This window comes from Prorops nasuta, unplaced genomic scaffold (genome assembly GCF_024137725.1).
Source record: "Prorops nasuta isolate Cenicafe-Biocafe unplaced genomic scaffold, Cenicafe_Pnas_1.2 PNAS00026, whole genome shotgun sequence".
Classification (NCBI taxonomy): domain Eukaryota; kingdom Metazoa; phylum Arthropoda; class Insecta; order Hymenoptera; family Bethylidae; genus Prorops; species Prorops nasuta.
The window spans coordinates 655,863-727,951 of record NW_027116823.1 but is presented as its reverse complement, the minus strand read 5'-3'; the positions used below and the strand labels follow the sequence as shown (position 1 = coordinate 727,951).

Here is a 72,089-nt window from a genome sequence, read left to right as displayed (position 1 = left end):
AGGAGTAGTTATAAGGGACTAGGGTAACTCACTTGGGGTCAGGGAGTACTTCTATGACACTAGGGTTACTCACTTGGGCGTCAGGGAGTACTTCTATGTGACTAGGGTAACTCACTTGGGGTCAGGATGTACTTCTATGGGACTAGGGTTACTCACTTGGGGTCAGGGAGTACTTCTATGGAACTAGGGTTACTCACTTGGGCGTCAGGGAGTACTTCTATGTGACTAGGGTAACTCACTTGGGGTCAGGGTGTACTTCTATGGGACTAGGGTAACTACTTGGGGTCTGGGAGTACTTACATGGGACCAGGGTAACTCACTTGGGGCCAGGGTGTACTTATAAAGGGGCTAGGGTAACTCACTTGCGGCCACAGAGTACATATAAAGGGGCTAGGATAACTCACTTGGGTCAGGGAGTACATTTTTGGGACTAAGGTAACACATTTGGGGTCAGGGAGTACTTATAAAGGGGCTAGGCTAACTCACTGGCAGTCAGAGAGTACATATAAAGGGGCTAGGATAACTCACTTGTGGTCAGGGAGTACATGTAAAGGGGCTAGGATAACTCACTTGGGGTCAGGGAGTACTTATTTGGGACTAGGGTACTCACTTAGGGGCAGGGAGTTCTTTTATGGGACTAGGGTAACACACTTGGGGTCAGGGAGTACTTCTATGGAACTAGGGTTACTCACTTGTGCGTCAGGGATTACTTCTAGGTGACTAGGGTAACTCACTTGGGATCAGGGTGTACTTCTATGGGACTAGGGTAACTATTTGGGGTCTAGGAGTACTAATGTGGGACAAGGGTAACTCACTTGGGGTCAGGGAGTACTTATAAAGAGGCTAGGGTAACTCTATTTGGGTCAAGGAGTACTTATATTGGATTAGGCTAACTCACTTGGTGTCTGCGAGTACTTATATGGAACCAGGGTAACTCACTTGGGGCCAGGGTGTACTTATAAAGGGACTAGGGTAACTCACTTGGGGCCAGGGAGTACTTAAATAGGGGCTAGGGTAACTCACTTGGGGTCAGGGAGTACTTCTATGGTACTAGGGTTACTCACTTGGGGTCTGGGAGTACTTATATGGGACTAGGGTAACTCACTTGGGGTCAGGGAGTACTTATAAAGGGGCTAGGGTAACTCACTTTGGGTCAAGGAGTAGTTATAAGGGACTAGGGTAACTCACTAAGGGGTCTGGGAGTATATATAAAGGGGCTAGGATAACTCACTTGCGGTCAGAGAGTACATATAAAGGGGCTAGGATAACTCTCTTGGGGTCAGGGAGTACTTATATGGGACTAGGTAACTCACTTGCGGTCAGAGAGTACATATAAAGGGGCAAGGATAACTCAATTGGGGTCAGGGAGTACTTATAAAGGGGCTAGGGTAACTCACTTGGGGTCAGGGAGTACATATATAGGGGCTAGGATAACTCACTTGCCGTCAGAGAGTTCATATAAAGCGGCTAGGATAATTCACTTGCGGTCAGAGAGTACATATAAAGGGGCTATGGTACCTTACTTGGGGTCAGAGAGTACATATAAAGGGGCTAGGATAACTCACTAGGGGTCAGGGAGTACATCTATGACACTAGGGTTACTCACTTGGGCGTCAGGGAGTACTTCTAGGTGACTAGGGTAACTCACTTGGGGTCAGGGTGTACTTCTATGGGACTAGGGTAACTACTTGGGGTCCGGGAGTACTTCTATGGAACTAGGGTTACTCACTTGGGCGTCAGAGAGTACTTCTATGTGACTAGGGTAACTCACTTGGGGTCAGGGTGTACTTCTATGGGACTAGGGTAACTACTTGGGGTCTGGGAGTACTTATATGGGACCAGGGTAACTCACTTGGGGCCAGGGTGTACTTATAAAGGGGCTAGGGTAACTCACTTGCGGCCAGAGAGTACATATAATGGGGCTAGGATAACTCACTTGGGTCAGGGAGTACATTTTTGGGACTAAGGTAACACATTTGGGGTCATGGAGTACTTATAAAGGGGCTAGGCTAACTCACTTGCAGTCAGAGGGTACATATAAAGGGGCTAGGATAACTCACTTGTGGTCAGGGAGTACATATAAAGGGGCTAGGATAACACACTTGGGGTCAGGGAGTACTTCTATGGTACTAGGGTAACTCACTTGGTGACTGGGAGTACTTATATGGGACTAGGGTAACTCACTTGGGGTCAGGGAGTACTTATAAAGGGGCTAGGGTAACTCACTTTGGGTCAAGGAGTAGTTATAAGGGACTAGGGTAACTCACTTGGGGTCTGGGAGTACATATAAAGGGGCTAGGATAACTCACTTGGGGTCAGGGAGTACTTATATAGGACTAGGGTAACTCACTTGCTGTCAGAGAGTACATATAAAGCGGCTAGGATAACTCACTTGCGATCAGAGAGTACATATAAAGGGGCTAGGATAACTCACTTGGGGTCAGGGAGTGCATATAAAGGGGCTATGGTACCTCACTTGGGGTCAGAGAGTACATATAAAGTGGCTAGGATAACTCACTTGGGGTCAGGGAGTACTTCTATGACACTAGGGTTACTCACTTGGGCGTCAGGGAGTACTTCTAGGTGACTAGGGTAACTCACTTGGGGTCAGGGAGTACTTATTTGGGACTAGGGTACTCACTAAGGAACAGGGAGTTCTTATATGGGACTAGGGTAACTCACTTGCGATCAGAGAGTACATATAAAGGGAATATGATAACTCACTTGCGGTCAGAGAGTACATATAAAGGGGCTATGGTAACTCACTTGGGATCAGGGAGTACTTATATGGGACTAGGGTAACTCACTTGCCGTCAGAGAGTTCATATAAAGCGGCTAGGATAACTCACTTGCGGTCAGAGAGTGCATATAAAGGGGCTATGGTACCTCACTTGGGGTCAGAGAGTACATATAAAGGGGCTAGGATAACTCACTTGGGGTCAGAGAGTACATATAAAGGGGCTAGGATAACTCACTTGGGGTCAGGGAGTACATCTATGACACTAGGGTTACTCACTTGGGCGTCAGGGAGTACTTCTAGGTGACTAGGGTAACTCACTTGGGGTCAGGGTGTACTTCTATGGGACTAGGGTAACTACTTGGGGTCCGGGAGTACGTATAAAGGGGCTAGGGTTTCTCACTTGGGGTCAGGGAGTACTTATAAAGGGGCTATGGTAACTCACTTGGTGTCAGGGAGTACTTATAAAGGTGATATGGTAACTCACTTGGGGTCAGGGAGTACTTCTATGTGAGTAGGGTAACTCACTTACGGGCAGAGAGTACATATAAAGGGGCAAGGAGAACTCACTTGGGGTCAGGGAGTACTTATATAGGGGCTAGGGTAACTCACTTGGGGTCAGGGAGTACTTCTATGGTACTAGGGTAACTCACTTGGGGTCTGGGAGTACTTATATGGGACTAGGGTAACTCACTTGGGGTCAGGGAGTACTTATAAAGGGGCTAGGGTAACTCACTTTGGGTCAAGGAGTAGTTATAAGGGACTAGGGTAACTCACTTGGGGTCTGGGAGTACATATAAAGGGGATAGGATAACTCACTTGCGGTCAGAGAGTACATATAAAGGGACTAGGATAACACACTTGGGGTCAGGGAGTACTTATATGGGACTAGGTAACTCACTTGCGGTCAGAGAGTACATATAAAGGGGCAAGGATAACTCAATTGGGGTCAGGGAGTACTTATAAAGGGGCTAGGGTAACTCACTTGGGGTCAGGGAGTACATATATAGGGGCTAGGATAACTCACTTGGGGTCAGGGAGTACTTATATAGGGGCTAGGATAACTCACTTGGGGTCAGGGAGTACTTCTATGGTACTAGGGTAACTCACTTGGGGACTGGGAGTACTTATATGGGACTAGGGTAACTCACTTGGGGTCAGGGAGTACTTATATGGGACTAGGGTAACTCACTTGCCGTCAGAGAGTTCATATAAAGCGGCTAGGATAATTCACTTGCGGTCAGAGAGTACATATAAAGGGGCTATGGTACCTTACTTGGGGTCAGAGAGTACATATAAAGGGGCTAGGATAACTCACTAGGGGTCAGGGAGTACTTCTATGACACTAGGGTTACTCCCTTGGGCGGCAGGGATTACTTCTAGGTGACTAGGGTAACTCACTTGGGATCAGGGTGTACTTCTATGGGACTAGGGTAACTACTTGGGGTCTGGGAGTACTTATAATGGACGAGGGTAACTCACTTGGGGCCTTGGTGTACTTATAAAGGGGCTAGGGTAACTCACTTGGGGTCTGGGAGTACTTCTATGACACTAGGGTTACTCCCTTGGGCGGCAGGGATTACTTCTAGGTGACTAGGGTAACTCACTTGGGATCAGGGTGTACTTATATGGGACTAGGGTAACTCACTTGGGGTCAGGGAGTACTTATATGGGACTAGGGTAACTCACTTGCCGTCAGAGACTTCATATAAAGCGGCTAGGATAATTCACTTGCGGTCAGAGAGTACATATAAAGGGGCTATGGTACCTTACTTGGGGTCAGAGAGTACATATAAAGGGGCTAGGATAACTCACTAGGGGTCAGGGAGTACATCTATGACACTAGGGTTACTCACTTGGGCGTCAGGGAGTACTTTTAGGTGACTAGGGTAACTCACTTGGGGTCAGGGTGTACTTCTATGGGACTAGGGTAACTACTTGGGGTCCGGGAGTACTTCTATGGAACTAGGGTTACTCACTTGGGCGTCAGAGAGTACTTCTATGTGACTAGGGTAACTCACTTGGGGTCAGGGTGTACTTCTATGGGACTAGGGTAACTACTTGGGGTCTGGGAGTACTTATATGGGACCAGGGTAACTCACTTGGGGCCAGGGTGTACTTATAAAGGGGCTAGGGTAACTCACTTGCGGCCAGAGAGTACATATAATGGGGCTAGGATAACTCACTTGGGTCAGGGAGTACATTTTTGGGACTAAGGTAACACATTTGGGGTCATGGAGTACTTATAAAGGGGCTAGGCTAACTCACTTGCAGTCAGAGGGTACATATAAAGGGGCTAGGATAACTCACTTGTGGTCAGGGAGTACATATAAAGGGGCTAGGATAACACACTTGGGGTCAGGGAGTACTTCTATGGTACTAGGGTAACTCACTTGGTGACTGGGAGTACTTATATGGGACTAGGGTAACTCACTTGGGGTCAGGGAGTACTTATAAAGGGGCTAGGGTAACTCACTTTGGGTCAAGGAGTAGTTATAAGGGACTAGGGTAACTCACTTGGGGTCTGGGAGTACATATAAAGGGGCTAGGATAACTCACTTGGGGTCAGGGAGTACTTATATAGGACTAGGGTAACTCACTTGCTGTCAGAGAGTACATATAAAGCGGCTAGGATAACTCACTTGCGATCAGAGAGTACATATAAAGGGGCTAGGATAACTCACTTGGGGTCAGGGAGTGCATATAAAGGGGCTATGGTACCTCACTTGGGGTCAGAGAGTACATATAAAGTGGCTAGGATAACTCACTTGGGGTCAGGGAGTACTTCTATGACACTAGGGTTACTCACTTGGGCGTCAGGGAGTACTTCTAGGTGACTAGGGTAACTCACTTGGGGTCAGGGAGTACTTATTTGGGACTAGGGTACTCACTAAGGAACAGGGAGTTCTTATATGGGACTAGGGTAACTCACTTGCGATCAGAGAGTACATATAAAGGGAATATGATAACTCACTTGCGGTCAGAGAGTACATATAAAGGGGCTATGGTAACTCACTTGGGATCAGGGAGTACTTATATGGGACTAGGGTAACTCACTTGCCGTCAGAGAGTTCATATAAAGCGGCTAGGATAACTCACTTGCGGTCAGAGAGTGCATATAAAGGGGCTATGGTACCTCACTTGGGGTCAGAGAGTACATATAAAGGGGCTAGGATAACTCACTTGGGGTCAGAGAGTACATATAAAGGGGCTAGGATAACTCACTTGGGGTCAGGGAGTACATCTATGACACTAGGGTTACTCACTTGGGCGTCAGGGAGTACTTCTAGGTGACTAGGGTAACTCACTTGGGGTCAGGGTGTACTTCTATGGGACTAGGGTAACTACTTGGGGTCCGGGAGTACGTATAAAGGGGCTAGGGTTTCTCACTTGGGGTCAGGGAGTACTTATAAAGGGGCTATGGTAACTCACTTGGTGTCAGGGAGTACTTATAAAGGTGATATGGTAACTCACTTGGGGTCAGGGAGTACTTCTATGTGAGTAGGGTAACTCACTTACGGGCAGAGAGTACATATAAAGGGGCAAGGAGAACTCACTTGGGGTCAGGGAGTACTTATATAGGGGCTAGGGTAACTCACTTGGGGTCAGGGAGTACTTCTATGGTACTAGGGTAACTCACTTGGGGTCTGGGAGTACTTATATGGGACTAGGGTAACTCACTTGGGGTCAGGGAGTACTTATAAAGGGGCTAGGGTAACTCACTTTGGGTCAAGGAGTAGTTATAAGGGACTAGGGTAACTCACTTGGGGTCTGGGAGTACATATAAAGGGGATAGGATAACTCACTTGCGGTCAGAGAGTACATATAAAGGGACTAGGATAACACACTTGGGGTCAGGGAGTACTTATATGGGACTAGGTAACTCACTTGCGGTCAGAGAGTACAAATAAAGGGGCAAGGATAACTCACTTGGGGTCAGAGAGTACTTATATAGGGGCTAGGGTAACTCACTTGTGGTCAGGGAGTACTTCTATGGTACTAGGGTAACTCACTTGGGGTCTGGGAGTACTTATAAAGGGGCTATGGTAACTCACTTGGGGTCAGGGAGTACTTATAAAGGTGATATGGCAACTCACTTGGGGTCAGGGAGTACTTCTATGGTACTAGGGTAACTCACTTGGGGTCTGGGAGTACTTATATGGGACTAGGGTAACTCACTTGGGGTCAGGGAGTACTTATAAAGGGGCTAGGGTAACTCACTTTGGGTCAAGGAGTAGTTATAAGGGACTAGGGTAACTCACTTGGGGTCTGGGAGTACATATAAAGGGGATAGGATAACTCACTTGCGGTCAGAGAGTACATATAAAGGGACTAGGATAACACACTTGGGGTCAGGGAGTACTTATATGGGACTAGGTAACTCACTTGCGGTCAGAGAGTACAAATAAAGGGGCAAGGATAACTCACTTGGGGTCAGAGAGTACTTATATAGGGGCTAGGGTAACTCACTTGTGGTCAGGGAGTACTTCTATGGTACTAGGGTAACTCACTTGGGGTCTGGGAGTACTTATATAGGGGCTTGGGTAACTCACTTTGGGTCAAGGAGTAGTTATAAGGGAGTAGGGTAACTCACTTGGGGTCTGGGAGTACATATAAAGGGGCTAGGATAACTCACTTGCGGTCAGAGAGTACAAATAAAGCGGCTAGGATAACTCACTTGCGATCAGAGAGTACATATAAAGGGGCTAGGATAACTCACTTGGTGTCAGCGAGTACTTCTATGGAACTAGGGTTACTCACTTGGGCTTCACGAAGTACTTCTATGTGACTAGGCTAACTCACTTGGTGTCTGGGAGTACTTATAAAGGGGCTATGGTAACTCACTTGGGGTCAGGGAGTACTTATTTGGGACTAGGGTACTCACTTAGGGACAGGGAGTTATTATATGGGACTAGGGTAACTCACTTGCGTACAGAGAGTACATATAAAGGGGATAGGATAACTCACTTGGGATCAGGGAATACATATAAAGGGGCTAGGATAACTCACTTAGGGACAGGGAGTTCTTATATGGGACTAGGGTAACTTACTTGCGATCAGAGAGTACATATAAAGGGGATAGGGAAACTCACTTGCGGTCAGAGAGTACATATAAAGGGGCTATGGTAACTCACTTGGGATCAGGGAGTACTTATATGGGACTAGGGTAACTCACTTGCCCTCAGAGAGTTCATATAAAGCGGCTAGGATAACTCACTTGCGGTCAGAGAGTGCATATAAAGGGGCAAGGAGAACTCACTTGGGGTCAGGGAGTATTTATATAGGGGCTAGGGTAACTCACTTGGGGTCAGGGAGTACTTCTATGGTACTAGGGTAACTCACTTTGGGTCTGGGAGTACTTATAAAGGGGCTATGGTAACTCACTTGGGGTCAGGGAGTACTTATAAAGGTGATATGGCAACTCACTTGGGGTCAGGGAGTACATATAAAGGGGCTAGGATAACTCACTTGGGGTCAGGGAGTACTTCTATGACACTAGGGTTACTCACTTGGGCGTCAGGGAGTACTTCTAGGTGACTAGGGTAACTCACTTGGGGTCAGGGAGTACTTATAAAGGGGCTATGGTAACTCACTTGGGGTCAGGGAGTACTTATAAAGGTGATATGGCAACTCACTTGGGGTCAGGGAGTACTTCTATGTGAGTAGGGTAACTCACTTACGGGCAGAGAGTACATATAAAGGGGCAAGGAGAACTCACTTGGGGTCAGGGAGTATTTATATAGGGGCTAGGGTAACTCACTTGGGGTCAGGGAGTACTTCTATGGTACTAGGGTAACTCACTTGGGGTCTGGGAGTACTTATATGGGACAAGGGTACTCACTTAGGGACAGGGAGTTCTTATATGGGAGTAGGGTAACTCACTTGCGGTCAGAGAGTACATATAAAGGGGCTAGGATAACTCACTTGGGGTCAGGGAGTACTTATATGTGACTAGGGTAACTCACTTGCCGTCAGAGAGTTCATATAAAGGGGCTAGGATAACTCACTTGCGGTCAGAGAGTACAAATAAAGCGGCTAGGATAACTCACTTGCGATCAGAGAGTACATATAAAGGGGCTAGGATAACTCACTTGGTGTCAGCGAGTACTTCTATGGAACTAGGGTTACTCACTTGGGCTTCACGAAGTACTTCTATGTGACTAGGCTAACTCACTTGGTGTCTGGGAGTACTTATAAAGGGGCTATGGTAACTCACTTGGGGTCAGGGAGTACTTATTTGGGACTAGGGTACTCACTTAGGGACAGGGAGTTATTATATGGGACTAGGGTAACTCACTTGCGTACAGAGAGTACATATAAAGGGGATAGGATAACTCACTTGGGATCAGGGAATACATATAAAGGGGCTAGGATTACTCACTTAGGGACAGGGAGTTCTTATATGGGACTAGGGTAACTTACTTGCGATCAGAGAGTACATATAAAGGGGATAGGGAAACTCACTTGCGGTCAGAGAGTACATATAAAGGGGCTATGGTAACTCACTTGGGATCAGGGAGTACTTATATGGGACTAGGGTAACTCACTTGCCCTCAGAGAGTTCATATAAAGCGGCTAGGATAACTCACTTGCGGTCAGAGAGTGCATATAAAGGGGCAAGGAGAACTCACTTGGGGTCAGGGAGTATTTATATAGGGGCTAGGGTAACTCACTTGGGGTCAGGGAGTACTTCTATGGTACTAGGGTAACTCACTTTGGGTCTGGGAGTACTTATAAAGGGGCTATGGTAACTCACTTGGGGTCAGGGAGTACTTATAAAGGTGATATGGCAACTCACTTGGGGTCAGGGAGTACATATAAAGGGGCTAGGATAACTCACTTGGGGTCAGGGAGTACTTCTATGACACTAGGGTTACTCACTTGGGCGTCAGGGAGTACTTCTAGGTGACTAGGGTAACTCACTTGGGGTCAGGGAGTACTTATAAAGGGGCTATGGTAACTCACTTGGGGTCAGGGAGTACTTATAAAGGTGATATGGCAACTCACTTGGGGTCAGGGAGTACTTCTATGTGAGTAGGGTAACTCACTTACGGGCAGAGAGTACATATAAAGGGGCAAGGAGAACTCACTTGGGGTCAGGGAGTATTTATATAGGGGCTAGGGTAACTCACTTGGGGTCAGGGAGTACTTCTATGGTACTAGGGTAACTCACTTGGGGTCTGGGAGTACTTATATGGGACAAGGGTACTCACTTAGGGACAGGGAGTTCTTATATGGGAGTAGGGTAACTCACTTGCGGTCAGAGAGTACATATAAAGGGGCTAGGATAACTCACTTGGGGTCAGGGAGTACTTATATGTGACTAGGGTAACTCACTTGCCGTCAGAGAGTTCATATAAAGCGGCTAGGATAACTCACTTGCGGTCAGAGAGTACATATAAAGGGGCTATGGTACCTCTCTTGGGGTCAGAGAGTACATATAAAGTGGCTAGGATAACTCACTTGGGGTCAGGGAGTACTTCTATGACACTAGGGTTACTCACTTGGGCGGCAGGGATTACTTCTAGGTGACTAGGGTAACTCACTTGGGGTAAGGGTGTACTTCTATGGGACTATGGTAACTACTTGGGGTCTGGGAGTACTTATATGGGACCAGGGTAACTCACTTGGGGCCTTGGTGTACTTATAAAGGGGCTAGGGTAACTCACTTGGGGTCAGGGAGTACTTATTTGGGACTAGGGTACTCACTTAGGGACAGGGAGTTCTTATATGGGAGTAGGGTAACTCACTTGCGGTCAGAGAGTACATATAAAGGGGCTATGATAACTCACTTGGGGTCAGGGAGTACTTATAAAGGGGCTAGGACAACATATTTGGGGTCAGGGAGTACTTATATGGGACTAGGGTAACACACTCGGGGTCAGGGAGTACTTCTATGGAACTATGGTTAGTCACTTGGGCGTCAGGGAGTACTTCTATGTGACTAGGCTAACTCACTTGGTGTCTGGGAGTACATATATGGGACCAGGGTAACTCACTTGGGGCCAGGGTGTACTTATAAATGGGATAGGGTAACTCACTTGGGGTCAGGGAGTACTTATAAAGGGGCTTTGGTAACTCACTTGGGGCCAGGGTGTACTTATAAAGGGGCTAAGGTAACTCACTTGGGGTCAGGGAGTACTTATAAAGGGGCTATGGTAACTCACTTGGGGTCAGGGAGTACTTATTTGGGACTAGGGAACTCATTTAGGGACAGGGAGTTTTTATATGGTACTAGGGTAACTCACTTACCGTCAGAGAGTACATATAAAGCGGCTAGGATAACTCATTTGCGGTCAGAGAGTACATATAAAGGGGCTATGGTAACTCACTTGGGATCAGGGAGTACTTATATGGGACTAGGGTAACTCACTTTGGGTCAAGGAGTAGTTATAAGGGACTAGGGTAACTCACTTGGGGTCTGGGAGTACATATAAAGGGGCTAGGATAACTCACTTGCGGTCAGAGAGTACAAATAAAGCGGCTAGGATAACTCACTTGCGATCAGAGAGTACATATAAAGGGGCTAGGATAACTCACTTGGTGTCAGCGAGTACTTCTATGGAACTAGGGTTACTCACTTGGGCTTCACGAAGTACTTCTATGTGACTAGGCTAACTCACTTGGTGTCTGGGAGTACATATATGGGACCAGGGTAACTCACTTGGGGTCAGGGAATACTTATAAAGGGGCTATGGTAACTCACTTGGGGTCAGGGAGTACTTATTTGGGACTAGGGTACTCACTTAGGGACAGGGAGTTATTATATGGGACTAGGGTAACTCACTTGCGTACAGAGAGTACATATAAAGGGGATAGGATAACACACTTGGGATCAGGGAATACATATAAAGGGGCTAGGATAACTCACTTAGGGACAGGGAGTTCTTATATGGGACTAGGGTAACTTACTTGCGATCAGAGAGTACATATAAAGGGGATAGGGAAACTCACTTGCGGTCAGAGAGTGCATATAAAGGGGCTATGGTACCTCACTTGGGGTCAGAGAGTACATATAAAGGGGCTAGGATAACTCACTTGGGGTCAGGGAGTACTTCTATGACACTAGGGTTACTCACTTGGGCGTCAGGGAGTACTTCTAGGTGACTAGGGTAACTCACTTGGGGTCAGGGAGTACTTATAAAGGGGCTATGGTAACTCACTTGGGGTCAGGGAGTACTTATAAAGGTGATATGGCAACTCACTTGGGGTCAGGGAGTACTTCTATGTGAGTAGGGTAACTCACTTACGGGCAGAGAGTACATATAAAGGGGCAAGGAGAACTCACTTGGGGTCAGGGAGTATTTATATAGGGGCTAGGGTAACTCACTTGGGGTCAGGGAGTACTTCTATGGTACTAGGGTAACTCACTTGGGGTCTGGGAGTATTTATATGGGACTAGGGTACTCACTTAGGGACAGGGAGTTCTTATATGGGAGTAGGGTAACTCACTTGCGGTCAGAGAGTACATATAAAGGGGCTAGGATAACTCACTTGGGGTCAGGGAGTACTTATATGTGACTAGGGTAACTCACTTGCCGTCAGAGAGTTCATATAAAGCGGCTAGGATAACTCACTTGCGGTCAGAGAGTACATATAAAGGGGCTATGGTACCTCTCTTGGGGTCAGAGAGTACATATAAAGTGGCTAGGATAACTCACTTGGGGTCAGGGAGTACTTCTATGACACTAGGGTTACTCACTTGGGCGGCAGGGATTACTTCTAGGTGACTAGGGTAACTCACTTGGGGTAAGGGTGTACTTCTATGGGACTAGGGTAACTACTTGGGGTCTGGGAGTACTTATATGGGACCAGGGTAACTCACTTGGGGCCTTGGTGTACTTATAAAGGGGCTAGGGTAACTCACTTGGGGTCAGGGAGTACTTATTTGGGACTAGGGTACTCACTTAGGGACAGGGAGTTCTTATATGGGAGTAGGGTAACTCACTTGCGGTCAGAGAGTACATATAAAGGGGCTAGGATAACTCACTTGGGGTCAGGGAGTACTTATAAAGGGGCTAGGACAACATATTTGGGGTCAGGGAGTACTTATATGGGACTAGGGTAACACACTCGGGGTCAGGGAGTACTTCTATGGAACTATGGTTAGTCACTTGGGCGTCAGGGAGTACTTCTATGTGACTAGGCTAACTCACTTGGTGTCTGGGAGTACATATATGGGACCAGGGTAACTCACTTGGGGCCAGGGTGTACTTATAAATGGGATAGGGTAACTCACTTGGGGTCAGGGAGTACTTATAAAGGGGCTTTGGTAACTCACTTGGGGCCAGGGTGTACTTATAAAGGGGCTAAGGTAACTCACTTGGGGTCAGGGAGTACTTATAAAGGGGCTATGGTAACTCACTTGGGGTCAGGGAGTACTTATTTGGGACTAGGGAACTCATTTAGGGACAGGGAGTTTTTATATGGTACTAGGGTAACTCACTTACCGTCAGAGAGTACATATAAAGCGGCTAGGATAACTCATTTGCGGTCAGAGAGTACATATAAAGGGGCTATGGTAACTCACTTGGGATCAGGGAGTACTTATATGGGACTAGGGTAACTCACTTGCCGTCAGAGAGTTCATATAAAGCGGCTAGGATAACTCACTTGCGGTCAGAGAGTACATATAAAGGGGCTATGGTACCTCACTTGGCGTCAGGGAGTACATATAAATGGGCTAGGGTAACTCTCTTTGGGTCAAGGAGTACTTATATTGGATTAGGCTAACTCACTTGGTGTCTGGGAGTACTTATATGGGACTAGGGTAACTCACTTGGGGCCAGGGTGTACTTATAAAGGGACTTGGGTAACTCACTGGGCGTCTGGGAGTTCATATAAAGGGGATAGGATAACTCACTTGTGGTCAGGGAGTACATATAACGGGGCTAGGATAACTCACTTGGGGTCAGGCAGTACTAATTTGGGACTAGGGTACTCACTTAGGGACAGGGAGTTCTTATATGGGAGTAGGGTAACTCACTTGCGGTCAGAGAGTACATATAAAGGGGCTAGGATAACTCACTTGGGGTCAGGGAGTACTTATAAAGGGGCTAGGACAACATATTTGGGGTCAGGGAGTATTTATATGGGACTAGGGTAACACACTCGGGGTCAGGGAGTACTTCTATGGAACTATGGTTAGTCACTTGGGCGTCAAGGAGTACTTAATTGTGACTAGGCTAACTCACTTGGTGTCTGGGAGTACATATATGGAACCAGGGTAACTCACTTGGGGCCAGGGTGTACTTATAAATGGGATAGGGTAACTCACTTGGGGTCAGGGAGTACTTATAAAGGGGCTATGGTAACTCACTTGGGGTCACGGAGTACTTATTTGGGACTAGGGTACTCCCTTAAGGACAGGGAGTTCTTATATGGGACTAGGGTAACTCACTTGCCCTCAGAGAGTTCATATAAAGCGGCTAGGATAACTCACTTGCTGTCAGAGAGTGCATATAAAGGGGCAAGGAGAACTCACTTGGGGTCAGGGAGTATTTATATAGGGGCTAGGGTAACTCACTTGGGGTCAGGGAGTACTTCTATGGTACTAGGGTAACTCACTTTGGGTCTGGGAGTACTTATAAAGGGGCTATGGTAACTCACTTGGGGTCAGGGAGTACTTATAAAGGTGATATGGCAACTCACTTGGGGTCAGGGAGTACATATAAAGGGGCTAGGATAACTCACTTGGGGTCAGGGAGTACTTCTATGACACTATGGTTACTCACTTGGGCGTCAGGGAGTACTTCTAGGTGACTAGGGTAACTCACTTGGGGTCAGGGAGTACTTATAAAGGGGCTATGGTAACTCACTTGGGGTCAGGGAGTACTTATAAAGGTGATATGGCAACTCACTTGGGGTCAGGGAGTACTTCTATGTGAGTAGGGTAACTCACTTACGGGCAGAGAGTACATATAAAGGGGCAAGGAGAACTCACTTGGGGTCAGGGAGTATTTATATAGGGGCTAGGGTAACTCACTTGGGGTCAGGGAGTACTTCTATGGTACTAGGGTAACTCACTTGGGGTCTGGGAGTACTTATATGGGACTTGGGTACTCACTTAGGGACAGGGAGTTCTTATATGGGAGTAGGGTAACTCACTTGCGGTCAGAGAGTACATATAAAGGGGCTAGGATAACTCACTTGGGGTCAGGGAGTACTTATATGTGACTAGGGTAACTCACTTGCCGTCAGAGAGTTCATATAAAGCGGCTAGGATAACTCACTTGCGGTGAGAGAGTACATATAAAGGGGCTATGGTACCTCTCTTGGGGTCAGAGAGTACATATAAAGTGGCTAGGATAACTCACTTGGGGTCAGGGAGTACTTCTATGACACTAGGGTTACTCACTTGGGCGGCAGGGATTACTTCTAGGTGACTAGGGTAACTCACTTGGGGTAAGGGTGTACTTCTATGGGACTATGGTAACTACTTGGGGTCTGGGAGTACTTATATGGGACCAGGGTAACTCACTTGGGGCCTTGGTGTACTTATAAAGGGGCTAGGGTAACTCACTTGGGGTCAGGGAGTACTTATTTGGGACTAGGGTACTCACTTAGGGACAGGGAGTTCTTATATGGGAGTAGGGTAACTCACTTGCGGTCAGAGAGTACATATAAAGGGGCTATGATAACTCACTTGGGGTCAGGGAGTACTTATAAAGGGGCTAGGACAACATATTTGGGGTCAGGGAGTACTTATATGGGACTAGGGTAACACACTCGGGGTCAGGGAGTACTTCTATGGAACTATGGTTAGTCACTTGGGCGTCAGGGAGTACTTCTATGTGACTAGGCTAACTCACTTGGTGTCTGGGAGTACATATATGGGACCAGGGTAACTCACTTGGGGCCAGGGTGTACTTATAAATGGGATAGGGTAACTCACTTGGGGTCAGGGAGTACTTATAAAGGGGCTTTGGTAACTCACTTGGGGCCAGGGTGTACTTATAAAGGGGCTAAGGTAACTCACTTGGGGTCAGGGAGTACTTATAAAGGGGCTATGGTAACTCACTTGGGGTCAGGGAGTACTTATTTGGGACTAGGGAACTCATTTAGGGACAGGGAGTTTTTATATGGTACTAGGGTAACTCACTTACCGTCAGAGAGTACATATAAAGCGGCTAGGATAACTCATTTGCGGTCAGAGAGTACATATAAAGGGGCTATGGTAACTCACTTGGGATCAGGGAGTACTTATATGGGACTAGGGTAACTCACTTTGGGTCAAGGAGTAGTTATAAGGGACTAGGGTAACTCACTTGGGGTCTGGGAGTACATATAAAGGGGCTAGGATAACTCACTTGCGGTCAGAGAGTACAAATAAAGCGGCTAGGATAACTCACTTGCGATCAGAGAGTACATATAAAGGGGCTAGGATAACTCACTTGGTGTCAGCGAGTACTTCTATGGAACTAGGGTTACTCACTTGGGCTTCACGAAGTACTTCTATGTGACTAGGCTAACTCACTTGGTGTCTGGGAGTACATATATGGGACCAGGGTAACTCACTTGGGGTCAGGGAGTACTTATAAAGGGGCTATGGTAACTCACTTGGGGTCAGGGAGTACTTATTTGGGACTAGGGTACTCACTTAGGGACAGGGAGTTATTATATGGGACTAGGGTAACTCACTTGCGTACAGAGAGTACATATAAAGGGGATAGGATAACACACTTGGGATCAGGGAATACATATAAAGGGGCTAGGATAACTCACTTAGGGACAGGGAGTTCTTATATGGGACTAGGGTAACTTACTTGCGATCAGAGAGTACATATAAAGGGGATAGGGAAACTCACTTGCGGTCAGAGAGTACATATAAAGGGGCTATGGTAACTCACTTGGGATCAGGGAGTACTTATATGGGACTAGGGTAACTCACTTGCCCTCAGAGAGTTCATATAAAGCGGCTAGGATAACTCACTTGCGGTCAGAGAGTGCATATAAAGGGGCTATGGTACCTCACTTGGGGTCAGAGAGTACATATAAAGGGGCTAGGATAACTCACTTGGGGTCAGGGAGTACTTCTATGACACTAGGGTTACTCACTTGGGCGTCAGGGAGTACTTCTAGGTGACTAGGGTAACTCACTTGGGGTCAGGGAGTACTTATAAAGGGGCTATGGTAACTCACTTGGGGTCAGGGAGTACTTATAAAGGTGATATGGCAACTCACTTGGGGTCAGGGAGTACTTCTATGTGAGTAGGATAACTCACTTACGGGCAGAGAGTACATATAAAGGGGCAAGGAGAACTCACTTGGGGTCAGGGAGTATTTATATAGGGGCTAGGGTAACTCACTTGGGGTCAGGGAGTACTTCTATGGTACTAGGGTAACTCACTTGGGGTCTGGGAGTATTTATATGGGACTAGGGTACTCACTTAGGGACAGGGAGTTCTTATATGGGAGTAGGGTAACTCACTTGCGGTCAGAGAGTACATATAAAGGGGCTAGGATAACTCACTTGGGGTCAGGGAGTACTTATATGTGACTAGGGTAACTCACTTGCCGTCAGAGAGTTCATATAAAGCGGCTAGGATAACTCACTTGCGGTCAGAGAGTACATATAAAGGGGCTATGGTACCTCTCTTGGGGTCAGAGAGTACATATAAAGTGGCTAGGATAACTCACTTGGGGTCAGGGAGTACTTCTATGACACTAGGGTTACTCACTTGGGCGGCAGGGATTACTTCTAGGTGACTAGGGTAACTCACTTGGGGTAAGGGTGTACTTCTATGGGACTAGGGTAACTACTTGGGGTCTGGGAGTACTTATATGGGACCAGGGTAACTCACTTGGGGCCTTGGTGTACTTATAAAGGGGCTAGGGTAACTCACTTGGGGTCAGGGAGTACTTATTTGGGACTAGGGTACTCACTTAGGGACAGGGAGTTCTTATATGGGAGTAGGGTAACTCACTTGCGGTCAGAGAGTACATATAAAGGGGCTAGGATAACTCACTTGGGGTCAGGGAGTACTTATAAAGGGGCTAGGACAACATATTTGGGGTCAGGGAGTACTTATATGGGACTAGGGTAACACACTCGGGGTCAGGGAGTACTTCTATGGAACTATGGTTAGTCACTTGGGCGTCAGGGAGTACTTCTATGTGACTAGGCTAACTCACTTGGTGTCTGGGAGTACATATATGGGACCAGGGTAACTCACTTGGGGCCAGGGTGTACTTATAAATGGGATAGGGTAACTCACTTGGGGTCAGGGAGTACTTATAAAGGGGCTTTGGTAACTCACTTGGGGCCAGGGTGTACTTATAAAGGGGCTAAGGTAACTCACTTGGGGTCAGGGAGTACTTATAAAGGGGCTATGGTAACTCACTTGGGGTCAGGGAGTACTTATTTGGGACTAGGGAACTCATTTAGGGACAGGGAGTTTTTATATGGTACTAGGGTAACTCACTTACCGTCAGAGAGTACATATAAAGCGGCTAGGATAACTCATTTGCGGTCAGAGAGTACATATAAAGGGGCTATGGTAACTCACTTGGGATCAGGGAGTACTTATATGGGACTAGGGTAACTCACTTGCCGTCAGAGAGTTCATATAAAGCGGCTAGGATAACTCACTTGCGGTCAGAGAGTACATATAAAGGGGCTATGGTACCTCACTTGGCGTCAGGGAGTACATATAAATGGGCTAGGGTAACTCTCTTTGGGTCAAGGAGTACTTATATTGGATTAGGCTAACTCACTTGGTGTCTGGGAGTACTTATATGGGACTAGGGTAACTCACTTGGGGCCAGGGTGTACTTATAAAGGGACTTGGGTAACTCACTGGGCGTCTGGGAGTTCATATAAAGGGGATAGGATAACTCACTTGTGGTCAGGGAGTACATATAACGGGGCTAGGATAACTCACTTGGGGTCAGGCAGTACTAATTTGGGACTAGGGTACTCACTTAGGGACAGGGAGTTCTTATATGGGAGTAGGGTAACTCACTTGCGGTCAGAGAGTACATATAAAGGGGCTAGGATAACTCACTTGGGGTCAGGGAGTACTTATAAAGGGGCTAGGACAACATATTTGGGGTCAGGGAGTATTTATATGGGACTAGGGTAACACACTCGGGGTCAGGGAGTACTTCTATGGAACTATGGTTAGTCACTTGGGCGTCAAGGAGTACTTAATTGTGACTAGGCTAACTCACTTGGTGTCTGGGAGTACATATATGGAACCAGGGTAACTCACTTGGGGCCAGGGTGTACTTATAAATGGGATAGGGTAACTCACTTGGGGTCAGGGAGTACTTATAAAGGGGCTATGGTAACTCACTTGGGGTCACGGAGTACTTATTTGGGACTAGGGTACTCCCTTAAGGACAGGGAGTTCTTATATGGGACTAGGGTAACTCACTTGCGTACAGAGAGTACATATAAAGGGGATAGGATAACACACTTGGGGGCAGGGAGTACTTATAAAAGGGCTAGGGTAACTCACTTGGGGCCAGGGTGTACTTATAATGGGGCTAGGGTAACTCACTTGGAGTCAGGGAGTACTTATTTGGGACTAGGTTACTCACTTAGGGACAGGGAGTTCTTATATGGGATTAGGGTAACTCACTTGCGATCAGAGAGTACATATAAAGGGGATAGGATAACTCACTTGGGGTCAGGGAGTACTTATAAAGGGGCTACGATGACTCACTTGGGCGGCAGGGAGTACTTCTAGGTGACTAGGGTAACTCACTTGGGGTCAGGGTGTACTTCTATGGGACTAGGGTAACTACTTGGGGTCTGGGAGTACTTATATGGGACCAGGGTAACTCACTTGGGGCCAGGGAGTACTTATAAAGCGGCTATGGTAACTCACTTGGGGTCAGGGAGTACTTATTTGGGACTAGGGTACTCACTTAGGGACAGGGAGTTTTTATATGGTACTAGGGTAACTCACTTTCCGTCAGAGAGTACATATAAAGCGGCTAGGATAACTCACTTGCGGTCAGAGAGTACATATAAAGGGGCTATGGTAACTCACTTGGGATCAGGGAGTACTTATATGGGACTAGGGTAACTCACTTGCCATCAGAGAGTTCATATAAAGCGGCTAGGATAACTAACTTGCGGTCAGAGAGTACATATAAAGGGGCTATGGTACCTCACTTGGGATCAGAGAGTACATATAAAGTGGCTAGGATAACTCACTTGGGGTCAGGGAGTACTTCTATGACACTAGGGTTACTCACTTGGGCGTCAGGGAGTACTTCTAGGTGACTAGGGTAACTCACTTGGGGTCAAGGTGTACTTCTATGGGACTAGGGTAACTACTTGTGGTCTGGGAGTACTTATATGTGACCAGGGTAACTCACTTGGGGCCAGGGTGTACTTATAAAGGGGCTAGGGTAACTCACTTGGGGTCAGGGAGTACTTATAAAGGGGCTATGGTAACTCACTTGGGGTCAGGGAGTACTTATTTGGGACTAGGTTACTCACTTGGGGTCAGGGTGTACTTCTATGGGACTAGGGTAACTACATGGGGTCTGGGAGTACTTATATGGGACCAGGGTAACTCACTTGGGGCTAGGGTGTACTTATAACTGGGATAGGGTAACTCACTTGGGGTCAGGGAGTACTTATAAAGGGGCTATGGTAACTCACTTGGGGTCAGGGAGTACTTATTTGGGACTAGGGTACTCCCTTAGGGACAGGGAGTTCTTATATGGGACTAGGGTAACTCACTTGCGTACAGTGAGTACATATAAAGGGGATAGGATAACTCACTTGGGAACAGGGAGTACATATAAAGGGGCTAGGATAACTCAGTTAGGGACAGGGAGTTCTTATATGGGACTACGGTAACTCACTTGCGATCAGAGAGTACATATAAAGGGGATAGAATAACTCACTTGGGAACAGGGAGTACATATAAAGGGGCTAGGAGAACTCACTTAGGGACAGGGAGTTCTTATATGGGACTACGGTAACTCACTTGCGATCAGAGAGTACATATAAAGGGGATATGATAACTCACTTGCGGTCAGAGAGTACATATAAAGGGGCTATGGTAACTCACTTGGGATCAGGGAGTACTTATATGGGACTAGGGTAACTCACTTGCCGTCAGAGAGTTCATATAAAGCGGCTAGGATAACTCACTTGCGGTCAGAGAGTGCATATAAAGGGGCTATGGTACCTCACTTGGGGTCAGAGAGTACATATCAAGGGGCTAGGATAACTCACTAGGGGTCAGGGAGTACTTCTATGACACTAGGGTTACTCACTTGGGCGGCAGGGATTACTTCTAGGTGACTAGGGTAACTCACTTGGGGTCAGGGTGTACTTCTATGGGACTAGGGTAACTACTTGGGGTCTGGGAGTACTTATATGGGACTAGGGTAACTCACTTGGGGTCAGGGAGTACATATAAAGGGGAAAGGATAACTCACTTGGGGTCAGGGAGTACTTATAAAGGTGATATGGTAACTCACTTGGGGTAAGGGAGTACTTATATGGGACTAGGGTAACTCACTTGCCGTCAGAGAGTACATATAAAGCGGCTAGGATAACTCACTTGCGATCAGAGAGTACATATAAAGGGGCTAGGATAACTCACTTGGGGTTAGGGAGTACTTCTATGGAACTAGGGTTACTCACTTGGGCTTCAGGGAGTACTTCTATGTGACTAGGCTAACTCACTTGGTGTCTGGGAGTACATATATGGGACCAGGGTAACTCACTTGGGGTCAGGGAATACTTATAAAGGGGCTATGGTAACTCACTTGGGGTCAGGGAGTACTTATTTGGGACTAGGGTACTCACTTAGGGACAGGGAGTTATTATATGGGACTAGGGTAACTCACTTGCGTACAGAGAGTACATATAAAGGGGATAGGATAACACACTTGGGATCAGGGAATACATATAAAGGGGCTAGGATAACTCACTTAGGGACAGGGAGTTCTTATATGGGACTAGGGTAACTTACTTGCGATCAGAGAGTACATATAAAGGGGATAGGGAAACTCACTTGCGGTCAGAGAGTGCATATAAAGGGGCTATGGTACCTCACTTGGGGTCAGAGAGTACATATAAAGGGGCTAGGATAACTCACTTGGGGTCAGGGAGTACATATATGGGACCAGGGTAACTCACTTGGGGTCAGGGAATACTTATAAAGGGGCTATGGTAACTCACTTGGGGTCAGGGAGTACTTATTTGGGACTAGGGTACTCACTTAGGGACAGGGAGTTATTATATGGGACTAGGGTAACTCACTTGCGTACAGAGAGTACATATAAAGGGGATAGGATAACACACTTGGGATCAGGGAATACATATAAAGGGGCTAGGATAACTCACTTAGGGACAGGGAGTTCTTATATGGGACTAGGGTAACTTACTTGCGATCAGAGAGTACATATAAAGGGGATAGGGAAACTCACTTGCGGTCAGAGAGTGCATATAAAGGGGCTATGGTACCTCACTTGGGGTCAGAGAGTACATATAAAGGGGCTAGGATAACTCACTTGGGGTCAGGGAGTACTTCTATGACACTAGGGTTACTCACTTGGGCGTCAGGGAGTACTTCTAGGTGACTAGGGTAACTCACTTGGGGTCAGGGAGTACATATATGGGACCAGGGTAACTCACTTGGGGTCAGGGAATACTTATAAAGGGGCTATGGTAACTCACTTGGGGTCAGGGAGTACTTATTTGGGACTAGGGTACTCACTTAGGGACAGGGAGTTATTATATGGGACTAGGGTAACTCACTTGCGTACAGAGAGTACATATAAAGGGGATAGGATAACACACTTGGGATCAGGGAATACATATAAAGGGGCTAGGATAACTCACTTAGGGACAGGGAGTTCTTATATGGGACTAGGGTAACTTACTTGCGATCAGAGAGTACATATAAAGGGGATAGGGAAACTCACTTGCGGTCAGAGAGTGCATATAAAGGGGCTATGGTACCTCACTTGGGGTCAGAGAGTACATATAAAGGGGCTAGGATAACTCACTTGGGGTCAGGGAGTACTTCTATGACACTAGGGTTACTCACTTGGGCGTCAGGGAGTACTTCTAGGTGACTAGGGTAACTCACTTGGGGTCAGGGAGTACTTATAAAGGGGCTATGGTAACTCACTTGGGGTCAGGGAGTACTTATAAAGGTGATATGGCAACTCACTTGGGGTCAGGGAGTACTTCTATGTGAGTAGGGTAACTCACTTACGGGCAGAGAGTACATATAAAGGGGCAAGGAGAACTCACTTGGGGTCAGGGAGTATTTATATAGGGGCTAGGGTAACTCACTTGGGGTCAGGGAGTACTTCTATGGTACTAGGGTAACTCACTTGGGGTCTGGGAGTATTTATATGGGACTAGGGTACTCACTTAGGGACAGGGAGTTCTTATATGGGAGTAGGGTAACTCACTTGCGGTCAGAGAGTACATATAAAGGGGCTAGGATAACTCACTTGGGGTCAGGGAGTACTTATATGTGACTAGGGTAACTCACTTGCCGTCAGAGAGTTCATATAAAGCGGCTAGGATAACTCACTTGCGGTCAGAGAGTACATATAAAGGGGCTATGGTACCTCTCTTGGGGTCAGAGAGTACATATAAAGTGGCTAGGATAACTCACTTGGGGTCAGGGAGTACTTCTATGACACTAGGGTTACTCACTTGGGCGGCAGGGATTACTTCTAGGTGACTAGGGTAACTCACTTGGGGTAAGGGTGTACTTCTATGGGACTAGGGTAACTACTTGGGGTCTGGGAGTACTTATATGGGACCAGGGTAACTCACTTGGGGCCTTGGTGTACTTATAAAGGGGCTAGGGTAACTCACTTGGGGTCAGGGAGTACTTATTTGGGACTAGGGTACTCACTTAGGGACAGGGAGTTCTTATATGGGAGTAGGGTAACTCACTTGCGGTCAGAGAGTACATATAAAGGGGCTAGGATAACTCACTTGGGGTCAGGGAGTACTTATAAAGGGGCTAGGACAACATATTTGGGGTCAGGGAGTACTTATATGGGACTAGGGTAACACACTCGGGGTCAGGGAGTACTTCTATGGAACTATGGTTAGTCACTTGGGCGTCAGGGAGTACTTCTATGTGACTAGGCTAACTCACTTGGTGTCTGGGAGTACATATATGGGACCAGGGTAACTCACTTGGGGCCAGGGTGTACTTATAAATGGGATAGGGTAACTCACTTGGGGTCAGGGAGTACTTATAAAGGGGCTTTGGTAACTCACTTGGGGCCAGGGTGTACTTATAAAGGGGCTAAGGTAACTCACTTGGGGTCAGGGAGTACTTATAAAGGGGCTATGGTAACTCACTTGGGGTCAGGGAGTACTTATTTGGGACTAGGGAACTCATTTAGGGACAGGGAGTTTTTATATGGTACTAGGGTAACTCACTTACCGTCAGAGAGTACATATAAAGCGGCTAGGATAACTCATTTGCGGTCAGAGAGTACATATAAAGGGGCTATGGTAACTCACTTGGGATCAGGGAGTACTTATATGGGACTAGGGTAACTCACTTGCCGTCAGAGAGTTCATATAAAGCGGCTAGGATAACTCACTTGCGGTCAGAGAGTACATATAAAGGGGCTATGGTACCTCACTTGGCGTCAGGGAGTACATATAAATGGGCTAGGGTAACTCTCTTTGGGTCAAGGAGTACTTATATTGGATTAGGCTAACTCACTTGGTGTCTGGGAGTACTTATATGGGACTAGGGTAACTCACTTGGGGCCAGGGTGTACTTATAAAGGGACTTGGGTAACTCACTGGGCGTCTGGGAGTTCATATAAAGGGGATAGGATAACTCACTTGTGGTCAGGGAGTACATATAACGGGGCTAGGATAACTCACTTGGGGTCAGGCAGTACTAATTTGGGACTAGGGTACTCACTTAGGGACAGGGAGTTCTTATATGGGAGTAGGGTAACTCACTTGCGGTCAGAGAGTACATATAAAGGGGCTAGGATAACTCACTTGGGGTCAGGGAGTACTTATAAAGGGGCTAGGACAACATATTTGGGGTCAGGGAGTATTTATATGGGACTAGGGTAACACACTCGGGGTCAGGGAGTACTTCTATGGAACTATGGTTAGTCACTTGGGCGTCAAGGAGTACTTAATTGTGACTAGGCTAACTCACTTGGTGTCTGGGAGTACATATATGGAACCAGGGTAACTCACTTGGGGCCAGGGTGTACTTATAAATGGGATAGGGTAACTCACTTGGGGTCAGGGAGTACTTATAAAGGGGCTATGGTAACTCACTTGGGGTCACGGAGTACTTATTTGGGACTAGGGTACTCCCTTAAGGACAGGGAGTTCTTATATGGGACTAGGGTAACTCACTTGCGTACAGAGAGTACATATAAAGGGGATAGGATAACACACTTGGGGGCAGGGAGTACTTATTTGGGACTAGGGTACTCACTTAGGGACAGGGAGTTTTTATATGGTACTAGGGTAACTCACTTTCCGTCAGAGAGTACATATAAAGCGGCTAGGATAACTCACTTGCGGTCAGAGAGTACATATAAAGGGGCTATGGTACCTCACTTGGGATCAGAGAGTACATATAAAGTGGCTAGGATAACTCACTTGGGGTCAGGGAGTACTTCTATGACACTAGGGTTACTCACTTGGGCGTCAGGGAGTACTTCTAGGTGACTAGGGTAACTCACTTGGGGTCAAGGTGTACTTCTATGGGACTAGGGTAACTACTTGTGGTCTGGGAGTACTTATATGGGACCAGGGTAACTCACTTGGGGCCAGGGTGTACTTATAAAGGGGCTAGGGTAACTCACTTGGGGTCAGGGAGTACTTATAAAGGGGCTATGGTAACTCACTTGGGGTCAGGGAGTACTTATTTGGGACTAGGTTACTCACTTGGGGTCAGGGTGTACTTCTATGGGACTAGGGTAACTACATGGGGTCTGGGAGTACTTATATGGGACCAGGGTAACTCACTTGGGGCTAGGGTGTACTTATAACTGGGATAGGGTAACTCACTTGGGGTCAGGGAGTACTTATAAAGGGGCTATGGTAACTCACTTGGGGTCAGGGAGTACTTATTTGGGACTAGGGTACTCCCTTAGGGACAGGGAGTTCTTATATGGGACTAGGGTAACTCACTTGCGTACAGTGAGTACATATAAAGGGGATAGGATAACTCACTTGGGAACAGGGAGTACATATAAAGGGGCTAGGATAACTCAGTTAGGGACAGGGAGTTCTTATATGGGACTACGGTAACTCACTTGCGATCAGAGAGTACATATAAAGGGGATAGAATAACTCACTTGGGAACAGGGAGTACATATAAAGGGGCTAGGATAACTCACTTAGGGACAGGGAGTTCTTATATGGGACTACGGTAACTCACTTGCGATCAGAGAGTACATATAAAGGGGATATGATAACTCACTTGCGGTCAGAGAGTACATATAAAGGGGCTATGGTAACTCACTTGGGATCAGGGAGTACTTATATGGGACTAGGGTAACTCACTTGCCGTCAGAGAGTTCATATAAAGCGGCTAGGATAACTCACTTGCGGTCAGAGAGTGCATATAAAGGGGCTATGGTACCTCACTTGGGGTCAGAGAGTACATATCAAGGGGCTAGGATAACTCACTAGGGGTCAGGGAGTACTTCTATGACACTAGGGTTACTCACTTGGGCGGCAGGGATTACTTCTAGGTGACTAGGGTAACTCACTTGGGGTCAGGGTGTACTTCTATGGGACTAGGGTAACTACTTGGGGTCTGGGAGTACTTATATGGGACTAGGGTAACTCACTTGGGGTCAGGGAGTACATATAAAGGGGAAAGGATAACTCACTTGGGGTCAGGGAGTACTTATAAAGGTGATATGGTAACTCACTTGGGGTAAGGGAGTACTTATATGGGACTAGGGTAACTCACTTGCCGTCAGAGAGTACATATAAAGCGGCTAGGATAACTCACTTGCGATCAGAGAGTACATATAAAGGGGCTAGGATAACTCACTTGGGGTCAGGGAGTACTTCTATGGAACTAGGGTTACTCACTTGGGCTTCAGGGAGTACTTCTATGTGACTAGGCTAACTCACTTGGTGTCTGGGAGTACATATATGGGACCAGGGTAACTCACTTGGGGTCAGGGAGTACTTATAAAGGGGCTATAGTAACTCACTTGGGGTCAGGGAGTACTTATTTGGGACTAGGGTACTCACTTAGGGACAGGGAGTTCTTATATGGGACTAGGGTAACTCACTTGCATACAGAGAGTACATATAAAGGGGATAGGATAACTCACTTGGGAACAGGGAGTACATATAATGGGGCTAGGATAACTCACTTAGGGACAGGGAGTTCTTATATGGGACTAGGGTAACTCACTTGCGATCAGAGAGTACATATAAAGGGGATATGCTAACTCACTTGCGGTCAGAGAGTACATATAAAGGGGCTATGGTAACTCACTTGGGATAAGGGAGTACTTATATGGGACTAGGGTAACTCACATGCCGTCAGAGAGTTCATATAAAGCGGCTAGGATAACTCACTTGCGGTCAGAGAGTGCATATAAAGGGGCTATGGTACCTCACTTGGGGTCTGGGAGTACATATAAAGGGGCTAGGATAACTCACTTGGGGTCAGGGAGTACTTATTTAGGGGCTAGGATTACTCACTTGGGGTCAGGGAGTACTTCTATGGTACTAGGGTAACTCACTTGGGGACTGGGAGTACTTATATGGGACTAGGGTAACTCACTTGGGGTCAGGGAGTACATATAAAGGGGAAAGGATAACTCACTTGGGGTCAGGGAGTACTTATAAAGGTGATATGGTAACTCACTTGGGGTAAGGGAGTACTTATATGGGACTAGGGTAACTCACTTGCCGTCAGAGAGTACATATAAAGCGGCTAGGATAACTCACTTGCGATCAGAGAGTACATATAAAGGGGCTAGGATAACTCACTTGGGGTCAGGGAGTACTTCTATGGAACTAGGGTTACTCACTTGGGCTTCAGGGAGTACTTCTATGTGACTAGGCTAACTCACTTGGTGTCTGGGAGTACATATATGGGACCAGGGTAACTCACTTGGGGTCAGGGAGTACTTATAAAGGGGCTATAGTAACTCACTTGGGGTCAGGGAGTACTTATTTGGGACTAGGGTACTCACTTAGGGACAGGGAGTTCTTATATGGGACTAGGGTAACTCACTTGCATACAGAGAGTACATATAAAGGGGATAGGATAACTCACTTGGGAACAGGGAGTACATATAATGGGGCTAGGATAACTCACTTAGGGACAGGGAGTTCTTATATGGGACTAGGGTAACTCACTTGCGATCAGAGAGTACATATAAAGGGGATATGATAACTCACTTGCGGTCAGAGAGTACATATAAAGGGGCTATGGTAACTCACTTGGGATAAGGGAGTACTTATATGGGACTAGGGTAACTCACATGCCGTCAGAGAGTTCATATAAAGCGGCTAGGATAACTCACTTGCGGTCAGAGAGTGCATATAAAGGGGCTATGGTACCTCACTTGGGGTAAGAGAGTACATATAAAGAGGCTAGGATAACCCACTTGGGGTCAGGGAGTACTTCTATGACACTAGGGTTACTCACTTGGGCGTCAGGGAGTACTTCTAGGTGACTAGGGTAACTCACTTGGGGTCAGGGTGTACTTCTATGGGACTAGGGTAACTACTTGGGGTCTGGGAGTACTTATAAAGGGGCTATGGTAACTCACTTGGGGTCAGGGAGTACTAATTTGGGACTAGGGTACTCACTTAGGGACAGGGATTTCTTATATGGGAGTAGGGTAACTCACTTGCGGTCAGAGAGTACATATAAAGGGGCTAGGATAACTCACTTGGGGTCAGGGAGTACTTATATGGGACTAGGGTAACTCACTTGCCGTCAGAGAGTTCATATAAAGCGGCTAGGATAACTCACTTGCGGTCAGAGAGTACATATAAAGGGGCTACGGTACCTCACTTGGGGTCAGAGAGTACATATCAAGGGGCTAGGATAACTCACTAGGGGTCAGGGAGTACTTCTATGACACTAGGGTTACTCACTTGGGCGGCAGGGATTACTTCTAGGTGACTAGAGTAACTCACTTGGGGTCAGGGTGTACTTCTATGGGACTAGGGTAACTACTTGGGGTCTGGGAGTACTTATAATGGACCAGGGTAACTCACTTGGGGCCTTGGTGTACTTATAAAGGGGCTAGGGTAACTCACTTGGGGTCAGGGAGTACTTATAAAGGGGCTATGGTAACTCACTTGGGGTCAGGGAGTACTTATAAAGTTGATGTGGTAACTCACTTGGGGTCAGGGAGTACTTCTATGTGAGTAGGGTAACTCACTTTCGGGCAGAGAGTACATATAAAGGGGCAAGGAGAACTCACATGGGGTCAGGGAGTACATATATAGGGGCTAGGGTAACTCACTTGGGGTCAGGGAGTACTTCTATGGTGCTAGGGTAACTCACTTGGGGTCTGGGAGTACTTATATGGGACTAGGGTAACTCACTTGGGGTCAGGGAGTACTTATAAAGGGGCTAGGGTAACTCACTTTGGGTCAAGGAGTAGTTATAAGGGACTAGGGTAACTCACTTGGGGTCTGGGAGTACATATAAAGGGGATAGGATAACTCACTTGCGGTCAGAGAGTACATATAAAGGGGCTAGGATAACACACTTGGGGTCAGGGAGTACTTATATGGGATTAGGTAACTCACTTGCGGTCAGAGAGTACATATAAAGGGGCAAGGATAACTCACTTGGGGTCAGGGAGTACTTATATAGGGGCTAGGGTAACTCACTTTGGGTCAAGGAATAGTTATAAGGGACTAGGGTAACTCACTTGGGGTCTGGGAGTACATATAAAGGGGCTAGGATAACTCACTTGCGATCAGAGAGTACATATAAAGCGGCTAGGATAACTCACTTGCGATCAGAGAGTATATATAAAGGTGCTAGGATAACTCACTTGGGGTCAGGGAGTACATCTATGGAACTAGGGTTACTCGCTTGGGCTTCAGGGAGTACTTCTATGTGACTAGGCTAACTCACTTGTTGTCTGGGAGTACATATATGGGACCAGGTTAACTCACTTGGGGTCAGGGAGTACTTATAAAGGGGCTATGGTAACTCACTTGGGGTCAGGGAGTACTTATTTGGGACTAGGGTACTCACTTAGGGACAGGGAGTTCTTATATGGGAATAGGGTAACTCACTTGGGGTCAGGGAGTACTTCTATGGTACTAGGGTAACTCACTTGGGGTCTGGGAGTACTTATATGGGACTAGGGTAACTCACTTGGGGTCAGGGAGTACATATAAAGGGGCTAGGGTAACTCACTTTGGGTCAAGGAGTAGTTATAAGGGACTAGGGTAACTCACTTGGGGTCTGGGAGTACATATAAAGGGGCTAGGATAACTCACTTGCGGTCAGAGAGTACATATAAAGCGGCTAGGATAACTCACTTGCGATCAGAGAGTACATATAAAGGGGCTAGGATAACTCACTTGGGGTCAGGGAGTACATCTATGGAACTAGGGTTACTCACTTGGGGTCAGGGAGTACTTCTATGGTACTAGGGTAACTCACTTGGGGTCTGGGAGTACTTATATGGGACTAGGGTAACTCACTTGGGGTCAGGGAGTACATATAAAGGGGCTAGGGTAACTCACTTTGGGTCAAGGAGTAGTTATAAGGGACTAGGGTAACTCACTTGGGGTCTGGGAGTACATATAAAGGGGCTAGGATAACTCACTTGCGGTCAGAGAGTACATATAAAGCGGCTAGGATAACTCACTTGCGATCAGAGAGTACATATAAAGGGGCTAGGATAACTCACATGGGGTCAGGGAGTACATCTATGGAACTAGGGTTACTCACTTGGGCTTCAGGGAGTACTTCTATGTGACTAGGCTAACTCACTTCGTGTCTGGGAGTACATATATGGGACCAGGGTAACTCACTTGGGGTCAGGGAGTACTTATAAAGGGGCTATGGTAACTCACTTGGGGTCAGGGAGTACTTATTTGGGACTAGGGTACTCACTTAGGGACAGGGAGTTCTTATATGGGAATAGGGTAACTCACTTGCGTACAGAGAGTACATATAAAGGGGATAGGATAACTCACTTGGGATCAGGGAGTACATATAAAGGGGCTAGGATAACTCACTTAGGGAGAGGGAGTTCTTATATGGGACTAGGGTAACTCACTTGCGATCAGAGAGTACATATAAAGGGGATAGGATAACTCACTTGGGGTCAGAGAGTACATATAAAGGGGCTAGGATAACTCAATTGGGGTCAGGGTGTACTTCTATGGGACTAGGGTAACTACTTGGGGTCTGGGAGTACTTATATGGGACCAGGGTAACTCACTTGGGGCCAGGGTGTACTTATAAAGGGTCTAGGGTAACTCACTTGCGGCCAGAGAGTACATATAAAGGGGCTAGGATAACTCACTTGGGTCAGGGAGTAAATTTTTGGGACTAAGGTAACACATTTGGGGTCAGGGAGTACTTATAAAGGGGCTAGGCTGACTCACTGGCTGTCAGAGAGTACATATAAAGGGGCTAGGATAACTCACTTGTGGTCAGGGAGTACATATAAAGGGGCTAGGATAACTCACTTTGGGTCAGGGAGTACTTATTTGGGACTAGGGTACTCACTTAGGGGCAGGGAGTTCTTTTATGGGACTAGGGTAACACACTTGGGGTCAGGGAGTACTTCTATGGAACTAGGGTTATTCACTTGGGCGTCAGGGAGTAATTCTATGTGACTAGGGTAACTCACTTGGGGTCAGGGAGTACTTCTATGGGACTAGGGTAACTACTTGGGGTCTGGGAGTACTAATGTGGGACAAGGGTAACTCACTTGGGGTCAGGGAGTACTTATAAAGGGGCTAGGGTAACCCACTTTGGGTCAAGGAGTACTTATTCTAGACTAGGCTAACTCACTTGGTGTCTGGGAGTACTTATATGGGACCAGGGTAACTCACTTGGGGCCAGGGTGTACTTATATAGGGGATATGGTAACTCACTTGGGGTCAGAGAGTACATATAAAGGGGATAGGATAACTCACTTGGGGTCAGAGAGTACATATAAAGGGGCTAGGATAACTCACTTGGGGTCAGGGTGTACTTCTATGGGACTAGGGTAACTACTTGGGGTCTGGGAGTACTTATATGGGACCAGGGTAACTCACTTGGGGCCAGGGTGTATGTGTGAAAGTTGATTGTGTGATGTCCGCGAGGATGTCTAGGAAGGGAGGCTTTAGAGTGGCAAAAAACAACGCCCAGGAAATCTGGTAAAAGGCACTTTATTTGATTGCGAAAAATAAATACAAAATAAAAATGCTCCAAAGGATGCTGAACAGTAAATGAGTAATCCACCCAAAGTTTGCAAATACGAAATCCCACCCTGTGATCCCCAGGTCCCAGGACAGGATTCTCCGAACCTGAGACTCCCAGGCTACGAAGAAAGAGAGAAAGGAAGAAGATTTCTTGGAGTCCAAGAAATCGACGATGGAGCGGAAATGCGTACTAAGAGACTTAGTGGCGTCGCAGGAAGGTAGTGATGGCTAAGCTACCGCGAAGAAAGAAAAGACAAAGTCTAGAGTCTAGACCGTTTAAATAGAGCCGCAAATTGACGGAACTCTTGGGGAGTTAATATATACAAGGGACACAAATTGTAACAGCGAGAGAGAGCTCTGCGCTGTGAGCCATCTGTCGGCCTTGATTGGAGGTAGGACCAAGAGAGACTGAGTGTGAGCAGGAGCGAGACGGCCTGAGAGTCCCAGACCGCTCGCGCCCCCACTCCGATCTCTAACAAATCCTCCCCCGCATTGACGATCCTGCGTCAATTCAAATGAATCTCGTAGATGTTAGACATGAAACTAAACTTATGTGCTAAAATTTGAAATGGTGAAAACACCGTAAGAACAAAGACCATGGTGGAGAAAAAAAAAAAAAAAAAACCTTTGAGCGAAGCTCCGAATATCCACCAGTGGTCATAGACTACCTCATTTTTTAACGAGGAGTTTGGCAGTTTTCAGCTCTAGCGCTGGAGTCCAGCGTAAGAGCAATTTTCCTTGGGGATCCCACGTCTTCCACTGCCGATATTTCAACACAGCGTGCAATGGTATACGGTGTGTGAGTCCGAAGGCTAAAACTGTAACGTACTTTGCTGTACGCTCCAGCTCCTTGGCGGTAGAATCGTATAAGATTCCCTTCTCCCAACTGCTCGCGTACAAAACAGCTAAGTCAATTGCTGGTGCTGGTGCACGAGAAGGTCCCGCAATGGGTTCCATGCTAACGTCAGCTGATTCTGGTTCGGGTGGACAGGGCGAATCTGAAATGAACGGCAACCTGGAGTCTTCTTCCTCCTTCGTTGACACAAGCAAATCCGGAAGTTCCAGGAGAGAGTCCACACAAGGAGCATCGTCCGAAAGACTCAAGTCACTGAAGGAAAGGTCCAGTACATCGGACGCGTTCGCTTCTTCACCCCAAACCTCACTTAAGAACATTTCGACGTTGTCGACTAAATTAGGCACCTTGTCACTAGCCATGATTACGGAGAACTGATTTAATAAGTAGAGCGTCAAGGTGAAGATGTACGATTCGGCAGATCAAAGCCGTTGGGATTGTTTGTCAATATTTGTATTTATGCCGGGAGCCTACACAATTGTGTTAGGCTGCGTTGAATCTGTTTATTAGCTGTTTGAACCACAGCTACTCTTGCTACTGAGTCTGAACCGATGATTAAACGAGTAATTCGGCCTAAGTTCCATTTGCAAGGTGGAGCGTTTGGAGTCTTAATTATAATGATGTCCCCTTCACGAAAATCGTTATTTCTGATTTGCCATTTTGGACGAGATTGTAATGATTGCAGATACTCGCCCGACCATTTTTGCCAAAAAAGCTCGGTAATCCGAGTGATTTTCTGCCATCGATTTAGAGTAGATTCCTTTAAATCTAGAACGGACATTTCGGGTGGAGCGAGTAAAGCGCGACCGACCAAGAAGTGCCCTGGCGTTAGACATTCCAAGCTTTCAATGTCATCGCGTAAGCGAGAAAGAGGTCTGGAGTTTAAACAGGCTTCAATACGACAAATCAATGTGGTCATTTCTTCGAACGTAGGAAGAAAAGTCCCGAGAATACGCTTTAAATGATGTTTTACGCTTCGTACTCCACTCTCCCACAGTCCACCCCAATGAGGAGTGGCCACGGGAATAAATTTCCATTCTATTTCGCGTATAGGTTCAAAATCTATAGATTGCGCATGTTTCAGAGAGCCTTGGAATGCAAGTTTCAATTCCTTATTTGCTCCTTGAAAATTTAACCCATTATCAGAGTAAATCACTGCGGGTTTACCACGACGTGAAGTAAAACGAGCTAGAGCCGCTAAAAATGCATCCGTATCATATTTGGAGACAAGCTCAAGATGGATGGCACGAGTAGCCATGCATACAAAAACAGCTATATAACACTTAACTGTTTTTGAGTTTCGGCCTTGATGCAGTTTTACAAGGAAGGGCCCGGCGTAATCAATGCCAGTATGTTCAAACGGATGGCTACGGTTTACTCGAGCAGTAGGCAAAGATCCCATGAATTGTGTTCCTAGCTTGGCACGCTGACGAACGCAAGTGACGCACCTATGTATTATGCTTTTCGCAGCGTTTCGTGCATTGATTACCCAATACTTTTGCCGCAATACTGTTAACGTAAGCTGTAGGGCACCGTGCAAGGTCGTAATGTGTATATGCCGAATGAGTAGCTCGGTTAAATAATTGGTTGGTAAAATAATGGGATGCTTTTGGTTGTCTGACAGGAATGAGTGTTGTAGACGCCCACCTACTCGGAGAACTCCTTGCACATCTAAAAACGGTGCAAGAGAAAGTAATCGAGAATTTGACGGAATTGACTTTTTGCCTTGCAACGTTAAGATATCGGTTAAGAAGGCAGCAGCTTGAATTATTTTCACAACACGCAGTGTTGCAGTACGTAGCTCGAGAGCTGACACGTGCGCGTGTTGACAAACATTTTTTCTACGCGCTCGATCTATAAATCGCAACACATAGCTAACAACACGGATTAGTTTTGTCCACGACGAGTAGTTACAAAGAAATGACGGTAAATCTCGTGTGACATGATTTGAATAGATCTACGAGGTCTTTATTTCCTCGTTGGTTTCAAACATTAAAGGAGAATTTCCCGATGACATTTCCCGAATTATTGAGGGTCCTTTCCACCAAAGCGCACTGTGTATTAATTGGCTTGGAGGAATTCCTCGCGAGTTGAGATCTGCAGGATTGGACTTAGTATTGACATAAGACCAATGAGCCTCTGGTAGACTTGATTGTATATATTCGACTCGGTTGGCTACAAAAACTTTCCATTTGGACGAATGTTGTGCAATCCAAGCCAACACGATTTGTGAATCAGAGAAACAAAAAATGTCATGCACTGAATGTTTAAGTGATGACTTGATATGAAGCATTAGTTTAGTCAGATAAGCAGCGGCGACTAGTTCAAGTCGAGCAATACTAATTGCTTTAAGAGGGGCTACTTTGGCTTTTGCCATTACGAGGCTGACTGATGTTTGACTATTATTGTTGTTGGTGAATTTGGCATACACCACAGCACTATATGATACATTTGAAGCATCACAGAACCCATAGAGTTCTAATTTATCTGCTTCACTAAGTTGACCATTCCAGCGCGGGATGGTGATTTTTGTTAATTCGCACATTTGCGAGTAATAAGACATCCATTTAGATTGGATAGGCTCGGGAACCTCGTCATCCCAATTAGGTTTGAGCAACCATGTGGATTGCATTATTTGCTTTAACACAATGGTGAACGGTGAGATCCAGCCTAAAGGATCGTAAATCTTCGCGTTTTCCGAGAGTAACATGCGCTTTGTTAACTTAGTGATGGAAGAAGGCGAAATTATAAACTGAAATGAATCAGAGCTGGTATTCCAAGATATGCCCAGCACTTTGCTAGTTTCGTTAAGACTTTCGCTACTAAAATTAAGATTAGCGTTACTAGAATCATTAGAAATTTCTTGGAGAGCTGAGCTTGCTGAATTGAAGGCCCATTTACTGAGCTCGAATTTACCTTTATCCAACAACTGAACTAATTGAGATTGGATATTGCGTAAATCCGCAAGGTTGTTAGCTCCAAAAAGAATGTCATCGACATAGATTGAGTGAAGTAAGGTGGACTTCGCATCTGGGAAGTCATTACCATGTTGATTTGCGAGTTCCTGCACTACCCGTGAAGCTAAAAACGGTGCAGGTCCGGTACCGTATGTGACCGTGTTCAATTGATATATTTGAGTATTTCCAGAATCATCTTTCCAAATTATAGCTTGGAATTTTCTGTCTTCCGGACGGATTAGAATTTGGCGAAACATTTTAACAATGTCTGTTACGCCAACAAAACGAAAATCACGCCAATTCATAAGAATGGCCGTTATATCTTTTTGTAATTTTGGCCCTACTAAGAGTACGTCGTTGAGTGATAGACCACTCTTAGTTTTAGCGGACGCATTAAATACGACACGTATTTTCTGTTTTCCATTCTCGAGTTTAAATACTGCGTGATGAGGCAGGTAAACCAAGGAGTCTGCGTCAATCGCGTTTGTTGTGACCTTCTCCATGTGTCCTAACTGCTCGTACTCTCTAATGAATTTAGTATAGCTTTCAGACTGCTCAGGAGATTTGTTAATGCGACAGAGAACTCGCTTTAAAGCTGATTCGGCGATGCTGCGAGAGGCTCCCAGTGCCGATTTGAAGGACTCTGTCTTGAAAGGCAATGCAACCTGATAGCGGCCTGATGGTAATTGAGTAACGTTGCTCGCGAAAATGTCCTCGCATAATTGATCTTCAGGGGTCAAACTATAAGTGCTAGGAACTTCTTCAATCTCCCAAAAATCTCGAAGCGTTTTATCGAAGTCACAACAATGAAGAACGTTTACTGTTGCAGTATGCGTGGGCGACGCGAGTGTACCATACACAACCCAGCCAAATAACGAATCTTGTGCTATCAGTGCACGGTTCGATGAATGAATTATTTGATTCAGTAAGAGCTGAGGGCAATAATCTGCACCAATTAAAATATCAATTGGATTTCTCGCAGAAGCATATTCGTCCGCGAGGTCCAGAGAACCTAATTGAGGGAATTCAAGCGGTGAATACGACCGAGGACTATAATTCGTGATTTTTGGTAAAATTAATGCCGTCACTTTGAGTGAGGCCTGATCGTGTTTGACTGACTGTAAGATGAGTTCAGCTTTGCTCGAGACGTTCCGTACCGCACCTCCTGTGACTCCGTAAATCGTTGCATTAACTTTGCGGCGTGTAACTCTTAATAACTGGGCTAGATTTTCCGTCATGAAAGACGTTTGTGAGCCCGGGTCGACTAAGCCTCTAATCATAATTTGACGGCCATTTGGTGCTGTAGCGCGCGCAAGAAAAGTTGCAAGGAGTGCCGTGCGTTCATCCATGGCGCTCACATGGGCAACAACAGAAGTCGAAGGCTGATCAATGGTTTGAAGACTGGTGGGTGCATTAGCTTGAGATGGATTACGTTGAGACGTCGGGTTAGATTGTTTCTCAAAATGCAGAAGCGTATGATGTGCCTTGGAACATTTTTTACATCGAGAATTACTTCGGCAAGACGATATCGAATGACCAGGTCTCAAGCAATTGATACAAAGTGAGTTGTTCTGCGCTGCTTTGTATCTGGCTTGAGGGTTCAAAGCAATAAAGCTGTTGCATTGATAGAGAGGATGATCCGCGTCACAATAAAAGCATTTTGGTTTATCAACGATTGCGTTGAGTGATTTCAATGACTTAGGGCGAGAAGTTTTATCAGTGTTTTGTTTACTACCTTTGAACTTGTTACTGATAGATTCGAGCATATTAATCTGCTCGGTGATGAACTCCAAGAACTGAGTGAAGGAGGGATATTTCAAAACACGTTTTATTTCCTTCTCCCACTCTACACTGAGAATTTGATCTAGTTTATTTGAGAGAATGTGGACTAATATAGCACTCCAACCATCAACTGGATATCCTAACGTCCTCAGCGAGTCAAGCACAACTATAGTGGTATCGCGCAGTGTTTTCATGGATATGAGGTTGTCAGAAAAGACTTTCGAAATGAGCGTTAGTTTGCTAAGAAGGTTGGACGTAATAATTCGTTCATTTGTGTACCTAATCACCAACGCATTCCATGCTGTTAAGTAACTATCGTTACTGGCGGCTAAGGATCGGATTACTGAGCTAGCTTCTCCTTGAAGACATGCCTTTAAATAATGAAACTTTTGAACACCTGGTAGTGTCGAATTATCGTGAATCATTGATTTGAAAGAGTCATAGAAGGTTGACCACTCAGAATAGTCACCACTAAATTTGGGTAAATCTAGCTTAGGAAGTTTCAATGAGGGAGCATGGGTCTGCCCTGCAGTGACAGGAGCGACTTGCTCGCCGCTTAAATTCTCGATTTGCTCTAAAATGTATTCTTCCGCAGTTAAATACGCCGTCATAGCTCGCTCATAAGTATTCTGCGTCGTATAGTTAAACTGCTGCAAATCTTTCTCCGTTAAATGATTAGTAATCGTCACATGATTCGTTTGTATTTTCGCGAGAGTTTCCTTGGCACTAGCCAGACGACCATTTAAATAAGGAACGGTAAAGTTACCTACACCCCGCTTTTTGGTGTTGACCAGTAGCCGTTCTAATTCTGTGCAATAAAGACCAACGTGACCTGCGCACATGAGGATTTCCTCCTGCGTTACCATTTTGCCACCAGAGACACTCCCCCAGTCACCTCGAAGAATCACCAATCAAAATTCAACTCAATGGAAAATGTACCGGTTATATCCGGCTCGAAGGACCAGAAATTTGTGTGAAAGTTGATTGTGTGATGTCCGCGAGGATGTCTAGGAAGGGAGGCTTTAGAGTGGCAAAAAACAACGCCCAGGAAATCTGGTAAAAGGCAGTTTATTTGATTGCGAAAAATAAATACAAAATAAAAATGCTCCAAAGGAGGCTGAACAGTAAATGAGTAATCCACCCAAAGTTTGCAAATACGAAATCCCACCCTGTGATCCCCAGGTCCCAGGACAGGATTCTCCGAACCTGAGACTCCCAGGCTACGAAGAAAGAGAGAAAGGAAGAAGATTTCTTGGAGTCCAAGAAATCGACGATGGAGCGGAAATGCGTACTAAGAGACTTAGTGGCGTCGCAGGAAGGTAGTGATGGCTAAGCTACCGCGAAGAAAGAAAAGACAAAGTCTAGAGTCTAGACCGTTTAAATAGAGCCGCAAATTGACGGAACTCTTGGGGAGTTAATATATACAAGGGACACAAATTGTAACAGCGAGAGAGAGCTCTGCGCTGTGAGCCATCTGTCGGCCTTGATTGGAGGTAGGACCAAGAGAGACTGAGTGTGAGCAGGAGCGAGACGGCCTGAGAGTCCCAGACCGCTCGCGCCCCCACTCCGATCTCTAACAGTGTACTTATAAAGGGGCTAGGGTAACTCACTTGCGGCCAGAGAGTACATATATAGGGGCTAGGATAACTCACTTGGGTCAGGGAGTAAATTTTTTGGACTAAGGTAACACATTTGGGGTCAGGGAGTACTTATGAAGGGGCTAGAGTAACTCACTGGCAGTCAGAGAGTACATATAAAGGGGCTAGGATAACTCACTTGTGGTCAGGGAGTACATATAAAGGGGCTAGGATAACTCACTTGGGGTCAGGGAGTACTTCTATGGAACTAGGGTTACTCACTTGGGCGTCAGGGAGTACTTCTATGTGACTGGGGTAACTCACTTGGGGTCAGGGAGTACTTCTATGGGACTAGGGTAACTACTTGGGGTCTGGGAGTACTAATGTGGGACAAGGGTAACTCACATGGGGTCAGGGAGTACTTATAAAGGGGCTAGGGTAACTCACTTTGGGTCAAGGAGTACTTATACTAGACTAGGCTAACTCACTTGGTGTCTGCGAGTACTTATATGGGACCTGGGTAACTCACTTGGGGCCAGGGTGTACTTATAAAGGGGCTATGGTAACTCACTTGGGGTCAGGGAGTACTTATAAAGGTGATATGGTAACTCACTTGGGGTCAGGGAGTTCTTATATGGGAGTAGGGTAACTCACTTGCGGTCAGAGAGTACATATAAAGGGGCTAGGATAACTCACTTGGGGTCAGGGTGTACTTCTATGGGACTAGGGTAACTACTTGGGGTCTGGGAGGACTTATAATGGACCAGGGTAACTCACTTGGGGCCTTGGTGTACTTATAAAGGGGCTATGGTAACCCACTTGGGGTCAGGGAGTACTTATAAAGGTGATATGGTAACTCACTTGGGGTCAGGGAGTACTTCTATGTGAGTAGGGTAACTCACTTTCGGGCAGAGAGTACATATAAAGGGGCAAGGAGAACTCACTTGGGGTCAGGGAGTACTTATATAGGGGCTAGGGTAACTCACTTGTGGTCAGGGAGTACTTCTATGGTACTAGGGTAACTCACTTGGGGTCTGGGAGTAATTATATGGGACTAGGGTAACTCAGTTGGGGTCAGCGAGTACTTATATAGGGGCTAGGGTAACTCACTTTGGGTCAAGGAGTAGTTATAAGGGACTAGGGTAACTCACTTGGGGTCTGGGAGTACATATAAAGGGGCTAGGATAACTCACTTGCGGTCAGAGAGTACATATAAAGCGGCTAGGATAACTCACTTGCGATCAGAGAGTACATATAAAGGGGCTAGGATAACTCACTTGGGGTCAGGGAGTACATCTATGGAACTAGGGTTACTCACTTGGGCTTCAGGGAGTACTTCTATGTGACTAGGCTAACTCACTTGGTGTCTGGGAGTACATATATGGGACCAGGGTAACTCACTTGGGGTCAGGGAGTACTTATAAAGGGGCTATGGTAACTCACTTGGGGTCAGGGAGTACTTATTTGGGACTAGGGTACTCACTTAGGGAAAGGGAGTTCTTATATGGGAATAGGGTAACTCACTTGCGTACAGAGAGTACATATAAAGGGGATAGGATAACTCACTTGGGATCAGGGAGTACATATAAAGGGGCTAGGATAACTCACTTAGGGAGAGGGAGTTCTTATATGGGACTAGGGTAACTCACTTGGGGCCAGGGTGTACTTATAAAGGGGCTAGGATAACTCACTTGCGGCCACAGAGTACATATAAAGGGGCTAGGATAACTCACTTGGGTCAGGGAGTACATTTTTGGGACTAAGGTAACACATTTGGGGTCAGGGAGTACTTATAAATGGGCTAGGCTAACTCACTGGCAGTCAGAGAGTACATATAAAGGGGCTAGGATAACTCACTTGTGGTCAGGGAGTCCTTATAAAGGGGCTAGGATAACTCACTTGGGGTCAGGGAGTACTTATTTGGGACTAGGGTAACTCACTTGGGGTCAGGGAGTACTTCTATGGTACTAGGGTAACTCACTGGGCGTCTGGGAGTACATATAAAGGGGCTAGGATAACTCACTTGGAGTCAGGGAGTACTTATAAAGGGGCTAGGGTAACTCACTTTGGGTCAAGGAGTAGTTATAAGGGACTAGGGTAACTCACTTGGGGTCTGGGAGTACATATAAAGGGGCTAGGATAACTCACTTGGGGTCAGGGAGTACTTATAAAGGGGCTATGGTACCTCACTTGGGGTCAGAGAGTACATATAAAGGGGCTAGGATAACTCACTAGAGGTCAGGGAGTACTTCTATGACACTAGGGTTACTCACTTGGGCGGCAGGGATTACTGCTAGGTGACTAGGGTAACTCACTTGGGGCCAGGGTGTACTTATAAAGGGGCTAGGGTAACTCACTTGCGGCCACAGAGTACATATAAAGGGGCTAGGATAACTCACTTGGGTCAGGGAGTACATTTTTGGGACTAAGGTAACACATTTGGGGTCAGGGAGTACTTATAAATGGGCTAGGCTAACTCACTGGCAGTCAGAGAGTACATATAAAGGGGCGAGGATAACTCACTTGTGGTCAGGGAGTCCTTATAAAGGGGCTAGGATAACTCACTTGGGGTCAGGGAGTACTTATTTGGGACTAGGGTAACTCACTTGGGGTCAGGGAGTACTTCTATGGTACTAGGGTAACTCACTGGGCGTCTGGGAGTACATATAAAGGGGCTAGGATAACTCACTTGGAGTCAGGGAGTACTTATAAAGGTGATATGGTAACTCACTTGGGGTCAGGGAGTACTTCTATGTGAGTAGGGTAACTCACTTTCGGGCAGACAGTACATATAAAGGGGCAAGGAGAACTCACTTGGGGTCAGGGAGTACTTATATAGGGGCTAGGGTAACTCACTTGGGGTCAGGGAGTACTTATATGGGACTAGGGTAACTCACTTGCCGTCAGAGAGTTCATATAAAGCGGCTAGGATAACTCACTTGCGGTCAGAGAGTACATATAAAGGGGCTATGGTACCTCACTTGGGGTCAGAGAGTACATATAAAGGGGCTAGGATAACTCACTAGGGGTCAGGGAGTACTTCTATGACACTAGGGTTACTCACTTGGGCGGCAGGGATTACTTCTAGGTGACTAGGGTAACTCACTTGGGGTCAGGGTGTACTTCTATGGGACTAGGGTAACTACTTGGGGTCTGGGAGTACTTATAATGGACCAGGGTAACTCACTTGGGGCCTTGGTGTACTTATAAAGGGGCTAGGGTAACTCACTTGGGGTCAGGGAGTACTTATAAAGGGGCTATGGTAACTCACTTGGGGTCAGGGAGTACTTATAAAGGTGATATGGTAACTCACTTGGGGTCAGGGAGTACTTCTATGTGAGTAGGGTAACTCACTTTCGGGCAGAGAGTACATATAAAGGGGCAAGGAGAACTCACTTGGGGTCAGGGAGTACTTATATAGGGGCTAGGGTAACTCACTTGTGGTCAGGGAGTACTTCTATGGTACTAGGGTAACTCACTTGGGGTCTGGGAGTAATTATATGGGACTAGGGTAACTCACTTGGGGTCAGGGAGTACTTATATAGGGGCTAGGGTAACTCACTTTCGGTCAAGGAGTAGTTATAAGGGACTAGGGTAACTCACTTGGGGTCTGGGAGTACATATAAAGGGGCTAGGATAACTCACTTGCGGTCAGAGAGTACATATAAAGCGGCTAGGATAACTCACTTGCGATCAGAGAGTACATATAAAGGGGCTAGGATAACTTACTTGGGGTCAGGGAGTACATCTATGGAACTAGGGTTACTCACTTGGGCTTCAGGGAGTACTTCTATGTGACTAGGCTAACTCACTTGGTGTCTGGGAGTACATATATGGGACCAGGGTAACTCACTTGGGGTCAGGGAGTACTTATAAAGGGGCTATGGTAACTCACTTGGGGTCAGGGAGTGCTTATTTGGGACTAGGGTACTCACTTAGGGATAGGGAGTTCTTATATGGGAATAGGGTAACTCACTTGCGTACAGAGAGTACATATAAAGGGGATAGGATAACTCACTTGGGATCAGGGAGTACATATAAAGGGGCTAGGATAACTCACTTAGGGAGAGGGAGTTCTTATATGGGACTAGGGTAACTCACTTGCGATCAGAGAGTACATATAAAGGGGATAGGATAACTCACTTGGGGTCAGAGAGTACATATAAAGGGGCTAGGATAACTCACTTGGGATCAGGGTGTACTTCTATGGGACTAGGGTAACTACTTGGGGTCTGGGAGTACTTATATGGGACCAGGGTAACTCACTTGGGGCCAGGGTGTACTTATAAAGGGGCTAGGGTAACTCACTTGCGGCCAGAGAGTACATATAAAGGGGCTAGGATAACTCACTTGGGGTCAGGGAGTACTTATTTGGGACTAGGGTACTCACTTAGGGGCAGGGAGTTCTTTTATGGGACTAGGGTAACACACTTGGGGTCAGGGAGTATTTCTATGGAACTAGGGTTATTCACTTGGGCGTCAGGGAGTACTTCTATGTGACTAGGGTAACTCACTTGGGGTCAGGGAGTACTTCTATGGGACTAGGGTAACTACTTGGGGTCTGGGAGTACTTATAAAGGGGCTAGGCTAACTCACTGGCAGTCAGAGAGTACATATAAAGGGGCTAGGATAACTCACTTGTGGTCAGGGAGTACTTCTATGGGACTAGGGTAACTACTTGGGGTCTGGGAGTACTAATGTGGGACAAGGGTAACTCACATGGGGTCAGGGAGTACTTATAAAGCGGCTAGGGTAACCCACTTTGGGTCAAGCAGTACTTATACTAGACTAGGCTAACTCACTTGGTGTCTGGGAGTACTTATATGGGACCTGGGTAACTCACTTGGGGCCAGGGTGTACTTATATAGGGGATATGGTAACACACTTGGGGTCAGGGAGTACTTATAAAGGGGCTAGGGTAACTCACTTTGGGTCAAGGAGTACTTATATGGGACTAGAGTAACTCACTTGCCGTCAGAGAGTACATATAAAGCGGCTAGGATAACTCACTTGCGGTCAGAGAGTACATATAAAGGGGCTAGGATAACTCACTTGGGGTCAGGGAGTACTTCTATGGAACTAGGGTTACTCACTTGGGCGTCAGGGAGTACTTCTATGGGACCAGGGTAACTCACTTGGGGCCAGGGTGTACTTATAAAGGGGCTAGGGTAACTCACATTGGGTCAAGGAGTAGTTATAAAGGGGTATTTGGTAACTCACTTGGTGTCAGGGAGTACTTATAAAGGTGATATGGTAACTCACTTGGGGTCAGGGAGTACTTCTATGTGAGTAGGGTAACTCACTTACGGGCAGAGAGTACATATAAAGGGGCAAGGAGAACTCACTTGGGTCAGGGAGTACTTACATAGGGGCTAGGGTAACTCACTTGGGGTCAGGGAGTACTTCTATGGTACTAGGGTAACTCACTTGGGGTCTGGGAGTACTTATATGGGACTAGAGTAACTCACTTGGGGTCTGGGAGTACATATAAAGTGGATAGGATAACTCACTTGCGGTCAGAGAGTACATATAAAGGGACTAGGATAACACACTTGGGGCCAGGGAGTACTTATATGGGACTAGGTAACTCACTTGCGGTCAGAGAGTACATATAAAGGGGCAAGGATAACTCACTTGGGGTCAGGGAGTACTTATATAGGGGCTAGGGTAACTCACTTGTGGTCAGGGAGTACTTCTATGGTACTAGGGTAACTACTTGGGGTCTGGGAGTACTTAAAATGGACCAGGGTAACTCACTTGGGGCCTTGGTGTACTTATAAAGGGGCTAGGGTAACTCACTTGGGGTCAGGGAGTACTTATAAAGGGGCTATGGTAACTCACTTGGGGTCAGGGAGTACATTTTTGGGACTAAGGTAACACATTTGGGGTCAGGGAGTACTTATAAATGGGCTAGGCTAACTCACTGGCAGTCAGAGAGTACATATAAAGGGGCTAGGATAACTCACTTGTGGTCAGAAAGTCCTTATAAAGGGGCTAGGATAACACACTTGGGGTCAGGGAGTACTTATTTGGGACTAGGGTAACTCACTTGGGGTCAGGGAGTACTTCTATGGTACTAGGGTAACTCACTTGGGGACTGGGAGTACTTATTTGGGACTAGGGTAACTCACTTGGGGTCAGGGAGTACTTATAAAGGGGCTAGGGTAACTCACTTTGGGTCAAGGAGTAGTTACAAGGGACTAGGGTAACTAACTTGGAGTCTGGGAGTACATATAAAGGGGCTAGGATAACTCACTTGGGGTCAGGGAGTACTTATAAAGGGGCTATGGTACCTCACTTGGGGTCAGAGAGTACATATAAAGGGGCTAGGATAACTCACTAGAGGTCAGGGAGTACTTCTATGACACTAGGGTTACTCACTTGGGCAGCAGGGATTACTTCTAGGTGACTAGGGTAACTCACTTGGGGTCAGGGTGTACTTCTATGGGACTAGGGTAACTACTTGGGGTCTAGGAGTACCTTTAATGGACCAGGGTAACTCACTTGGGGCCTTGGTGTACGTATAAAGGGGCTAGGGTAACTCACTTGGGGTCAGGGAGTACTTATAAAGGGGTATTTGGTAACTCACTTGGTGTCAGGGAGTACTTATAAAGGTGATATGGTAACTCACTTGGGGTCAGGGAGTACTTCTATGTGAGTAGGGTAACTCACTTACGGGCAGACAGTACATATAAAGGGGCAAGGAGAACTCACTTGGGGTCAGGGAGTACTTATATAGGGGCTAGGGTAACTCACTTGGTGTCAGGGAGTACTTCTATGGTACTAGGGTAACTCACTTGGGGTCTGGGAGTACTTATATGGGACTAGGGTAACTCACTTGGGGTCAGGGAGTACTTATAAAGGGGCTAGGGTAACTCACTTTGGGTCAAGGAGTAGTTATAAGGGACTAGGGTAACTCACTTGGGGTCTGGGAGTACATATAAAGGGGATAAGATAACTCACTTGCGGTCAGAGAGTACATATAAAGGGACTAGGATAACACACTTGGGGTCAGGGAGTACTTATATAGGGGCTAGGGTAACTCACTTGTGGTCAGGGAGTACTTCTATGGTACTAGGGTAACTACTTGGGGTCTGGGAGTACTTATAATGGACCAGGGTAACTCACTTGGGGCCTTGGTGTACTTATAAAGGGGCTAGGGTAACTCACTTGGGGTCAGGGAGTACTTATAAAGGGGCTATGGTAACTCACTTGGGGTCAGGGAGTACTTATAAAGTTGATATGGTAACTCACTTGGGGTCAGGGAGTACTTATATGGGACTAGGTAACTCACTTGCGGTCAGAGAGTACATATAAAGGGGCAAGGATAACTCACTTGGGGTCAGGGAGTACTTATATAGGGGCTAGGGTAACTCACTTGTGGTCAGGGAGTACTTCTATGGTACTAGGGTAACTACTTGGGGTCTGGGAGTACTTATAATGGACCAGGGTAACTCACTTGGGGCCTTGGTGTACTTATAAAGGGGCTAGGGTAACTCACTTGGGGTCAGGGAGTACTTATAAAGGGGCTATGGTAACTCACTTGGGGTCAGGGAGTACTTATAAAGTTGATATGGTAACTCACTTGGGGTCAGGGAGTACTTCTATGTGAGTAGGGTAACTCACTTTCGGGCAGAGAGTACATATAAAGGGGCAAGGAGAACTCACTTGGGGTCAGGGAGTACTTATATAGGGGCTAGGGTAACTCACTTGGGGTCAGGGAGTACTTCTATGGTACTAGGGTAACTCACTTGGGGTCTGGGAGTACTTATATGGGACTAGGGTAACTCACTTGGGGTCAGGGAGTACTTATAAAGGGGCTAGGGTAACTCACTTGGGGTCTGGGAGTACATATAAAGGGGATAGGATAACTCACTTGCTGTCAGAGAGTACATATAAAGGGGCTAGGATAACACACTTGGGGTCAGGGAGTACTTATATGGGATTAGGTAACTCACTTGCGGTCAGAGAGTACATATAAAGGGGCAAGGATAACTCACTTGGGGTCAGGGAGTACTTATATAGGGGCTAGGGTAACTCACTTGTGGTCAGGGAGTACTTCTATGGTACTAGGGTAACTCACTTGGGGTCTGGGAGTAATTATATGGGACTAGGGTAACTCACTTGGGGTCAGGGAGTACTTATATAGGGGCTAGGGTAATTCACTTTGGGTCAAGGAGTAGTTATAAGGGACTAGGGTAACTCACTTGGGGTCTGGGAGTACATATAAAGGGGCTAGGATAACTCACTTGCGGTCAGAGAGTACATATAAAGCGGCTAGGATAACTCACTTGCGATCAGAGAGTACATATAAAGGGGCTAGGATTACTCACTTGGGGTCAGGGAGTACTCCTATGGAACTAGGGTTACTCACTTGGGCTTCAGGGAGTACTTCTATGTGACTTGGTTAACTCACTTGGTGTCTGGGAGTACATATATGGGACCAGGGTAACTCACATGGGGTCAGGGATTACTTATAAAGGGGCTATGGTAACTCACTTGGGGTCAGGGAGTACTTATTTGGGACTAGGGTACTCACTTAGGGACAGGGAGTTCTTATATGGGACTAGGGTAACTCACTTGCGTACAGAGAGTACATATAAAGGGGATAGGATAACTCACTTGGGATCAGGGAATACATATAAAGGGGCTAGGATAACTCACTTAGGGACAGGGAGTTCTTATATGGGAGTAGGGTAACTCACTTGCGGTCAGAGAGTACATATATAGGGGCTAGGATAACTCACTTGGGGTCAGGGAGTACTTATATGGGACTAGGGTAACTCACTTGCCGTCAGAGAGTACATATAAAGGGGCTAGGGTAACTCACTTGCGGCCACAGAGTACATATAAAGGGGCTAGGATAACTCACTTGGGTCAGGGAGTACATTTTTGGGACTAAGGTAACACATTTGGGGTCAGGGAGTACTTATAAATGGGCTAGGCTAACTCACTGGCAGTCAGAGAGTACATATAAAGGGGCTAGGATAACTCACTTGTGGTCAGGGAGTCCTTATAAAGGGGCTAGGATAACACACTTGGGGTCAGGGAGTACTTATTTGGGACTAGGGTAACTCACTTGGGGTCAGGGAGTACTTCTATGGTACTAGGGTAACTCACTTGGGGACTGGGAGTACTTATTTGGGACTAGGGTAACTCACTTGGGGTCAGGGAGTACTTATAAAGGGGCTAGGGTAACTCACTTTGGGTCAAGGAGTAGTTACAAGGGACTAGGGTAACTAACTTGGGGTCTGGGAGTACATATAAAGGGGCTAGGATAACTCACTTGGGGTCAGGGAGTACTTATAAAGGGGCTATGGTACCTCACTTGGGGTCAGAGAGTACATATAAAGGGGCTAGGATAACTCACTAGAGGTCAGGGAGTACTTCTATGACACTAGGGTTACTCACTTGGGCAGCAGGGATTACTTCTAGGTGACTAGGGTAACTCACTTGGGGTCAGGGTGTACTTCTATGGGACTAGGGTAACTACTTGGGGTCTAGGAGTACCTTTAATGGACCAGGGTAACTCACTTGTGGCCTTGGTGTACGTATAAAGGGGCTAGGGTAACTCACTTGGGGTCAGGGAGTACTTATAAAGGGGTATTTGGTAACTCACTTGGTGTCAGGGAGTACTTATAAAGGTGATATGGTAACTCACTTGGGGTCAGGGAGTACTTACATAGGGGCTAGGGTAACTCACTTGGTGTCAGGGAGTACTTCTATGGTACTAGGGTAACTCACTTGGGGTCTGGGAGTACTTATATGGGACTAGGGTAACTCACTTGGGGTCAGGGAGTACTTATAAAGGGGCTAGGGTAACTCACTTTGGGTCAAGAAGTAGTTATAAGGGACTAGGGTAACTCACTTGGGGTCTGGGAGTACATATAAAGGGGATAGGATAACTCATTTGCGGTCAGAGAGTACATATAAAGGGACTAGGATAACACACTTGGGGTCAGGGAGTACTTATATGGGACTAGGTAACTCACTTGCGATCAGAGAGTACATATAAAGGGGCAAGGATAACTCACTTGGGGTCAGGGAGTACTTATATAGGGGCTAGGGTAACTCACTTGTGGTCAGGGAGTACTTCTATGGTACTAGGGTAACAACTTGGGGTCTGGGAGTACTTATAATGGACCAGGGTAACTCACTTGGGGCCTTGGTGTACGTATAAAGGGGCTAGGGTAACTCACTTGGGGTCAGGGAGTACTTATAAAGGGGCTATGGTAACTCACTTGGGGTCAGGGAGTACTTATAAAGTTGATATGGTAACTCACTTGGGGTCAGGGAGTACTTCTATGTGAGTAGGGTAACTCACTTTCGGGCAGAGAGTACATATAAAGGGGCAAGGAGAACTCACTTGGGGTCAGGGAGTACTTATATAGGGGCTAGGGTAACTCACTTGGGGTCAGGGAGTACTTCTATGGTACTAGGGTAACTCACTTGGGGTCTGGGAGTACTTATATGGGACTAGGGTAACTCACTTGGGGTCAGGGAGTACTTATAAAGGGGCTAGGGTAACTCACTTGGGGTCTGGGAGTACATATAAAGGGGATAGGATAACTCACTTGCTGTCAGAGAGTACATATAAAGGGGCTAGGATAACACACTTGGGGTCAGGGAGTACTTATATGGGATTAGGTAACTCACTTGCGGTCAGAGAGTACATATAAAGGGGCAAGGATAACTCACTTGGGGTCAGGGAGTACTTATATAGGGGCTAGGGAAACTCACTTGTGGTCAGGGAGTACTTCTATGGTACTAGGGTAACTCACTTGGGGTCTGGGAGTAATTATATGGGAATAGGGTAACTCACTTGGGGTCAGGGAGTACTTATATAGGGGCTAGGGTAACTCACTTTGGGTCAAGGAGTAGTTATAAGGGACTAGGGTAACTCACTTGGGGTCTGGGAGTACATATAAAGGGGCTAGGATAACTCACTTGCGGTCAGAGAGTACATATAAAGCGGCTAGGATAACTCACTTGCGATCAGAGAGTACATATAAAGGGGCTAGGATTACTCACTTGGGGTCAGGGAGTACTACTATGGAACTAGGGTTACTCACTTGGGCTTCAGGGAGTACTTCTATGTGACTAGGTTAACTCACTTGGTGTCTGGGAGTACATATATGGGACCAGGGTAACTCACATGGGGTCAGGGATTACTTATAAAGGGGCTATGGTAACTCACTTGGGGTCAGGGAGTACTTATTTGGGACTAGGGTACTCACTTAGGGACAGGGAGTTCTTATATGGGACTAGGGTAACTCACTTGCGTACAGAGAGTACATATAAAGGGGCTAGGATAACTCACTTGCGGTCAGAGAGTACATATAAAGCGGCTAGGATAACTCACTTGCGATCAGAGAGTACATATAAAGGGGCTAGGATTACTCACTTGGGGTCAGGGAGTACTTCTATGGAACTAGGGTTACTCACTTGGGCTTCAGGGAGTACTTCTATGTGACTAGGTTAACTCACTTGGTGTCTGGGAGTACATATATGGGACCAGGGTAACTCACATGGGGTCAGGGATTACTTATAAAGGGGCTATGGTAACTCACTTGGGGTCAGGGAGTAGTTATATGGGACTAGGTTAACACACTTGGGGTCAGGGAGTACTTCTATGGAACTAGGGTTACTCACTTGGGCGTCAGGGAGTACTTCTATGTGACAAGGGTAACTCACTTGGGGTCAGGGAGTACTTCTATGGGACTAGGGTAACTACTTGGGGTCTGGGAGTACTTATGTGGGACAAGGGTAACACACTTGGGGTCAGGGAGTACTTATAAAGGGGCTAGGGTAACCCACTTTGGGTCAAGGAGTACTTATACGAGACTAGGCTAACTCACTTGGTGTCTGGGAGTACTTATATGGGACCAGGGTAACTCACTTGGGGCCAGGGTGTACTTATAAAGGAGCTAGGGTAACTCACTTGGGGTCAGAGAGTACATATAAAGGGGCTAGGATAACTCACTTTGGGTCAGGAAGTACTTATAAAGGGGCTACGGTGACTCATTTGGGGTCAGGGAGTACCTCTATGGGACTAGGGTAACTCACTTGTGTTCAGGGAATACATATATGAAACTAGGGTAACACACTTGGGGTCAGGGAGAACTTATGAAGGGGCTAGGATAACTCACTTGCGGTTAGAGAGTACATATAAAGGGGCTAGGATAACTCACTTGGGTCAGGGAGTACATTTATGGGACTAAGGTAACACATTTGGGGTCAGGGAGTACTTATATAGGGGTTTGGCTAACTCACTTGCAGTCAGAGAGTACATATAAAGGGGCTAGGATAAATCACTTAAGGTCAGGGAGTACATATAAAGGGGCTAGGATAACTCACTTGGGGTCAGGGTGTACTTATAAAGTGGCTACGGTAACTCACTTGGGGTCAGTGAGTACTTATAAAGCGGCTATAGTAACTCACTTGGGGTCAGGGAGTACTTATTTGGGACTAGGGTACTCACTTAGGGACAGGGAGTTTATATATGGTACTAGGGTAACTCACTTGTGATCAGAGAGTACATATAAAGGGGATAGGATAACTCACTTGTGGCCAGGGTGTACTTATTAAGGGGCTAGGGTAACTCACTTGGGGTCAGGGAGTACTTATAAAGGGGCTATGGTAACTCACTTGGGTTTAGGGAGTACTTATTTGGGACTAGGGTACTCACTTAGGGACAGGGAGTTTTTATATGGTACTAGGGTAACTCACTTGCCGTCAGAGAGTACATATAAAGCGGCTAGGATAACTCACTTGCGGTCAGAGAGTACATATAAAGGGGCTATGGTAACTCACTTGGGATCAGGGAGTACTTATATGGGACTAGGGTAACTCACTTGCCATCAGAGAGTTCATATAAAGCGGCTAGGATAACTCACTTGCGGTCAGAGAGTACATATAAAGGGGCTAGGATCACTCACTTGGGGCCAGGGTGTATTTATAAAGGGGCTAGGGTAACTCACTTGGGGTCAGGGAGTACTTATAAAGGGGCTATGGTAACTCACTTGGGGACAGGGAATACTTATTTGGGACTAGGGTACTCACTTAGGGACAGGGAGTTTTTATATGGTACTAGGGTAACTCACTTGTGATCAGAGAGTACATATAAAGGGGATAGGATAACTCACTTGTGGCCAGGGTGTACTTATAAAGGGGCTAGGGTAACTCACTTGGGGTCAGGGAGTACTTATAAAGGGGCTATGGTAACTCACTTGGGTTTAGGGAGTACTTATTTGGGACTAGGGTACTCACTTAGGGACAGGGAGTTTTTATATGGTACTAGGGTAACTCACTTGCCGTCAGAGAGTACATATAAAGCGGCTAGGATAACTCACTTGCGGTCAGAGAGTACATATAAAGGGGCTATGGTAACTCACTTGGGATCAGGGAGTACTTCTATGTGAGTAGGGTAACTCACTTACGGGCAGAGAGTACATATAAAGGGGCAAGGAGAACTCACTTGGGGACAGGGAGTACTTCTATGAAACTAGGGTTACCCACTTAGGCGTCAGGGAGTACTTCTAGGCGACTAGGGTAACTCACTTGGGGTCAGGGTGTACTTCTATGGGACTAGGGTAACTACTTGGGGTCTGGGAGTACTTATATGGGACCAGGGTAACTCACTTGGGCCCAGGGTGTACTTATAAAGGGGCTAGGGCAACTTACTTGGGGTCAGGGAGTACTTATTTGGGACTAGGGTACTCACTTAGGGACAGGGAGTTTTTATATGGGACTAGGGTAACACACTTGCGATCAGAGAGTACATATAAAGGGGATAGGATAACTCACTTGGGGCCAGGGTGTACTTATAAAGTGGCTACGGTAACTCACTTGGGGTCAGTGAGTACTTATAAAGCGGCTATAGTAACTCACTTGGGGTCAGGGAGTACTTATTTGGGACTAGGGTACTCACTTAGGGACAGGGAGTTTTTATATGGTACTAGGGTAACTCACTTTCCGTCAGAGAGTACATATAAAGCGGCTAGGATAACTCACTTGCGGTCAGAGAGTACATATAAAGGGGCTATGGTAACTCACTTGGGATCAGGGAGTACTTCTATGTGAGTAGGGTAACTCACTTACGGGCAGAGAGTACATATAAAGGGGCAAGGAGAACTCACTTGGGGACAGGGAGTACTTCTATGAAACTAGGGTTACCCACTTGGGCGTCAGGGAGTACTTCTAGGCGACTAGGGTAACTCACTTGGGGTCAGGGTGTACTTCTATGGGACTAGGGTAACTACTTGGGGTCTGGGAGTACTTATATGGGACTAGGGTAACTCACTTGCCATCAGAGAGTTCATATAAAGCGGCTAGGATAACTCACTTGCGGTCAGAGAGTACATATAAAGGGGCTATGGTAACTCACTTGGGATCAGGGAGTACTTATATGGGACTAGGGTAACTCACTTGCCATCAGAGAGTTCATATAAAGCGGCTAGGATAACTCACTTGCGGTCAGAGAGTACATATAAAGGGGCTATGGTAACTCACTTGGGATCAGGGAGTACTTATATGGGACTAGGGTAACTCACTTGCCATCAGAGAGTTCATATAAAGCGGCTAGGATAACTCACTTGCGGTCAGAGAGTACATATAAAGGGGCAATGGTACCTCACTTGGGATCAGAGAGTACATATAAAGTGGCTAGGATAACTCACTTGGGGTCAGGGAGTACTTCTATGACACTAGGGTTACTCACTTGGGCGTCACAGAGTACTTCTAGGTGACTAGGGTAACTCACTTGGGGTCAGGGTGTACTTCTATGGGACTAGGGTAACTACTTGGGGTCTGGGAGTACTTATATGGGACCAGGGTAACTCACTTGGGGCCAGGGTGTACTTATAAAGGGGCTAGGGTAACTCACTTGGGGTCAGGGAGTACTTATAAAGGGGCTATGGTAACTCACCTGGGGTCAGGGAGTACTTATTTGGGACTAGGGTAACTCACTTGGGGCCAGGGTGTACTTATAAAGGGGCTAGGGTAACTCACTTGGGGTCAGGGAGTACTTATAAAGGGGCTATGGTAACTCACCTGGGGACAGGGAGTACTTATTTGGGACTAGGGTACTCACTTAGGGACAGGGAGTTTTTATATGGGACTAGGGTAACTCACTTGCGATCAGAGAGTACATATAAAGGGGATAGGATAACTCACTTGGGGCCAGGGTGTACTTATAAAGGGGCTAGGGTAACTCACTTGGGGTCAGGGAGTACTTATTTGGGACTAGGGTACTCACTTAGGGACAGGGAGTTTTTATATGGGACTAGGGTAACTCACTTGAGATCAGAGAGTACATATAAAGGGGCTAGGATAACTCACTTGCGGTCAGAGAGTACATATAAAGGGGCTAGGATAACACACTTGGGGTCTGGGAGTACTTATATGGGACTAGGGTAACTCACTTGGGGTCAGGGAGTACTTATATGGGACCAGGGTAACTCACTTGGGGCCAGGGTGTACTTATAAAGGGGCTAGGGTAACTCACTTGGGGTCAGGGAGTACTTATTTGGGACTAGGGTACTCACTTAGGGACAGGGAATTTTTATATGGGACTAGGGTAACTCACTTGCGATCAGAGAGTACATATAAAGGGGATAGGATAACTCACTTGGGGCCAGGGTGTACTTATAAAGGGGCTAGGGTAACTCACTTAGGGTCAGGGAGTACTTACATAGCGGCTATGGTAACTCACTTGGGGTCAGGGAGTACTTATTTGGGACTAGGGTACTCACTTAGGGACAGGGAGTTTTTATATGGTACTAGGGTAACTCACTTTCCGTCAGAGAGTACATATAAAGCGGCTAGGATAACTCACTTGCGGTCAGAGAGTACATATAAAGGGGCTATGGTAACTCACTTGGGATCAGGGAGTACTTATATGGGACTAGGGTAACTCACTTGCCGTCAGAGAGTTCATATAAAGCGGCTAGGATAACTCACTTGCGGTCAGAGAGTACATATAAAGGGGCTATGGTACCTCACTTGGGGTCAGGGAGTACATATAAATGGGCTAGGGTAACTCTCTTTGGGTCAAGGAGTACTTATATTGGATTAGGCTAACTCACTTGGTGTCATGGAGTACTTCTATGTGACTAGGCTAACTCACTTGGTGTCTGGGAGTACATATATGGGACCAGGGTAACTCACTTGGGGCCAGGGTGTACTTATAAATGGGATAGGGTAACTCACTTGGGGTCAGGGAGTACTTATAAAGGGGCTATGGTAACTCACTTGGGGTCAGGGAGTACTTATTTCGGACTAGGGTACTCCCTTAGGGACAGGGAGTTCTTATATGGGACTAGGGTAACTCACTTAGGGACAGGGAGTTTTTATATAGGGGATAGGGGAACTCACTTTGGGTCAAGGAGTAGTTATAAGGGACAAGGGTAACTCATTTGGGGTCTGGGAGTACATATAAAGGGGCTAGGATAACTCACTTGCGGTCAGAGAGTACATATAAAGGGGCTAGGTTAACTCACTTGGGGTCAGGGAGTACTTATAAAGGTGATGTCGTAACTCACTTGGGGTAAGGGAGTACTTATATGGGACTACGGTAACTAACTTGCCGTCAGAGAGTACATATAAAGCGGCTAGGATAACTCACTTGCGGTCAGAGAATACATATAAAGGGGCTAGGATAACTCACTTGGGGTCAGGGAGTACTTATATAGGGGCTAGGGCAACTCACTTGTGGTCAGGGAGTACTTCTATGGTACTAGGGTAACTCACTTGGGGTCTGGGAGTACTTATATGGGACTAGGGTAACTCACTTGGGGTCAGGGAGTACTTATATAGGGGATAGGGGAACTCACTTTGGGTCAAGGAGTAGTTATAAGGGACAAGGGTAACTCATTTGGGGTCTGGGAGTACATATAAAGGGGCTAGGATAACTCACTTGCGGTCAGAGAGTACATATAAAGGGGCTAGGTTAACTCACTTGGGGTCAGGGAGTACTTATAAAGGTGATGTCGTAACTCACTTGGGGTAAGGGAGTACTTATATGGGACTAGGGTAACTAACTTGCCGTCAGAGAGTACATATAAAGCGGCTAGGATAACTCACTTGCGGTCAGAGAATACATATAAAGGGGCTAGGATAACTCACTTGGGGTCAGGGAGTACTTCTATGAAACTAGGGTTACTCACTTGGGCGTCAGGGAGTACTTCAAGGCGACTAGGGTAACTCACTTGGGGTCAGGGTGTACTTCTATGAAACTAGGGTTACTCACTTGGGCGTCAGGGAGTACTTCTAGGTGACTAGGGTAACTCACTTGGGGTCAGGGTGTACTTCTATGGGACTAGGGTAACTACTTGGGGTCTGGGAGTACTTATATGGGACCAGGGTAACTCACTTGGGGCCAGGGTGTACTTATAAAGGGGCTAGGGTAACTCACTTGGGGTCAGGGAGTACTTATTTGGGACTAGGGTACTCACTTAGGGACAGGGAGTTTTTATATGGTACTAGGGTAACTCACTTTCCGTCAGAGAGTACATATAAATCGGCTAGGATAACTCACTTGCGGTCAGAGAGTACATATAAAGGGGCTATGGTAACTCACTTGGGAACAGGGAGTACTTATATGGGACTAGGGTAACTCACTTGCCATCAGAGGGTTCATATAAAGCGGCTAGGATAACTCACTTGCGGTCAGAGAGTACATATAAAGGGGCTATGGTACCTTACTTGGGATCAGAGAGTACATATAAAGTGGCTAGGATAACTCACTTGGGGTCAGGGAGTACTTCTATGACACTAGGGTTACTCACTTGGGGTCAGGGTGTACTTCTATGGGACTAGGGTAACTACTTGGCGTCTGGGAGTACTTATATGGGACCAGGGTAACTCACTTGGGGTCAGGGAGTACTTATTTGGGACTAGGTTACTCACTTAGGGACAGGGAGTTTTTATATGGGACTAGGGTAACTCACTTGCGTTCAGAGAGTACATATAAAGGGGATAGGATAACTCACTTGGGGCCAGGGTGTACTTTAAAGGGGCTAGGGTAACTCACTTGGGGTCACGGAGTACTTATAAAGCGGCTATGGTAACTCACTTGGGGTCAGGGAGTACTTATTTGGGACTAGGGTACTCACTTAGGGACAGGGAGTTTTTATATGGTACTAGGGTAACTCACTTTCCGTCAGAGAGTACATATAAAGCGGCTAGGATAACTCACTTGCGGTCAGAGAGTACATATAAAGGGGCTATGGTAACTCACTTGGGATCAGGGAGTACTTATATGGGACTAGGGTAACTCACTTGCCGTCAGAGAGTTCATATAAAGCGGCTAGGATAACTCACTTGCGGTCAGAGAGTACATATAAAGGGGCTATGGTACCTCACTTGGGGTCAGGGAGTACATATAAATGGGCTAGGGTAACTCTCTTTGGGTCAAGGAGTACTTATATTGGATTAGGCTAACTCACTTGGTGTCTGGGAGTACTTATATGGGACTAGGGAACTCACTTGGGGCCAGGGTGTACTTATAAAGGGACTTGGGTAACTCACTGGGCGTCTGGGAGTACATATAAAGGGGATAGGATAACTCACTTGTGGTCAGGGAGTACATATAAAGGGGCTAGGATAACTCACTTGGGGTCAGGCAGTAATTATTTGGGAGTAGGGTACTCACTTAGGGACAGGGAGTTCTTATATGGGAGTAGGGTAACTCACTTGCGGTCAGAGAGTACATATAAAGGGGCTAGGATAACTCACTTGGGGTCAGGGAGTACTTATAAAGGGGCTAGGACAACATATTTGGGGTCAGGGAGTACTTATATGGGACTAGGGTAACACACTCGGGGTCAGGGAGTACTTCTATGGAACTATGGTTAGTCACTTGGGCGTCAGGGAGTACTTCTATGTGACTAGGCTAACTCACTTGGTGTCTGGGAGTACATATATGGGACCAGGGTAACTCACTTGGGGCCAGGGTGTACTTATAAATGGGATAGGATAACTCACTTGGGGCCAGGGTGTACTTATAAAGTGGCTACGGTAACTCACTTGGGGTCAGTGAGTACTTATAAAGCGGCTATAGTAACTCACTTGGGGTCAGGGAGTACTTATTTGGGACTAGGGTACTCACTTAGGGACAGGGAGTTTTTATATGGTACTAGGGTAACTCACTTTCCGTCAGAGAGTACATATAAAGCGGCTAGGATAACTCACTTGCGGTCAGAGAGTACATATAAAGGGGCTATGGTAACTCACTTGGGATCAGGGAGTACTTCTATGTGAGTAGGGTAACTCACTTACGGGCAGAGAGTACATATAAAGGGGCAAGGAGAACTCACTTGGGGACAGGGAGTACTTCTATGAAACTAGGGTTACCCACTTGGGCGTCAGGGAGTACTTCTAGGCGACTAGGGTAACTCACTTGGGGTCAGGGTGTACTTCTATGGGACTAGGGTAACTACTTGGGGTCTGGGAGTACTTATATGGGACTAGGGTAACTCACTTGCCATCAGAGAGTTCATATAAAGCGGCTAGGATAACTCACTTGCGGTCAGAGAGTACATATAAAGGGGCTATGGTAACTCACTTGGGATCAGGGAGTACTTATATGGGACTAGGGTAACTCACTTGCCATCAGAGAGTTCATATAAAGCGGCTAGGATAACTCACTTGCGGTCAGAGAGTACATATAAAGGGGCTATGGTAACTCACTTGGGATCAGGGAGTACTTATATGGGACTAGGGTAACTCACTTGCCATCAGAGAGTTCATATAAAGCGGCTAGGATAACTCACTTGCGGTCAGAGAGTACATATAAAGGGGCAATGGTACCTCACTTGGGATCAGAGAGTACATATAAAGTGGCTAGGATAACTCACTTGGGGTCAGGGAGTACTTCTATGACACTAGGGTTACTCACTTGGGCGTCACAGAGTACTTCTAGGTGACTAGGGTAACTCACTTGGGGTCAGGGTGTACTTCTATGGGACTAGGGTAACTACTTGGGGTCTGGGAGTACTTATATGGGACCAGGGTAACTCACTTGGGGCCAGGGTGTACTTATAAAGGGGCTAGGGTAACTCACTTGGGGTCAGGGAGTACTTATAAAGGGGCTATGGTAACTCACCTGGGGTCAGGGAGTACTTATTTGGGACTAGGGTAACTCACTTGGGGCCAGGGTGTACTTATAAAGGGGCTAGGGTAACTCACTTGGGGTCAGGGAGTACTTATAAAGGGGCTATGGTAACTCACCTGGGGACAGGGAGTACTTATTTGGGACTAGGGTACTCACTTAGGGACAGGGAGTTTTTATATGGGACTAGGGTAACTCACTTGCGATCAGAGAGTACATATAAAGGGGATAGGATAACTCACTTGGGGCCAGGGTGTACTTATAAAGGGGCTAGGGTAACTCACTTGGGGTCAGGGAGTACTTATAAAGGGGCTATGGTAACTCACTTGGGGTCAGGGAGTACTTATTTGGGACTAGGGTACTCACTTAGGGACAGGGAGTTTTTATATGGGACTAGGGTAACTCACTTGAGATCAGAGAGTACATATAAAGGGGCTAGGATAACTCACTTGCGGTCAGAGAGTACATATAAAGGGGCTAGGATAACACACTTGGGGTCAGGGAGTACTTATATGGGACTAGGTAACTCACTTGCGGTCAGAGAGTACATATAAAGGGCCAAGGATAACTCACTTGGGGTCAGGGAGTACTTATATAAGGGCTAGGGTAACTCACTTGTGGTCAGGGAGTACTTCTATGGTACTAGGGTAACTCACTTGGGGTCTGGGAGTACTTATATGGGACTAGGGTAACTCACTTGGGGTCAGGGAGTACTTATATGGGACCAGGGTAACTCACTTGGGGCCAGGGTGTACTTATAAAGGGGCTAGGGTAACTCACTTGGGGTCAGGGAGTACTTATTTGGGACTAGGGTACTCACTTAGGGACAGGGAATTTTTATATGGGACTAGGGTAACTCACTTGCGATCAGAGAGTACATATAAAGGGGATAGGATAACTCACTTGGGGCCAGGGTGTACTTATAAAGGGGCTAGGGTAACTCACTTAGGGTCAGGGAGTACTTACATAGCGGCTATGGTAACTCACTTGGGGTCAGGGAGTACTTATTTGGGACTAGGGTACTCACTTAGGGACAGGGAGTTTTTATATGGTACTAGGGTAACTCACTTTCCGTCAGAGAGTACATATAAAGCGGCTAGGATAACTCACTTGCGGTCAGAGAGTACATATAAAGGGGCTATGGTAACTCACTTGGGATCAGGGAGTACTTATATGGGACTAGGGTAACTCACTTGCCGTCAGAGAGTTCATATAAAGCGGCTAGGATAACTCACTTGCGGTCAGAGAGTACATATAAAGGGGCTATGGTACCTCACTTGGGGTCAGGGAGTACATATAAATGGGCTAGGGTAACTCTCTTTGGGTCAAGGAGTACTTATATTGGATTAGGCTAACTCACTTGGTGTCAGGGAGTACTTCTATGTGACTAGGCTAACTCACTTGGTGTCTGGGAGTACATATATGGGACCAGGGTAACTCACTTGGGGCCAGGGTGTACTTATAAATGGGATAGGGTAACTCACTTGGGGTCAGGGAGTACTTATAAAGGGGCTATGGTAACTCACTTGGGGTCAGGGAGTACTTATTTCGGACTAGGGTACTCCCTTAGGGACAGGGAGTTCTTATATGGGACTAGGGTAACTCACTTAGGGACAGGGAGTTTTTATATGGGACTAGGTAACTCACTTGCGGTCAGAGAGTACATATAAAGGGCCAAGGATAACTCACTTGGGGTCAGGGAGTACTTATATAGGGGCTAGGGCAACTCACTTGTGGTCAGGGAGTACTTCTATGGTACTAGGGTAACTCACTTGGGGTCTGGGAGTACTTATATGGGACTAGGGTAACTCACTTGGGGTCAGGGAGTACTTATATAGGGGATAGGGGAACTCACTTTGGGTCAAGGAGTAGTTATAAGGGACAAGGGTAACTCATTTGGGGTCTGGGAGTACATATAAAGGGGCTAGGATAACTCACTTGCGGTCAGAGAGTACATATAAAGGGGCTAGGTTAACTCACTTGGGGTCAGGGAGTACTTATAAAGGTGATGTCGTAACTCACTTGGGGTAAGGGAGTACTTATATGGGACTAGGGTAACTAACTTGCCGTCAGAGAGTACATATAAAGCGGCTAGGATAACTCACTTGCGGTCAGAGAATACATATAAAGGGGCTAGGATAACTCACTTGGGGTCAGGGAGTACTTCTATGAAACTAGGGTTACTCACTTGGGCGTCAGGGAGTACTTCAAGGCGACTAGGGTAACTCACTTGGGGTCAGGGTGTACTTCTATGAAACTAGGGTTACTCACTTGGGCGTCAGGGAGTACTTCTAGGTGACTAGGGTAACTCACTTGGGGTCAGGGTGTACTTCTATGGGACTAGGGTAACTACTTGGGGTCTGGGAGTACTTATATGGGACCAGGGTAACTCACTTGGGGCCAGGGTGTACTTATAAAGGGGCTAGGGTAACTCACTTGGGGTCAGGGAGTACTTATTTGGGACTAGGGTACTCACTTAGGGACAGGGAGTTTTTATATGGTACTAGGGTAACTCACTTTCCGTCAGAGAGTACATATAAATCGGCTAGGATAACTCACTTGCGGTCAGAGAGTACATATAAAGGGGCTATGGTAACTCACTTGGGAACAGGGAGTACTTATATGGGACTAGGGTAACTCACTTGCCATCAGAGGGTTCATATAAAGCGGCTAGGATAACTCACTTGCGGTCAGAGAGTACATATAAAGGGGCTATGGTACCTTACTTGGGATCAGAGAGTACATATAAAGTGGCTAGGATAACTCACTTGGGGTCAGGGAGTACTTCTATGACACTAGGGTTACTCACTTGGGGTCAGGGTGTACTTCTATGGGACTAGGGTAACTACTTGGCGTCTGGGAGTACTTATATGGGACCAGGGTAACTCACTTGGGGTCAGGGAGTACTTATTTGGGACTAGGTTACTCACTTAGGGACAGGGAGTTTTTATATGGGACTAGGGTAACTCACTTGCGTTCAGAGAGTACATATAAAGGGGATAGGATAACTCACTTGGGGCCAGGGTGTACTTTAAAGGGGCTAGGGTAACTCACTTGGGGTCACGGAGTACTTATAAAGCGGCTATGGTAACTCACTTGGGGTCAGGGAGTACTTATTTGGGACTAGCGTACTCACTTAGGGACAGGGAGTTTTTATATGGTACTAGGGTAACTCACTTTCCGTCAGAGAGTACATATAAAGCGGCTAGGATAACTCACTTGCGGTCAGAGAGTACATATAAAGGGGCTATGGTAACTCACTTGGGATCAGGGAGTACTTATATGGGACTAGGGTAACTCACTTGCCGTCAGAGAGTTCATATAAAGCGGCTAGGATAACTCACTTGCGGTCAGAGAGTACATATAAAGGGGCTATGGTACCTCACTTGGGGTCAGGGAGTACATATAAATGGGCTAGGGTAACTCTCTTTGGGTCAAGGAGTACTTATATTGGATTAGGCTAACTCACTTGGTGTCTGGGAGTACTTATATGGGACTAGGGAACTCACTTGGGGCCAGGGTGTACTTATAAAGGGACTTGGGTAACTCACTGGGCGTCTGGGAGTACATATAAAGGGGATAGGATAACTCACTTGTGGTCAGGGAGTACATATAAAGGGGCTAGGATAACTCACTTGGGGTCAGGCAGTAATTATTTGGGAGTAGGGTACTCACTTAGGGACAGGGAGTTCTTATATGGGAGTAGGGTAACTCACTTGCGGTCAGAGAGTACATATAAAGGGGCTAGGATAACTCACTTGGGGTCAGGGAGTACTTATAAAGGGGCTAGGACAACATATTTGGGGTCAGGGAGTACTTATATGGGACTAGGGTAACACACTCGGGGTCAGGGAGTACTTCTATGGAACTATGGTTAGTCACTTGGGCGTCAGGGAGTACTTCTATGTGACTAGGCTAACTCACTTGGTGTCTGGGAGTACATATATGGGACCAGGGTAACTCACTTGGGGCCAGGGTGTACTTATAAATGGGATAGGGTAACTCACTTGGGGTCAGGGAGTACTTATAAAGGGGCTATGGTAACTCACTTGGGGACAGGGTGTACTTATAAAGGGACTTGGGTAACTCACTGGGCGTCTGGGAGTACATATAAAGGGGATAGGATAACTCACTTGTGGTCAGGGAGTACATATAAAGGGGCTAGGATAACTCACTTGGGGTCAGGCAGTAATTATTTGGGAGTAGGGTACTCACTTAGGGACAGGGAGTTCTTATATGGGAGTAGGGTAACTCACTTGCGGTCAGAGAGTACATATAAAGGGGCTAGGATAACTCACTTGGGGTCAGGGAGTACTTATAAAGGGGCTAGGACAACATATTTGGGGTCAGGGAGTACTTATATGGGACTAGGGTAACACACTCGGGGTCAGGGAGTACTTCTATGGAACTATGGTTAGTCACTTGGGCGTCAGGGAGTACTTCTATGTGACTAGGCTAACTCACTTGGTGTCTGGGAGTACATATATGGGACCAGGGTAACTCACTTGGGGCCAGGGTGTACTTATAAATGGGATAGGGTAACTCACTTGGGGTCAGGGAGTACTTATAAAGGGGCTATGGTAACTCACTTGGGGACAGGGAGTACTTATTTCGGACTAGGGTACTCCCTTAGGGACAGGGAGTTCTTATATGGGACTAGGGTAACTCACTTGCGTACAGAGAGTACATATAAAGGGGATAGGATAACACACTGGGGTGCAGGGAGTACTTATAAAGGGGCTAGGGTAACTCACTTGGGGTCAGGGAGTACTTATATGGGACCAGGGAAACTCACTTGGGGCCAGGGTGTACTTATAATGGGGCTAGGGTAACTCACTTGGGGTCAGGGTGTACTTCTATGGGACTAGGGTAACTACTTGGGGTCTGGGAGTACTTATATGGGACCAGGGTAACTCACTTGGGGCCAGGGTGTACTTATAAAGGTGCTAGGGTAACTCACTTGGGGTCAGGGAGTACTTATAAAGGGGCTATGGTAACTCACCTGGGGTCAGGGAGTACTTATTTGGGACTAGGGTACTCACTTAGGGACAGGGAGTTTTTATATGGGACTAGGGTAACTCACTTGCGATCAGAGAGTACATATAAAGGTGATAGGATAACTCACTTGGGGCCAGGGTGTACTTATAAAGGGGCTAGGGTAACTCACTTGGGGTCAGGGAGTACTTATAAAGGGGCTATGGTAACTCACTTGGGGTCAGGGAGTACTTATTTGGGACTAGGGTACTCACTTAGGGACAGGGAGTTTTTATATGGGACTAGGGTAACTCACTTGAGATCAGAGAGTACATATAAAGGGGCTAGGATAACTCACTTGCGGTCAGAGAGTACATATAAAGGGTCTAGGATAACACACTTGGGGTCAGGGAGTACTTATATGGGACTAGGTAACTCACTTGCGGTCAGAGAGTACATATAAAGGGCCAAGGATAACTCACTTGGGGTCATGGAGTACTTATATAGGGGCTAGGGTAACTCACTTGTGGTCAGGGAGTACTTCTATGGTACTAGGGTAACTCATTTGGGGTCTGGGAGTACATATAAAGGGGCTAGGATAACTCACTTGCGGTCAGAGAGTACATATAAAGGGGCTAGGTTAACTCACTTGGGGTCAGGGAGTACTTATAAAGGTGATGTCGTAACTCACTTGGGGTAAGGGAGTACTTATATGGGACTAGGGTAACTCACTTGCCGTCAGAGAGTACATAGAAAGCGGCTAGGATAACTCACTTGCGGTCAGAGAATACATATAAAGGGGCTAGGATAACTCACTTGGGGTCAGGGAGTACATATATGGGACCAGGGTAACTCACTTGGGGCCAGGGTGTACTTATAAATGGGATAGGGTAACTCACTTGGGGTCAGGGAGTACTTATAAAGGGGCTATGGTAACTCACTTGGGGTCAGGGAGTACTAATTTGGCACTAGGGTACTCCCTTAGGGACAGGGAGTTCTTATATGGGACTAGGGTAACTCACTTGCGTACAGAGAGTACATATAAAGGGGATAGGATAACACACTGGGGGGCAGGGAGTACTTATAAAGGGGCTAGGGTAACTCACTTGGGGTCAGGGAGTACTTATATGGGACCAGGGAAACTCACTTGGGGCCAGGGTGTACTTATAATGGGGCTAGGGTAACTCACTTGGGGTCAGGGTGTACTTCTATGGGACTAGGGTAACTACTTGGGGTCTGGGAGTACTTATATGGGACCAGGGTAACTCACTTGGGGCCAGGGTGTACTTATAAAGGGGCTAGGGTAACTCACTTGGAGTCAGGGAGTACTTATTTGGGACTAGGGTACTCACTTAGGGACAGGGAGTTTTTATATGGTACTAGGGTAACTCACTTTCCGTCAGAGAGTACATATAAAGCGGCTAGGATAACTCACTTGCGGTCAGAGAGTACATATAAAGGGGCTATGGTAACTCACTTGGGATCAGGGAGTAGTTATATGGGACTAGGGTAACTCACTTGCCATCAGAGGGTTCATATAAAGCGGCTAGGATAACTCACTTGCGGTCAGAGAGTACATATAAAGGGGCTATGGTACCTCACTTGGGATCAGAGAGTACATATAAAGTGGCTAGGATAACTCACTTGGGGTCAGGGAGTACTTCTATGACACTAGGGTTACTCACTTGGGCGTCAGGGAGTACTTCTAGGTGACTAGGGTAACTCACTTGGGGTCAGGGTGTACTTCTATGGGACTAGGGTAACTACTTGGGGTCTGGGAGTACTTATATGGGACCAGGGTAACTCACTTGGGGCCAGGGTGTACTTATAAAGGGGCTAGGGTAACTCACTTGGGGTCAGGGAGTACTTATTTGGGACTAGGGTACTCACTTAGGGACAGGGAGTTTTTATATGGGACTAGGGTAACTCACTTGCGATCAGAGAGTACATATAAAGGGGATAGGATAACTCACTTGGGGCCAGGGTGTACTTATAAAGGGGCTAGGGTAACTCACTTGGGGTCAGGGAGTACTTATAAAGCGGCTATGGTAACTCACTTGGGGTCAGGGAGTACTTATTTGGGACTAGGGTACTCACTTAGGGACAGGGAGTTTTTATATGGTACTAGGGTAACTCACTTTCCGTCAGAGAGTACATATAAAGCGGCTAGGATAACTCACTAGCGGTAAGAGAGTACATATAAAGGGGCAATGGTACCTCACTTGGGATCAGAGAGTACATATAAAGTGGCTAGGATAACTCACTTGGGGTCAGGGAGTACTTCTATGACACTAGGGTTACTCACTTGGGCGTCAGGGAGTACTTCTAGGTGACTGGGGTAACTCACTTGGGGTCAGGGTGTACTTCTATGGGACTAGGGTAACTACTTGGGGTCTGGGAGTACTTATATGGGACCAGGGTAACTCACTTGGGGCCAGGGTGTACTTATAAAGGGGCTAGGGTTACTCACTTGGGGTCAGGGAGTACCTATAAAGGGGCTATGGTAACTCACCTGGGGTCAGGGAGTACTTATTTGGGACTAGGGTACTCACTTAGGGACAGGGAGTTTTTATATGGGACTAGGGTAACTCACTTGCGATCAGAGAGTACATATAAAGGGGCTAGGATAACTCACTTGCGGTCAGAGAGTACATATAAAGGGGCTAGGATAACACACTTGGGGTCAGGGAGTACTTATATGGGACTAGGTAACTCACTTGCGGTCAGAGAGTACATATAAAGGGCCAAGGATAACTCACTTGGGGTCAGGGAGTACTTATATAAGGGCTAGGGTAACTCACTTGTGGTCAGGGAGTACTTCTATGGTACTAGGGTCACTCACTTGGGGTCTGGGAGTACTTATATGGGACTAGGGTAACTCACTTGGGGTCAGGGAGTACTTATATAGGGGCTAGGGTAACTCACTTTGGGTCAAGGAGTAGTTATAAGGGACAAGGGTAACTCATTTGGAGTCTGGGAGTACATATAAAGGGGCTAGGGTAACTCACTTGCGGTCAGAGAGTACATATAAAGGGGCTAGGTTAACTCACTTGGGGTGAGGGAGTACATTTTAAAGGGGCTAGGATAACTCACTTGGGGTCAGGGAGTACTTATAAAGGTGATGTCGTAACTCACTTGGGGTAAGGGAGTACTTATATGGGACTAGTGTAACTCACTTGCCGTCAGAGAGTACATATAAAGCGGCTAGGATAACTCACTTGCGGTCAGAGAATACATATAAAGGGGCTAGGATAACTCACTTGGGCGTCAGGGAGTACTTCTAGGCGACTAGGTTAACTCACTTGGGGTCAGGGTGTACTTCTATGAAACTAGGGTTACTCACTTGGGCGTCAGGGAGTACTTCTAGGTGACTAGGGTAACTCACTTGGGGTCAGGGTGTACTTCTATGGGACTAGGGTAACTACTTGGGGTCTGGGAGTACTTATATGGGACCAGGGTAACTCACTTGGGGCCAGGGTGTACTTATAAAGGGGCTAGGGTAACTCACTTGGGGTCAGGGAGTACTTATTTGGGACTAGGGTACTCACTTAGGGACAGGGAGTTTTTATATGGTACTAGGGTAACTCACTTTCCGTCAGAGAGTACATATAAAGCGGCTAGGATAACTCACTTGCGGTCAGAGAGTACATATAAAGGGGCTATGGTAACTCACTTGGGATCAGGGAGTACTTATATGGGACTACGGTAACTCACTTGCCATCAGAGGGTTCATATAAAGCGGCTAGGATAACTCACTTGCGGTCAGAGAGTACATATAAAGGGGCTATGGTACCTCACTTGGGATCAGAGAGTACATATAAAGTGGCTAGGATAACTCACTTGGGGTCAGGGAGTACTTCTATGACACTAGGGTTACTCACTTGGGCGTCAGGGAGTACTTCTAGGTGACTAGGGTAACTCACTTGGGGTCAGGGTGTACTTCTATGGGACTAGGGTAACTACTTGGGGTCTGGGAGTACTTATATGGGACCAGGGTAACTCACTTGGGGCCAGGGTGTACTTATAAAGGGGCTAGGGTAACTCACTTGGGGTCAGGGAGTACTTATTTGGGACTAGGGTACTCACTTAGGGACAGGGAGTTTTTATATGGGACTAGGGTAACTCACTTGCGATCAGAGAGTACATATAAAGGGGCTAGGATAACTCACTTGCGGTCAGAGAGTACATATAAAGGGGCTAGGATAACACACTTGGGGTCAGGGAGTACTTATATGGGACTAGGTAACTCACTTGCTGTCAGAGAGTACATGTAAAGGGCCAAGGATAACTCACTTGGGGTCAGGGAGTACTTATATAGGGGTATTTGGTAACTCACTTGGTGTCAGGGAGTACTTATAAAGGTGATATGGTAACTCACTTGGGGTCAGGGAGTACTTCTATGTGAGTAGGGTAACTCACTTACGGGCAGAGAGTACATATAAAGGGGCAAGGAGAACTCACTTGGGGTCAGGGAGTACTTATATAGGGGCTAGGGTAACTCACTTGGTGTCAGGGAGTACTTCTATGGTACTAGGGTAACTCACTTGGGGTCTGGGAGTACTTATATGGGACTAGGGTAACTCACCTGGGGTCAGGGAGTACTTATTTGGGACTAGGGTACTCACTTAGGGACAGGGAGTTTTTATATGGGACTAGGGTAACTCACTTGCGATCAGAGAGTACATATAAAGGGGCTAGGATAACTCACTTGCGGTCAGAGAGTACATATAAAGGGGCTAGGATAACACACTTGGGGTCAGGGAGTACTTATATGGGACTAGGTAACTCACTTGCTGTCAGAGAGTACATGTAAAGGGCCAAGGATAACTCACTTGGGGTCAGGGAGTACTTATATAGGGGCTAGGGTAACTCACTTGTGGTCAGGGAGTACTTCTATGGTACTAGGGTAACTCACTTGGGGTCTGGGAGTACTTATATGGGACTAGGGTAACTCACTTGGGTTCAGGGAGTACTTATATAGGGGCTAGGGTAACTCACTTTGGGTCAAGGAGTAGGTATAAGGGACAAGGGTAACTCATTTGGGGTCTGGGAGTACATATAAAGGGGCTAGGATAACTCACTTGCGGTCAGAGAGTACATATAAAGGTGATGTCGTAACTCACTTGGGATAAGGGAGTACTTATATGGGACTAGTGTAACTCACTTGCCGTCAGAGAGTACATATAAAGCGGCTAGGATAACTCACTTGCGGTCAGAGAATACATATAAAGGGGCTAGGATAACTCACTTGGGGTCAGGGAGTACTTCTATGAAACTAGGGTTACTCACTTGGGCGTCAGGGAGTACTTCTAGGCGACTAGGGTAACTCACTTGGGGTCAGGGTGTACTTCTATGAAACTAGGGTTATTCACTTGGGCGTCAGGGAGTACTTCTAGGTGACTAGGGTAACTCACTTGGGGTCAGGGTGTACTTCTATGGGACTAGGGTAACTACTTGGGGTCTGGGAGTACTTATATGGAACCAGGGTAACCCACTTGGGGCCAGGGTGTACTTATAAAGGGGCTAGGGTAACTCACTTGGGGTCAGGGAGTACTTATTTGGGACTAGGGTACTCACTTAGGGACAGGGAGTTTTTATATGGTACTAGGGTAACTCACTTTCCGTCAGAGAGTACATATAAAGGGGATAGGATAACTCACTTGGGGCCAGGGTGTACTTATAAAGGGGCTAGGGTAACTCACTTGGGGTCAGGGAGTACTTATAAAGGGGCTATGGTAACTCACTTGGGGTCAGGGAGTACTTATTTGGGACTAGGGTACTCACTTAGGGACAGGGAGTTTTTATATGGGACTAGGGTAACTCACTTGAGATCAGAGGGTACATATAAAGGGGCTAGGATAACTCACTTGGGGCCAGGGTGTACTTATAAAGGGGCTAAGGTAACTCACTTGGGGTCAGGGAGTACATACAAAGGGGCTAGGATAACTCACTTGGGGTCAGGCAGTACTTATTTGGGACTAGGGTACTCACTTAGGGACAGGGAGTTCTTATATGGGAGTAGGGTAACTCACTTGCGGTCAGAGAGTACATATAAAGGGGCTAGGATAACTCACTTGGGGTCAGGGAGTACTTATAAAGGGGCTAGGACAACATATTTGGGGTCAGGGAGTACTTATTTGGAAACTAGGGTAACTCACTTGGGGTCAGGGAGTACTAATAAAGGGGCTATGGTAACTCACTTGGGGTCAGGGAGTACTTATTTGGGACTAGGGTACTCCCTTAGGGACAGGGAGTTCTTATATGGGACTAGGGTAACTCACTTGCGTACAGAGAGTACATATAAAGGGGATAGGATAACACACTTGGGAGCAGGGAGTACTTATAAAGGGGCTAGGGTATCTCACTTGGGGTCAGGGAGTACTTATATGGGACCAGGGAAACTCACTTGGGGCCAGGGTGTACTTATAATGGGGCTAGGGTAACTCACTTGGGGTCAGGGAGTAGTTATAAAGGGGCTATGGTAACTCACTTGGGGTCAGGGAGTACTTATTTGGGACTAGGTTACTCACTTAGGGACAGGGAGTTCTTATATGGGACTAGGGTAACTCACTTGCGATCAGAGAGTACATATAAAGGGGATAGGATAACTCACTTGGGGTCAGGGAGTACTTATAAATGGGCTACGGTGACACATTTGGGGTCAGGGAGTACCTCTATGGGACTAGGGTAACTCACTTGGGATCAGGGAGTACTTATATGGGACTAGGGTAACTCACTTACCATCAGAGAGTTCATATAAAGCGGCTAGGATAACTCACTTGCGGTCAGAGAGTACATATAAAGGGGCTACGGTACCTCACTTGCGATCAGAGAGTACATATAAAGGGGATGGGATAACTCACTTGGGGTCAGGGAGTACTTATAAAGCGGCTATGGTAACTCACTTGGGGTCAGGGAGTACTTATTTGGGACTAGGGTACTCACTTAGGGACAGGGAGTTTTTATATTGTACTAGGGTAACTCACTTTCCGTCAGAGAGTACATATAAAGCGGCTAGGATAACTCACTTGCGGTCAGAGAGTACATATAAAGGGGCTATGGTAACTCACTTGGGATCAGGGAGTTTTTATATGGTACTAGGGTAACTCACTTTCCGTCAGAGAGTACATATAAAGCGGCTAGGATAACTCACTTGCGGTCAGAGAGTACATATAAAGGGGCTATGGTACCTCACTTGGGAACAGAGAGTACATATAAAGTGGCTAGGATAACTCACTTGGGGTCAGGTAGTACTTCTATGACACTAGGGTTACTCACTTGGGCGTCAGGGAGTAGTTCTAGGTGACTAGGGTAAATCACTTGGGGTCAAGGTGTACTTCTATGGGACTAGGGTAACTACTTGGGGTCTGGAAGTACTTATATGGGACCAGGGTAACTCACTTGGGGCCAGGGTGTACTTATAAAGGGGCTAGGGTAACTCACTTGGGGTCAGGGATTACTTATAAAGGGGCTATGGTAACTCTCTTGGGGTCAGGGAGTACTTATTTGGGACTAGGGTACTCCCTTAGGCACAGGGAGTTCTTATATGGGACTAGGGTAACTCACTTGCGTACAGAGAGTACATATAAAGGGGATAGGATAACACACTTGGGGGCAGGGAGTACTTATAAAGGGGCTAGGGTAACTCACTTGGGGTCAGGGAGTACTTATATGGGACCAGGAGACTCACTTGGGGCCAGGGTGTACTTATAATGGGGCTAGGGT

The 72,089-nt window shown here is 46.6% G+C and overlaps 1 protein-coding gene across 1 annotated transcript; it reads right to left on the bottom strand.

Annotated features, from left to right (window-relative positions):
• Window positions 1-33,421: 33,421 nt before the first annotated feature.
• On the bottom strand, window positions 33,422-38,569 carry LOC136782412 (uncharacterized). The gene is made up of 2 exons (XM_066741837.1): window positions 34,926-38,569; window positions 33,422-34,838 (listed from the first exon to the last, which is right to left on the bottom strand). Exons 1-2 carry the CDS (start codon window positions 38,567-38,569, stop codon window positions 33,422-33,424), a joined length of 5,061 nt encoding a protein of 1,686 aa, XP_066597934.1.
• Between the last annotated feature and the right edge of the window lie 33,520 nt (window positions 38,570-72,089).

Coding starts and splice junctions, on each gene's coding strand:
- LOC136782412 (XM_066741837.1), bottom strand. CDS start 38,569: ATGGTAACGCAGGAGGAAATCCTCATGTGCGCAGGTCACGTTGGTCTT. Junction 34,839..34,925: donor AACGAGGAAATAAAGACCTC/GTAGATCTATTC, acceptor CCGTGTTGTTAG/CTATGTGTTGCGATTTATAG.